Source organism: Carassius auratus, chromosome 36 (assembly GCF_003368295.1).
Source record: "Carassius auratus strain Wakin chromosome 36, ASM336829v1, whole genome shotgun sequence".
In the NCBI taxonomy this organism is placed as follows: domain Eukaryota; kingdom Metazoa; phylum Chordata; class Actinopteri; order Cypriniformes; family Cyprinidae; genus Carassius; species Carassius auratus.
The window spans coordinates 546,288-618,376 of NC_039278.1; the positions used below are offsets into that span (position 1 = coordinate 546,288).

Here is a 72,089-nt window from a genome sequence, read left to right on the forward strand (position 1 = left end):
TGCGCACTTTCTAAAATCCTGTGCGGTAAGGGTTACACGCTCCGCTTCGTTCCCTTTCTTAAGATGATTAGCCCCGGGGTTCCTTGGGCTTCATCCAACCAGTGTGTATTTGTTATACACCTCAAGCACCGCCCCTTAACATGGGGGGCTGTGTGGGCAATTCTCGCGGTAGTTTGGCAGCGCTCCCCTTTTCTAAAAGGGTCGCCTATGAGCATGCTGCTCGGAGCTCGGAGTCCTCCTCTCCTCTCCTCTCACTGAATTCTCGGTTTTTTCATCAGAGCGCTCCAGTACTACATACTGTTTTGAGACGCACTGTGAGAGCAGACATCCTGCTGAGGCAGGGGCTGAGGCTCGGGGAATGGCGCCTTCGCACCAAGGTGTTGAAGTAGAGTTAGAGAGGTTGGCCAGACCTGGGTGGATCGGCTTTGCGGCTCAAGAGAGCGTCGCACTATCCCCTCTGGCTTCCTCTGACTCATCCAGCTCCATTGGGGCTGGACGCCATGGTACAGGCGTGGCCGAGGCTTCATCTGTACATTCCGTCCTCCAATTGCTCTGCTCCCGGGCCATTCCATCTACGAGCTGCTCTATCAGAGTGCCACGAGAGCCCCTCCTTTATGACAGGCAAGACTTGGTAATAAACAGTGCTAAGTTCTTAGCCGTATCCCTTTAAAGGAATCTTTCGTGATTCCAAGCCTTCAGCTCTACCCCGGGCCGAGGCCCTTCAGGTAAGTTGGGTATGTAGCTTAGGCCTTTGGCCATAAGGGATAATGTCATGGACAGCCGTCGAACCGTCCCAGGGGCGACTCCCGGTGAAATGGTAGAGTTGGTACTTAGTGTTTGCCATGATTCTGGCCTGCACTCCCCTCAGCATGGCGGCGTGGGTATACTGTTCCCCATAGTGTCCCTTCAGAGGACGCAGTTCGAAGTTCCCTTGACAGGGAACGTCTCAGGTTACGAATGTAACCATGGTTCCCTGAGAGGGAACGAGACACTGCGTCCTCTAGCTCCCTGCCATGCTTCGGACGCAAGCTTCACGAAGAAGATAAGTGACGGGTCCTACGGGCGCGTATTTATAGTCGCGCCGGTAGCGACGTCAGAGGCTGTCGCCGGCCAACACATAAGCGTTTTTCAAAGTATGCTTCAGACACAGGTCACGATGAGGTGTTCCCCATAGTGTCCCTTCAGAGGACGCAGTGTCTCGTTCCCTCTCAGGGAACCATGGTTACATTTGTAACCTGAGACGTTTTCCTTAGTTGTCAGTTATAATCATCAAAATTAAAAGAAATAAACATTTGAAATATATCAGTATGTGTGTAATGAATGAATATAATATACAAGTTTCACTTTTTGAATGGAATTAGTAAAATAAATCAACTTTTTGATGATATTCTAATTATATGACCAGCACCTATAGGTTCTGTACTGGAATTAGTCTAGTAGTTCACCTGTGCAGTCTGTGTGCAGTCTGAGACAGAAAGAAAATTCATTAGTTCATCACAATGGTCTTATGTTTGAGTCGTTCATTCATCATGTGACAGAACCATAAGATTTAAGCTATGCAGTCTGAGCCAGAAAGAGACTTAATAATAATAATAATAACCAACTCTTTATTACCTTTGTTACAACATTCAGTGTATGGAAAATAACTATCATGACAGAAATTCAAACATTTCTAAACTGTAAGAAGTAAAAAGCTACAATTTGAGTCCCGAAACGCAGTAACTGTAAAAGTAATAAAATAATAATTATAATAATTATGATGATGATGATAATAATAATGACTATATGCACCCATTTTTAAGGAAGCTTGTAAATTAATTTCTCTATCCAATGCTGTCATATCATGTTAGGTAAAGGAACAATAGGTTAAAGTCTTTTATACAGTCTTTTTTATTATTATTAAACAATACAAACATTAAAACACTAAGGCAGTGAACTTAAAATCATAAAAGAAAAACTGAGTATACACGCTGATTCGTTGCCGGGTTACTCCTTTTATACAGTCTATGGTCAAAGCTTATGGGGCTGTCACATGATGAAGGAATGACTCAAACCTGATGACTCATGAGATGAACTAACCAATTCTCTTTCCAGCTCAGCCTGCATAGGTTAAAGCTTATGGGGCAGTCACGTGATGAAAGAATGACACAAACCACAAAGTGTTTCCGAGTTGGGGGCGTGTCAAGAAAAAACATGGTGGAATCGATGGATGCAGCGTCTGTTGTTGATGTTAAATTTGTGTTGAAATCAATATTTTAGTTGTTGTATAAGTTTAAATTGGTTACATTCTTGTTATGCAGCTAGTTAATGTTATCCGGGAAAAAAATCCTATCATTTTTTAACCTATAGTTGAAAAATCATTGGATTTGCCACGTGGCATGTTGCATTTGGTGAACTACTGTACTTCAAAAAATATATATATAGATTTTTTTATTTAAAAATTTATATGAGCATTATTTTTGGCATAATAAATGATGTTATATTTAATAATGCTGTAAAATAATTAAATAAGTTATAAAATAATGGTAATTTAAGTGTGTCAAAAGTTTACTTGTATTTGATAAGAAGCTGCGTCAGTCTATAAATAAGATTTATTGGTAACACTTTAGAATAAGGTTCCATTAGTTAATGTTAGTTAACTACTTTCGTTAACATGAACTAAGCAAGAACAATCCTTCTACAGCATTTATAAATCTTAGTTCATGTTAATTTCAACATTTACTAATGCATTATTTAAATCAAAAGTTGTGCTTGTTAACATTAGTTAATGCACTGTGAATTACCATGAACTAACAATGAATAACTGTATTTTCATTAACTAACATTAACGAAGATGAATAAATACAGTAATAAATGTATTATTCATTGTTTGTTCATGTTAATTAATACATTAACTAACATTAACTAATGGAACCTTATTCTAAAGTGTTACCGATTTATTTAATGCTTGTGCATGACAGCATACTAATAAAATGATATGCTCCATGGTAAACCAAATAAATATTACATGATAATGGTTAAATTCTCTCTCTCTCTCTCTCTCTCTCTCTCTCTCTCTCTCTCCCTCTCTCTCTCTCTCTCTCTCTCTCTCTCTCTCTCTCATGTAAGGATTCTAAGATTATCTGTTACTTGTTTATCATGGGTCACATAATATGCTGCCAGATCATAGCCTGATGTTCACTGGACTGATCTGGGCCACAGTTCTCCCACCAGCAATCAGCCCTCGTATTGTTTTCCATGATCAACGCTGTGCCATCACTGCCACAAATGGCCCAGTTCTGACTGAAAGGGCACATGCTATTGCCGATAGGAGGCCAGCAGTGCCAGCTTGAGGCCACATTTGGGCCAAGTCTGCTTGCTATGTGAGTCACATCTTGGCAAATTTAAAAGTGCTAAAAGTTCACCAGTCGAATATCACTAAAAATAACATTAAAGGGGTGTGTGTGAGCTTGCAAATATGATGTCAGACACTTAAATTTTCTGGTCCCCTCCCTGATTACCGTTTTGATGAGATACATTGCAGACTGTCATCACTCAGTGGCAGGATGTCTAAGTGGAGCCTGCTGAATAACATTTAATAGACAACTAGACAAGTTTTTGGGCAGACCTGACCTGGTGAAAAGAGTTGGTCTTTCTCCCTCCTGGGGTAGCGCTGCTCTTCTCTCTAGAAATATGGCACATAGTCTGAGAGTTTGCACTTGACTAACTGGGGCCCAGGTCAGGAAGCAGACTGACTGGCTAAACCGACAGTCTGCTAGCCGCCTTATGCCCCAGAATTCAGTTGATTCTCAGCACATAGAGACTCTCCACCTAGATATCACACTATTGAGACTGTGTCTGTTCCCCGAACTAGAAAATACAAAGACGTCCAAACCAATTTAAGAGTAACAATGCAATTGATGTAAAAAATAAATAAATAAATACAACAAGAACAGCAAGAAAAAACAGATGTAATACGGATAAACAAATTATAAAGCTTATTGAACGTCTGGTCCCTTTCTATGAAAGTTCTTTTTGTAAATTATATAATTTAATGAACATAACCTAGATTTGGTTTGATATAAACCTGGCTAAAACAAGATAATTACATTATTTTAAAAGAGTCTACCCCCCCCCCCCCCCAAATATTTTTTATAAATATGAGCCGTGTCCAATAGGTAAAGGGGGAGGTGTGGCTACAGTTTCTAAAAATAATTTCAGTATTTCTCAGAGGACGAGCTTCAGGTATAACTTGTTTGATGTAATGGTGCTTCATATAATATTATCCAGAGAAACAAGTTTTAAGGATAAATCCCCTGTGATGTTTGTACTGGCTACTTCATACAGGCCACCAGGGCAGCATACAGAACTTATTAAAGCATTTGCTGATTTTATATCCAAGTTAGTGCTGGCTGCAGATAAAGTTTTAATTACTGGTGATTTTAATATCCATGTTGATAATAAAAAATATCCAATGGGATCAGCATTCTTAGACATTTTGAACTCTATTAGGGTTAGACAACAACTTGATTTGGATATGGTAGCCCCTTTACAAGGAAGATTAAGGAAAACAGTCTGACACTGTGGTGAAATGAGCACACTTGCACCCTAAAAAAGATCAGCCTGGAAAATGGAGCGCAGCTGGAGAAGAACAAAACTAGAGGTATTTCATATTGCTTTTTGTATTGCTAGTAAGTACATTATCCTAAAGAAAAGCATTAAAAAACTGCTAGATCTGATTATTTTTTGTCTCTTTTAGAAGAAAACAAACTTAACCCCAGGTATTTATTCAATACAGTGGCTAAATTAACGAAAAATAAAGCATTAACAGGGGTTGACATTTCCCAACAGCACAGCAGTAATGACTATGAACTACTTTACTTCCAAGAGCGATGCTATTAGAGGTAAAACTGTAACCATGCAGCCATCAGCTACAGCATTGCATCGGACAGTGCACTATAGATCCTCTGAGGAACAGTTCCAATCATTCTCTACCATAGGAGAGGAATAATTGTATAAACTTGTTAAATCATCAAATAGACCCCAAATTACTAGTCAATTACAGATCGATCTCGAATCTTCCTTTTCCAAGGAAGTCCAAAGTCCAAAATGCAGTAGCTAGAGTTCTTACTAGAACCAGGAAGTATGACGATATTATCCCAGTTTTGTCCTTACTGCACTGGCTCCCTATCAATCACTGTATAGATTTTTAAATCTTACTTATTACTTATAAAGCCCTGAATTGTTTTGGGAGTCAGATATACTCTGTCAGTTTAAATATAGATTAAAGATCCATCTCTTTAACCCGGCTTACACATAACACACTAACACATTTCTAATATTTAAATTTGTTAAAGGATTTTTAATAAACCTCACAATTGAGCCTTTAAAGATTTTATTTTTAAGAAAAGGGATTTGTAAGATGTATAAAATATTTTATTCATTTAAAACGGGGTTATGTAGGTGGATTTTCGTATTGGTCTGAACAAAAACTTCAAACTGGTGCAATGAAAATACATATTCATTCTCTGCCAGTAGGAGACACATTTGGAATGGCAGAAATAGCCATGGTGTATAATAATAATAATAATAATAATAATAAGTAAATAAGTAAATTGGACATTTACAAACCAAAGGATTATATCAACCAAAAAAGTGACTGCATCAGCATCCTGCACTTGGATCCTTCTCATAAAAGAGTAAGTGGCATTTAAAACAATAACATATAATAAGCACTGTTGCTCAGTATTTTATTTTCAGCTTCAGATGCATGATATTTGTATGTGCTACAAGCAGGATACACAGATGGTTGCCATGCCAAGGTGGTCCCCCAAAGAACAGTTAAATTCCTGCAGGAAGTACGATTTAATAAAAATTGCTGATTTCTTTAAAATCCTCATTATGCATCTAATAAGTGTTATTGCGTAAACAATTGGTGCGGCAACAAATTTTACCTAATGAGTCAGGATTACTACAAACCCGATTCCAAAAAAGTTGGGACACTGTACCAATTTTCAGTAAAAAAGGAATGGAATAATTTACAAATCTCAAAAACTTACATTTTATTCACAATAGAATATAGATTAGATGTTGAAAGTGAGACATTTTGAAATGTCATGCCAAATATTGGCTCATTTTGGATTTCATGAGAGCTATACATTCCAAAAAAGTGTGCCATTCGCCGCTGCTGGCTAAATCTCTATAGGTCAAAAAAAAAAAAACATATCTAAACATGATGCAGAAGCGCAGGCATTTTCTCTGGGCCAAGGCTTATTTAAAATGGACTGTGGCAAAGCGGAAAACGGTTCTGTGGTCAGACAAATCAAAATTTTAAGTTATTTTTGGAAAGTTGTTATCGGCGCTCAGTTCAGAAGCCTGCATCTCTGATGGTATGAGGTTGCATGAGTGCATGTGGCATGGGCAGCTTATACATCTGGAAAGGCACCATCAATGCTGAAAGGCACATCTAGAACAACATTTGCTCCCATCCAGACTTCATCTCTTTCAGGGAAGACCTTGCATTTTCCAACATGACAATGTTTTGCTTTTTCCTGTATGCCCCAGTGAACTGATTCTGTGCCTCAAAGCACCCCATTGACATCATCATTCACAAGAATTGGAGAGAGTGACTGAGAAGCTCTGGCTGAAAGAACTAGAGCTGAAAAAGAACTAGAGTCGAAAAGGAAACAAAACTTTGTGAGTTTCACAGCAACAACGGTTGTAAGCTCACCAGATTGTTACCCGTTTTTACTTTGTTCATTTGGCTACATTCGGGCCCTGTGCCCATTTCTTTAGGTTACACTTAATTTATTCCCCAAATAGATGAGAGCAAAAATTAATTTGGTGCTTCACTTTCAAGAATCGGTGGTAGATTGTTACTTTACGGCTTTTGAACGCATAAAGAGATTTGGGATCTGCTATTGCAGTGAAAGCTGTTCAGGTAAGACCAAAGTATATACTGGATTACCAACAAAGAAAAGTAAAAACTAAATCAGAGTGGTGATCAAAGCAACTAAAAAAAACCTAAACCTTAAATGTAACAAACAAAAAAATGCTCCAAATATTTTTCTAAATTAACTTAATAAAAAAACTAAACAAAATATAAGAGACTGTTTAGGTGTTCAAATCAGACACTAGAGCATCCTTTCAGACACAGTGGAAGATCTGACAAGAATCAGTGTTGAAGGGCTAAGTCTAGAAGATTTTGATGCTAGAGAGTGTGGCCAGCTGGTTTAACCAAGGCCAAAGATCAAGAAGGCTAAACTTACAGGAGTTGGCCATCCAAGGGGCATGTGATTGCAATGGATGATAGTCCATAAGACATTGAGCCATGAGATGTTAAATTTTAAGCCCTTAAGCTTTCAACATTAAAAGAGCCATTTTGGCCCACTTCCCACTGAATAAAATTCCATGTGAAGCCACAAAACCTATTTGATTCCTAAAATTAAGATTACACAGCATTTAGCTGAAGTTGTATAGCTATCACTTTAGTAGTGAGGGGGGCAGAAATGTCAAATGTCCGGTGGGGACATAATTACGGATTTTAATGACTTATGCTGTCTTTTTACATGTTGCATTGCATCACGCTGCGCTGAGTAAACATAAAACCATGTCTGCATTTGTGATCAGAGAAACGACAAGGGATACTCTACATTTCTCAAAACTTGCGTTTGAATCATTGAATTATGGGGGTGAGTGTTTTACAGAACTTTCTGAACTAAGTGCTCAATGCATTTCACCCTACAGCCCTGCACCTTCGCTACTGAGGATTCAAGAGTAGCATTCACGCTCACATTGCTATCCGGCAAGGCTGCCTTATGGGGGACCGCGGTGTGGGAGAACCAACATCCGTGTTGTGCCTCGTTCCACTCCCTCTCTGAGGAGATGAGGAGAGTATTTGACCGTGCCGCGACTGGCAGGGAAGCCGCTCATCAGCTCTAGGAACTCCATCAAGGCTCTTCCTTGGTGAAAAACGAGGCAGCGCAGTGGGATCGATTCCTGCATGGGTTATCCGACTGTGTTCAGAAAGAGATCTACCTTCTCGAGCTGCCCCCCCACTCTCGACGGACTCATAGAGTTGGTTCTACGGGTCGACGCCTGGGTCGCCAACCCAGTCCTTCTTGCCCTACCATCTCTCCTGCTAGGGGGCGCTTGAGTCGAGGGAACACGGTCGGTGCCATCGACGACCACGCGTCTGTACTGTGGAAGTTCTGATCATAACATCGACTCATGCCCGGTTAAAAGAGCCAGCTCAGTAGTAAACTTGAGGCTACTATCGGGTGGGATCTCCGCTGAGAAGTCCTCATCTACATCATCAACTCTCCTTCCGGTGAAACTGCGGTGGACGAATCAACATCACGAATGTCACGCCCTTCTGGACTCCAGAGCCGAAGGTAATTTAATTGATTCTTCACTTGCACATCACTTGAACATTCCTGTCCTTCCTGTGTCTCTCCCCATCCATGTCACCGCACTCAACGGCCAGGAACTGCCTCATGTCACCCACCATACTGAACCCATCACTCTGCTCACGTCTGGAAACCATCAAGAAACCATATCCTTTTTCCTCATGGACTCCCCTGTTGATCCCATTGTTTTAGGTCACCCCTGGTTGTCCAAGCATAATCCATGAGTGAAATGGGGTTCTAACACTGTCACATTTTGGAGTGAAAGATGTCATGAGTCTTGTCTGGTTTCTGCTTGTTCTGTTATCCCTGTTTCTGTCTTTCAGAAGGAGAACATGGTTTTGCCAAACGTGCCCGTTGAGTATCTGGACCTGGACCTTTCTATTCCTGAGAGGGAGGCCATGGAGAAATACATTTCTGATTCCTTAGCCTCTGGGTTCATTCATCCTTCCTCTTCTCCATCGAGGGCGGGGTTCTTTTTTGTGGGTAAGAAGGATGGTTCTCTGCGACCTTGCATTGATTACCGAGAGCTGTAAATCACTATAAAGAATACCTATCCTTTACCACTCAAGTCTTCAGCTTTCCAGAGGTTGCAGGGAGCATCCATATTCACAAAATTGGATTTACGCAATGCTTATCATTTGTTCCTCATCAGGAAGGGGGATGAATGGAAAACCGCCTTTAATACCCCTAGAGGGCACTTTGAATACCTGGTGATGCCGTTCGGGCTCTCCAACTCGCCCGGGATTTTCCAAGCACTCGTGAATGACGTGTTGAGAGATATGGTAGATCAGTTTATATATGTTTACCTGGATGACATACTGATTTTTTCTTCATCTCTCCAGGAACACGTTCAACATGTCAGACGAGTGTTCCAGAGGTTACTTGAGAATGGGCTTTTTGTCAAGGTGGAGAAATGCGTATTCCATGCACAGTTTGTTTCCTTCCTAGGATATATCATCTCGTCCGAGGGAATACGTATGGACCCTAACAAGGTTAAGGCTGTGATAGATTGGCCATCTCCAGATCCCCGTAAGGCCCTACAGCGGTTTCTGGGGTTCGACATTTTCTATACGCACTTCATACGTAATTTCAGCCAACTAGCCTCACCTCTGACAGCCTTGACCTCCCCCAGTACTCCGTTCAGGTGGTCGGACGCAGCTGAGGCTTCGCACGATAAGGTCCATCCTTGCACATTTTTCTCACATCGACTATCTCCTGCCGAACGTAATTATGACATTGGCAATAGAGAGTTGTTGGCTGTCAAATTAGCATTAGAGGAATGGCGTCACTGGTTGGAGGGTTCAGGGGTTCCCTTTATTGTTTGGACCGATCATAAGAACTTAGAATACATTAGAACTGCCAAAAGACTCAATTCCAGGCAGGCTCGGTGGGCACTTTTTTTCGGTCGTTTTGAATTTACCCTATCGTACCGCCCGGGTTCCAAAAATGTCAAACCCGACTCATCACGTCTTTTTGATCCCTCTGCCCGTCCGGTGACTCCCGAGTGTATTTTGCCTGAGAAATTAGTGGTCTCAGCACTCGTATGGGAGGTCGAGTCGAAGGTCAAGACGGCCTTTGTGCCGGAGGAGTTAACCCTTTGAAGTCGATTAACGCATATATGCGTTTTGAGTCATTTTCTCCGGATAACCCCGAAAATAACTTAGATTACACTCTCACTTTTAATCGTACAGATAAGAGAAAACTAAATGTATAATCAAGTGAAACATTATGAAGTTTCAATAACAATATACAATAGTATACCATTCAAAAGCTTGATGTAAATAATATAAATGTGACAAATAGAGATAACTCTAACAAATGTAAAAACAATGCAGTTCTTTCAATTTAGTCCCCCTAAAAAAACCTGAAAAATATTCTCAGCTCTTTTCAACATTAATAATAATAATAATGGTGATGATGATAATAAATGTTTTTTTTTTTTTTTTGGTAGAAAATAAGATTGTTAGAAGGATTTCTGGAGGATTGTGTGACTGAAGTAAGGATGCCAAAAAATTTGTTTGAAAGTAAGCTTTGATTGTCCCTGATAAACTGTTTAACTGCTTCCCCAAGTGGATATATATTAAATATTTTCTTAATAAACTACAAACATAAAATTATATAGATTTATTTTATTCTCACATTCTTTCTTGTAACTCCTCACTCAGTGGCACAGCTGAATGAGAGGCTCATTATGCACCTCATTATGCAGCTCATTATGCAGGGCTTTGTATTCTCATCTATTAAATCACAATGATATTCATGATAGTTGACGCCTTACTCACATATGACTTTTACCAACAAAAAGTGTCTTAGAAAATTGAAATCAATATATTGTTTTCTGTGAATGAGTAAACAAGATGATTTTCACATAATTTAGAAAGAAAAATTCTAGGCTACAAGCTCCAGTTCTCAACAATCCCAGGAACCAATGTTATGTATGTGTTTTATGGCCTTATTCAAGTGATTTAACATTTTTAGTTTTTCACTAACCATGCATAATAACTAACCATTTTTTTTTTCTCAAAAATACAATCATGAACATACATGCATTTCACATATTATTATAGCCCAGTTTGTGCTGATTACAGTGATATTAGACTTTACCCATTTAGATATTTATAAGAAACGGAAAAAAGCACAAATATCAGGGCAAGACAAAACTTCTCCAGGCCCCAGAAATACCCTTAGACTCCAGAGGGTTAAGGTCTGAAGTTGTCCAGTGGGGTCATTGTTCTAATGTGGCTTGTAACCCAGGGGTAAGTAGAACTAATGGGTTAGTTAGACAACGATTCTGGTGGCCACGTATGGCTCGCAACGTCCGTGATTTTGTTTTGGCTTGCTCAGTTTGTGCCAGTGGTAAGTCATCTAACCGACCTCCTGATTGGCTTTTTCAACCGCGTCTGTCCCTTCGAGACCCTGGTCCCAAATCACTCTAGATTTTGTAACCGCCCTCCCGCCCTCTAATGACATGATGGTCGTTTTGACCGTAGTGGACCGGCTCTCGGAGGCGGCACATTTCATTCCCTTGCCCAAATTACCGACAGCCAAGGAGACAGTGTTCTAGATCACATCTTTCGGCTTCATGGCCTCCCGGTAGACGTGGTTTCGGACAGGGGATCTCAGTTTATATCCAAATTTTGGAAAGAGTTTTGCAAATTTTTGGGAGCGTCAGTTAGCTTGTCTTCTTATCATAACCAAAGCAATGGACAATCTGAGTGAGCCAACCAAGATTTAGAGAGGAGGTTGCGATGTTTGGTCTCCAAGAATCCTTCTTCCTGGAGTCAACAACTCTCTATGGTGGAGTATGCCCACAATTCATTGCCAGTGTCAGCTACGGGCCTCTCTCCGTTTCAGTGTAGTGTAGGGTACCAGCCACCAGCCTTTCCCAGTCTGGAACCTGAAGTTGCGGCCCCCTCGCGAGACTCTGCTTCGGGTGAGGAAGCGCACTAAGGCCAAGGCTGATTGCCACCGTCAAAGCCTCCCGTTTATGTCGTAGGTCAAAAGGTGTGGCTTTCTACTAGTAACATTCCTCTGCGTTCCGTTTCGAATAAATTAGCTCCCAAATTTATCGGCCCATTCACTATCACCAAGATCATTAGTCCGGTGACAGTCCGCCTCAAACTACCTCCTGCGTACAAGAGGATACACCCCACCTGTAATGTGTCCAAAATTAAACCCTGTTTTATGCACGTATTAATCCGCCTACCCCGGTTCCCCCGCCGCTGCATCTTGTAGATGGGCAACCGACATATTCGGTTAATCGTATTCTGGACTCGAGACGGAGAGGACGATGATTCCAGTATCTGGTGGACTGGGAAGGTTACGGTCCGGAGGAGAGGAGTTGGTTACCTACTAGGGACATATTGGATCATTCCCTTATTGATGACTACAATCAGCAGGTAGACCCTTCTGGGAACTCCAGGAGGAGTTCTTTAGAGGGGGGGGGGGGGTACTGTCACGGTTGGTAAACCGTGATCTCGGGGTGTTTGCACTTTGTGGTGAAATCTGTGTGTTTCACGTCTGCACTGATTAGCTTGTGGGCGTGTCTGTTAATTGTCATCAGCAACAGCTGCCACTCATTACTCATCCACTATATATTGGCTTGTCTCACGTCTTGTGTTTGTAAGATCGTTGTTACATGTTTGATGTGGTTTCCCTGTTCGTCTAGCTTTAGTTTTGTCTGTGTTGGATGTCTGTGTTTTCCCCAGAACCTCATCCACTCTCCACACGTTCACTCAGCCACGGACACTTACCTTCGGCTATATTCCCCGCAGTTCCTGTGGCATCCTCTCCTGCTGCCTACTCACCGTCATCATCCGGACTACTCACCTTCTCTCCGCCATCATCCGGATTCCTCACCTCCTCACCACCACAGTGTCGTCTTCTCAGCTTCTTTGTTTATTTGTGTCTTTGTATTCATCTCAGCCAATTAAAACTGTTAATTCGCATCTGCTTCCAGACTTTCCTTAATCCACCGTCACAGACTGTCACTGGACTAATGATCTTGGTGATAGTAAACGGGCCAATGAATTTGGGAGCTAATTTGTTAGAGATGGAATGGAGAGGAATATTGTTCATAGAAAGCCACACTTTTTGACCCATGAAGTAAACGGGAGGCTTTGACAGGTGGTGATCGGCCTTGGCCTTAGTGCGCTCCCTCACCTGGAGCAGAGTCTCGCGGGCTCTGGTCCAGGTGTGGTGGCACCTCTGGACAAATGCGTGAGCGGAGGGGACCGCAACTTCAGAGTACAGATTAGGAAAGGCTGGTGGCTGGTAACCTAAGCTGCACTGAAACGGAGAGAGGACCGTGACTGACACTGGTAACGAATTGTGAGCGTACTCCACCATAGCGAGTTGTTGGCTCCAGGAAGAAAGATTCTTGGTAACAAAATCTAGTGCGATTTGTGACCAGTAACGCGCAGGGATGCATCTTATCGTCGGAAGCAGCTCGTTGGGCAGGAACTGCTCCTACCCCCACCTCTGATGCATCGACCTCCACTGCAAACTGCCGTGTGGGATCAGGGGCTACAAGGATGGGAGCCGAAACAAAGCGGCTCTTGAGGTTGGTAAATGCAGATTCGGCTGCATCTGACCACCTGAACGGAGTACTGGGGGAGGTCAAGGCCGTCAGAAGTGAGACTAGTTGGCTGAAATTATGAATGAAAGATCGATAGAAATTGGCGAACCCCAGAAACCGCTGTAGGGCCTTACGTGAATCTGGAGACGGCCAATATATCACAGCCTTAACCTTGTCAGGATCCAAATGTATTTCCTTGGATGAGACGATATACCCTAGCAAGGGAAGAAACTGTGCATGGAATATGTATTTCTCCACCTTGACAAAAAGCCCATTCTTGAGTAATCTCTGGAGCACTCGTCTGACGTATTGAACATGTTCCTGGAGAGATGAAGAAAAAAATCAGTATGTCATCCAGGTAAAATATATAAACTGATCTACCATGTCTCTCAACACAAGTTGGAGAGCCCGAACGGCATCACCAAATATTCAAAGGGCCCTCAAGGGGTGTTAAAGGCTGTTTTCCATTCGTCCCCCTTCCTGATGCGGACCAAATGATAAGCATTACGTAAATCCAATTTTGTGAATACAGATGCTCCCTGTAACCTCTCAAAAGCTGAAGACATCAACGGTAATGGATAGGTGTTCTTTATCATGATGTTGTTCAGCTCTCGGTAGTCAATACAAGGTCGCAAAGAACCATCCTTCTTACCCACAAAAAAGAATCCCGTCCCCGCTGGAGAAGAGGAAGGGTGGATGAACCTCGATGCCAAGGAATCAGAAATGTATTTCTCCATGGCCTCCCTCTCTGGAATAGAAAGAGAGTAAAGTTTGCCTTTAGGCGGAGACTTACCTGGCACTAAATCTATCGCACAGTCATAGGGATGATGCGGAGGAAGAGAAGCAGCACGGGACTTACTGAACACCTCCTTCAGGTCCAAGTACTCTGCGGGCATGTTTGATAACACCATGTTTTCTTTCTGAAAGACAGAAACAGGCACAACAGGACAAGCAGAAACCAGACAAGACTCATGACAACTTTCACTTCACAATATGACAGTGTTGGAACCCCAATCCACTCGTGGATTATGTTTGATTAACCAGGGGTGACCTAAAACAATGGGAGCTACAGGGGAGTCCATGAGGTAAAAGGATATGGTTTCACTGTGGTTGCCTGAGGTGAGCAGAGTGATGGGTTCAGTGTAGTGGGTGACGTGTGGCAGTTCCTGGCCATTGAGTGCGGTGACATGGATGGGATGAGACACAGGAAGGACAGGAAGGTTCAAGTGAGGTGCAATGAGAAAGTCAATGAAATTACCTTCGGCCCCAAATCCAGAAGGGCATGACAGTCGTGAGTGTGATTCTCCCACCGCAGTTTCACCGGAAGGAGAGTCGATGATGTGGTTGAGGACTTCCCGGCGGAGATCCCACCCGATAGTAGCCTCAAACTTACTACCGGGCTGGCTCTTTTACCGGGCATGAATAGATGGAATGTACAATTCACAACTTTTTGTAAATGATATGATCACTGATCATAACCTAGATGTGCTCTTTTTGACAGAAACCTGGCTAAAACTTGATAATTACATTATTTTATATGAGTCTACCCCTCAAGATTACAGTTATAAAAATTAGCTGCGTCCTAAAGGTAAAGGGGGAGGTGTTGCTTCAATTTATAACAATATTTTCAGTATTTCCCAGAAGGCAGGCTTCAGGTATAACTCGTTTGAAGTAATGGTGCTTTATATAACATTATCCGGAGAAACAAGTGTAAATGAGTGTGATGTTTGTACTGGCTACCGTATACCAGGGCACCATACAGAGTTTATTAAAGAGTTTGCTGATTTTATCAGAGCTATTGCTGGCTGCAGATAAAGTTCGGGCTAGGTCAATTGTTGGTCAATTGTTATTTTAATATCCATGTTGATAATAAAAGATGCATTAGGATCAGCATTTATTGACATTCTGTACTCTTTTGGGGTTAGATGACACATCTCAGGACCTACTCATTGTTGAAATCATACTCTAGATTTAATACTATTACATGGAATTTATGTTGATGGTGTTGAAATTATGCAGCCAGGGGATGATATCTCAGATCATTATTTAGTTTTGTGCAAACTTCATATAGCTAAAACTGTACATTCTACTTCTTGTTACAAGTATGGTAGAACCATCACTTCTACCACAAAAGACTGCTTTGTAAGTAATCTTCCTGATGTATCCCAATTCCTTAGCATATCCAAAATCTCAAAACAACTTGATGATGTAACAGAAACTATGGACTCTCTTTTTTCTAGCATTTTAAATACAGTTGCTCCTTTATGCTTAAGGATGATTAAGGAAAACTGACCATGGTATAATGAGTCTTTAAATCTAAATTAAAGACCCATCTCATTAACCTGGCCTACACATAACACACTAACACGCATGTCATATTAAAATCCATTAAATTATTTTTAGGCTGTATTAATTAGGTAAACCGGAACCGGGAACACTTCCCATAACACCCGATGTACTTGCTATTTTATTAGAAGAATAGCATCTACGCTAATATTAGTCTGTTTCTCTCTTATTCCAAGGTTACCGTTCCCACCAGATCCAGCCTGTATCCAGATCACAAGGTGACTGCCGTCACCTGGATCCAGTACATATCCAGACCAGATGGTGGATCAGCACCTAGAGAGAGCCTCTACCACCCTGAAAGACAGCTGAGACCAGGACAAATAGATGAGCCCCAGATACAGATCACCTGTAAAGACCTCGTCTCAGACGGCCACCAGGACAAGACCACAGGAACAAGTTGAGTCCTCTGCACAATGTGACTTTGCTGCAACCTGGAATTGAACTGCTGATTTCATCTGGCCAGAGGAGACTTAGCCACCCAACTTAGCCTGGTTTCTCTCAAGGTTTTTTCTCCTTTCTGTCACTGATGGTGTTTTGGTTCCTTGCCGCTGTCGCCTCTGGCTTGCTTAGTTGGGGTCACTTCATCTACAGCGATATCACTGAGATGATTGCAAATGATTGCACTCGTTGTTCAGTCACCATTATATTAAGTTGTGTTTTCCCTTGTGTATCACGTTTCATCAGTTATGGCTAATGCTTGTTATTCAGCTTAGCTACAGTGATAGCTGGATGCATTTGTCCGTATTAGAGATTTCCTGGCATGCCAGTTACTACTATGAGTTCATCTTGGACTTACTGCGCAAAAGTGCTCTTCAGCTTCGAGTATTAATGAAACTGATACTGGAGGAGTGAGTTTAGTGCTCTGTAATGTTCACATCATTTAGGATGTGAATAAAATGTTCTCGTCTCTTTTAACTTAAATCTAGATTTATTAACCTTTTCGCACGTAAGTTCTAAAATAGTCAGACCAGCAGTCTGGCGTGAGTTTTTTTCTGCGACCGTTATTTTGCAATCAGTCGCGTTCTAATTTCCATGGAGACGCATGAACCTTGTCATGTGACATTTCAGTCAAAATGGCGCGCACACGATGGATAACCGTCTGCAGGTGAGTAGCTTGAATATTTCGCTTTATTTATTTATTTTTTATTCAAAACCTCTAAAATAATTTGTTAGCGTGTACCGACTATGGTTGAAATGGTTCTGTTTGCTGCCCCCACCCCTTCCCCTCCACTGCTGTGAACTTCGCTTGCACATGGTACTTTGCATCTCCCCCAGAACAGCCGCGTGACAATCAGTGCATCTCCCCCAGAAACGCCGCGTGACAATCGGTAAGTATTAGTATTTAGTTGTTAATTTTATGTTTCATAATCCGTGCATTCAGGAGGTAAAGTCAGGGTTCAGTTGAATTGATACGTTATACATAACGTGAACATATTTGACGTTAAATCAATTTTCTTGTTTGTTTTAGTATATTGCTCACCGAGTTTTATATCTCTCAATTGCAAAGCAAATCAAAAGATGCCATGTTTAAGCAGAGTAAAGCTACATGGTATGATATTGTTAAATGATATTTTCCTAGCCTACAAAACATTTGAGCAAGCTAATAAGTGAAGTGTGAGTCTATACAATTATTATATTAATATATGGTCACACCTCACTTATCAGCTTGCTCAAATGTTTGTATAGGGAAATATAATTTGATGATGTCATACAATGTAGATTTTACTTTTTTTGTAGAAGTAGTGCAGCTGTGCATATAGCCCAAAAAGAATGTATGTTTTGGGCTTCATGTATGTTTTATTAATGTAAAAATAGAAAAAATATAAATGTATACCAGTTTGTATTAAACAAAAACGTTTATTATCACTATTACAAAACAGAAAACAAATATATTTACAATGACTAACAATTAAAATAGTATCATAAACAAACACAAAATCTGTAAATACTCTGACTTTTGGTAAATGTTTTTGTTTAAAATAAACTATATTATACATACTGGTACCTTTTATATTTAATAATATAATTACAATAAATTATAAAGTATCATCATAAATTCATTAATATAGGCTACTCTGACTTTTTACAGGCTTAATAATGCTTCATGAAAACCAGTCATCATATCCGCTTTGTAAACAAATATAAAAACAAATATGTACAATAAATATTAAACAAAAAACTATAAATATACTGACTTTTAATAAATGGTTTTGTTTAAAGCAAACTATTATACACACTTAATATGATTACAATAAATAATAATTAACAATGTATCATCATGAATTAATATACTTTGACTTTTTACAGGCTTAATAATGCTTCAGTGTGTGGTACTCCTCAAAACACGGGACAGCACACAAGGGAGTGTTGCATGGCACACACATGTGCTTGGTGAGGCGCCTCTGCTTGCCCTTGCGTGTGCTGGAGAGGCAGACCTTGCAGTGCCGCCTGGTCTTGCTGCCCTGGGAAGTGGTCTGAGGGACTTCAGATGGGAAATGCCTGGCTGTAAGGCGCAGAGGAGTGTCCAAGGCAGGACGCCCGCCTTTGGTTGGACCTCGCAATGTGCTGTACTCCTCCAGCAGCCCTCTCATCAGGTTCGTCCTGAATTGTAGGGAGGTGATTTCCTTTCCTACTCATAGTAGAGCACATCAATAGGAAGTGAGGAGAAAATATTAGTATGTGACAGTGTAGTCTGTTTATTATTGTGAATTTCTTAACACTTTAAATTACATTAATTAAAAATGTTAGCACTTTTTATCTCGTTTATATTTATTTGTATCCATTTCTCACCAGTAATTTGCCGGTAGACGATGTGGCTGTTGAGTAAAACTGTGTCGAGTACATGAAAAAATACTTTCTTGTACCACTTGGTAGACTTTCTGGTGCATTCATGAAAACCAGTCATCATATCAGCTTTGTCAACTGCACCCATCTTTTTGTTGTACTCCAGCACACAGGCTGGCTTCATCATTGGTTGCCCAGTGAGGTGATCCAGCTTGCCTGTGGCTGCCATACCAGTTGGATGGACTGTGGTAAGGACATGAACATCCCTCTTGTCATGCCATTTTACTGCCAACTGTGACCCATTCTCTTTGAATTCCACCTCACCTTTTTTCATCTTGCAGGTGAACTTTGGCATCCCTTTTCTGTGTCCGCGAACGGTCCCACAAGCTCCAGTGCCAAGTGACAAGAGGTGCTGGAAAAGTATGGGACTACTGTACCAGTTGTCAACATATAGAACATGACATTTGCTTAAGTAAGGTGCTAAGAGTGTCATCACAACGGACCCAGAAATCCCAAGTCCTGGGTAATGTTGGATGTCAGTGGAGGATCCGGTGTAAATGATCATGTCCTCCACATAACCAGTTAGCACATCACACAAAACAAAAAACTTGATCCCAAATCTGTGCCGTTTAGATGGAATGAACTGACGAAATGCCAGCCTGCCTTTCCACTTCATCAGAGACTCATCCACACACAGATCCCTGTATGGCACAAAAATGCGACGAAAAGAGGAGGTGAGCGCAGTGAATATGTGTCTGATTTTTTTCAGCGGGTCATTGGAAACTGCTGTCGCATTGTTTGCAAAGTGAAGACAGCGGAGGAGCAGAAGGAAGCGATCCTGTGAGAACAAAGACCCAAAAAATGGGGTCAAGAGCATGGGGTCTGTGCTCCAGTAATCACGAAGTGATGGTTTTTTGATCACACCCATTAAGAGAACTGACACTAAAAATGTGTACATTTCAGGGATATTTGTTGGAACCCATTTAACCAGCTTCCCTTTCATTTCCTTCTCTTGCAAGTCAGAGGCATAGCGGTTTGTTTCCTCCACAATTTCTCCCATGACATCTTCCGTTAGAAACAATTTAAAACAATTTACCTCACTGGGTGATTCTGGGGGATTTTGCACACCACAGTGCTGGCTGTTAAAATTGCCTGGGCCAGGAGGATAAAAAAGGTTGGTTGCCTTCCACAACAATGAGTTTAATGTTACCTCTTCTGCCTCATTAGGAACTGGTGTCATCTCTTCGTCTTCAAAGTTGTCCAGAGCTTCAAGATTTGGGGGAAGATCCTCATCACTGTCACTCTCTGCCTCGCTGTCAAAAATCTCCTCATCAGAATTAAAAAAAATGTCCTCAATTTCCTCATTTGTCAGTTTTCTTCTTTTGAATGTATTATCTGTCATTTTCTCTTATGTTGGTGAGCTGGATTAAAGTTGTCTCTTTAAATTACAACAAAGGCGATTGTGAGGTAACGGTGACGTCAGCTTTACATCAGTTGTCAGCGGGAAAAAAAAGACTCGCAATCCATGACAGTTAAAATATTTTTTTTTTTTTATACAAAATATTTACAAACTTGTAGTTATTAACATCGTTAAATATATGTAAGTTAACTCCTAATGTGGTATTAATTTAAGAAAAAAAAACATGTTTGTTGATCGGTAAGTTATCACATGACGGGCTATGGGCGCCGCCATTATTTGTTTACAACACTGATGGAGAGTTGGACTTAGAGCCTGCTGGATTTACAACATGCAAGATCATCCATGTTTCCCGAAATATATGACTGTAACCCCCGCTTCACTGCATCTCACGCGACGCTCCTGCTTGACGCTCACACGCTGCTTCTGGAGTGAATGCACTCATTGATTAACATGCACGCACGTCTGAAAAAATACCCGCTGTTCACGCGTCGCTGACACTTGCGTTGTGAAACAGCTGTTATCTACAAGGTATGTGTTTGACTTGAATAAATATTAATATTACATGTTTAAAATGTTCTTTTACTGTTATATATATATATATATATATATATATATATATATATATATATATATATATATATATATATATATATATGAGTGTGCAATAACAACATATATTTCTGTTATTGTGTAGTGTATTTTAAAGTGAATGAAACATAAAATAAACATTAAAATACATTGAACAGTTGTGATAATAATTGTAGCTGAGCACGTCTGTCTCTGGCTCAGTGCCAGTCAAAGCGGGAAAGCAGTGAAAGCTAAAGTTTGACATTTTGAATTTAGCAGTTGATCACGTGATTTACTGAACGTTCTAATCACACCGGTGTGATCGTACGCTCCAGGGACCAGCCAAGGAGAGGGGGTTCAGCGAAAAATCGGCAGCTGTCAGCAGGAAGTGGCTGTCACTGGCAGCAGGAAGTGGCTGCCAATAAAACCGGATGGCAGCTGTCGCTAATACCCGGAAATTGGAGGAGGCTGCCGGCGGCAACAAGACAAATAAATAATTATATACACTTATGATTATGTTTAATACTTTTTTAAATAAGTATAAAGGTCAGTATTGTATATTTTATTTAAAATATTTATCAAATATAAACAAAGAAATAAGATCATTTTGCGAAACGTTAATTTCCAGCTGAATGTTTATGCATGCATGCATCATTGTTTGTGTAATAAAACGATTTATATTTATATACGAGAGTGGCACTTACTGGGTGTATGTTGTATATTTATTATAGGCTATATACACAAATGACTGAAAAGAGAGAAGTCTCAGAGAACTTTATTTAAAAATCATAATTTGCGGTTATATTTGTAGTATTTCAAGAAACAACCATATATATATATATATATATATATATATATATATAGTATAAAGTAGCTTTAAATTTGTAACTGGGTTAGTAAGTTGTCAAAGTCAGTGCTTTACAATGTAAACCGTATAAAATATATCCAGTAAGCAAGCAGACTAAAATATCAATCAGAATCACTAACAACAATCCGGAGGGATTTTCAAGACTCTTAGATCAGAACTGATGAGGTATACGGAGTTACTTCTCCAGCATCTTGCACCAATCACTTTAAAACCCAGGATGGATGTGCATCTCCCCTCATTTTCCTCTTGCAACATGGTCAAGTCAAGCATCGTTTATATATATAGTACTTTTAATAATACAGATCAAAGCAAAGCAACTTTACAGTATTAAATAGGAAAATAGTGTGTCAGTCAATAATGCAGAAGGACATTAGTAAACTCAGTTTGTAGTCAGTTTAAAAGGCAGTTTATCATTCAATTCAGTGATGTCATCCTTCAGCTCGGTTCAGTTTAAATCGTATCGGAGGAATCATTTGCAATCATGTCAATGATATCACTGTAAATGAAGTGACCACAACGAAGCAAGCCAGAGGCGACAAGGAACCAAAACTCCACCGGTGACAAAATGGAGAAAAAAAAACAAGGTCTTTACAGGGGATCTGTATCTGGGGCTCTAGTTGTCCTGGTCTCCGCTGTCTTTCAGGGCTGTAGAGGTCCTTTCTAGGTGCGATCCACCATCTGGTCTGGATACGTACTCGATCCGGGTGACTGCAGTGACCTTCGAATAAGAAAGAAACAGATTAATATAATTGGAGATGTTAATATCTATATGAAGTTTGATAGGGAGCCAGTACAGGGTTTACAGAACTGGGCTAATCCGGTCATACTTCCTGATTCTAGGAAGAACTCTAGCTGCTGCATTTTATTATTCATAAGAAAATGGTGACTTTAATACCTAAATTGCTTTATTAACAGTAGACATGCATGCACAGCCATATTAATGATTATTCCCATTGCATCTTGTCATCATGTACAGAGCAGTGATTACATTTTCATGCATAATTTGCACACCTGGTAAGCAGTTGTTGTAAACCTCGTCGCAGTGTCTGCAGGGTGTACATTTTGTTGAATTCCTGACATGGCTTAGACTTGTTCTCCATTTTGTTCCACCTGTATATTGAGATGAGGAGCATGAAAACAGCATTATTACAAAGATAAACATTCAGACATGGCAACTGGGAAATGTAATGTTATGGCACCTTTTTAAACCTCTAATCAAATATGTAAAAGATACTCAGCTAAGCCAGCTGGATTGTGCCCGCTTTCGAAAGGAGTCTGTATACAGTACAGCAGACTTCTGAATTTGGAACAAACCAAAGATGGACTTAGTAATGTAGCATCACCCCTCCTCCAGGATCACGTAAAGAAGAATTTCCAACAGGACAGCATCTGGCAACTATTGGGCATTACAAAAAAAAAAAAGGTGTCAGTGCCATGGTTTTGTCTCAAGATGCACATCAGTAATGTTTTTTTTTTTTTTTTTCTAAATGCATGTTTACAAAAGCTACTTCAATGTTCTAAATTTAACTACAGCCTAATCCTGGCTTAATCCAAGCCCTGTCTGTGAAACTAGACCTAAAAGTTATAAGGATTATGAACCGGTCCATTATATTTTGTATAGATAATAAAAAAATAAAAAAATAAATTGTTTTGCATTCACATGCTTACAACTTCTGCACATGCATAGTATTAGAGAAAACACACCTCAATAGTGCAAAAAAAAAAAAAAAAAGAAACTTCTTTTAAGAACTCTTAAGTTAATGTATATCACACAATCTCCTGAAAGACTTAACATGCAAAAATATATGGTTAGTGTTGCAAATTTATCTTCTATCATTCCAGTCAAACAACATTCTTTTATATTATTCAATAGACTGTTAACACGCTAACAAACGTTAATATTTAATGGTACGTCAAACGTAATTTGAAGTTAATGGTAGGCCCCTAACAAGGTACACAAACAACGTTGCTACCACTAATTAGATTTCATTGAACAATTAAATCAAAGTAGGCACCAAGTCTACCAAGTCGTTCACCAAGATAACAATTAAAATCAAACTTACAACGCAAAAAAACATTAATTACTCCGATGACCAATTTCTGAACTTACCGTTTGATCAATCGCAACCATTACTGAAGCGTTTGGGTGCAGTTATATCTGATTGGTTGCGCCCACGTTGGTCGATACTGATTGGCTCCCACTGAATGGCAGGTCCCGCCTACCATCCGGCTGCCAGTTACTGCCTTCCGGCTGTCAGTTACTGCCTTCCGGCTGTCAGTTACTGCCTTCCGGCTGTCAGTTACTGCCTTCCGGCTGTCAATGGCAGCCACTTCCTGCTGCCAGCTGTCGATATTTTATCTGAACCCCTGCTGCAGCCAAGACTGATCACACCGGTGTGATCGTACGTGTCAAAGGGTTAACACTGGCCCTTGAAAACCCGAAAAGTAAAGGAGAAGAGTTTAAATTTTATTAAAAGTTGGGGGACAGTCCCTTGCATATTCTATGCCGATGCTACAGAGAGCCACTGCAGAGGGATGAATGAGCCCAATGCAGCTTTGGAGCTGTGGTTTGCCAGCCCCTGCTCTACACAGACTTTTTTTTAGGTCAGACAGGGTACATGGATGTGGCAGTGTGCACACAACTCCCGGTGGATGGAGATTAATTCATCATAGGAAATACCCTTGGCTGGTGGTGAAGAGTTTTACCTAGTCTAGTGTCGGAAACCCGGAAGGGATAAGTAGTGATGTTTCTTTCAGATTTAAAGTGGTTTTCCCTACATGTGTAATAATGTGAGCACAAGTTTGTAAGTTTACTGACATGGTGAATCTGTCAGATTAATTTGGCTGTACCTGATGTGGACATGAGTACTTGGCAACTGTGCAAAATGACGATCTAACATTAGCAGGATACGTTGCTACTGCAATGAATAAAAGCAAAATTGTGACTTTCATCTTTCTACAGTGCGTAAAGTGCTTTGAAAATCTCTACAAAGATACAAAGCACAATTTCCACTCCAAAGGGATATCAGTCAGCACTGTTTCTTATTTCAAACGAAAACAGTTTTCTTCCAGGAATGTCACAACATCCCTCATTTAAAATAATTCCTTCCCAAGTGAACACACCTGTGTGTTTGACCGTTGTCTTTCTGTGGATGCACTTTATGTCTTTGCCTTCAGAAAGCCATATATCAGAAGTTTAAAGTAACAAGAGTTTATAAATGCACACACACACACACAGAATTTCATAAAGATCAACGCCACGTGAGCGTGATAGAGATGATAATAAAGATTTATTTTTTGCTGCCTTAGTAACTGAGGCACAAACTGTAAAAGCACACTGAATAGTTCAACCAAAAAACACCTCGGACCATTCAAGGTGTAGGTGATTTTTTATCTTTAGTAGAACTGTAAAGATTTTTAGCTAAAAAAGGTCTTTGGTGATTCATAAAATGCAAGTCAATACAAAAAAGCAATACAAAATGAATACCTGTGGCGTCTGACAATATATTGATGTCTTATGAACCGAAACGATCTGTCAACATTCTGAGCAAGAAACTGAAAATGATCTATAACTTGAATCACAAGGACCATGGTTTCATCTAAAACAATCTTCATTAATCTCATTCTTATATTTAGCACAGGGATGTCCTGGCAAGGCAGGACATTTCAGCAAATGCTGCTGAATGCCAATGCAAGGAGGATTTTGTTAAAGTCTGTCCACATGTTATGACTGTGGATAATGGAAAGCTTTGTGCTCTGCCAATGTAAAAGGTCCACACATTTATTTTGTTTCAGTCAGGCAAAGAGAGACTGACCATTAACCCTCGAGTCACTTATTTGACTTAAAGGTTTAAGGCAGTTATTTCAATGAAGACCATCAGAGACTTTCAGTCCTGGGTAGGGAGTTGTAATATTAGGAACCATGTATTTACAAAACCTGTTTAAATCAAAACAGTAATTAAACAAACTAAATCTTCTGAATATGTCATAGGTAAATTACTTCCATATGTTGGATGTGTGGGTTTCTGAGCCACAGTTTATGTTATCGTGGCAAAAGCATGGTATGGCATAATCCAGCTTTGCAGAATTGGATCAGCCTGACAATCTTGAGGTTTTATGCAGAGATAGCGCAATAAAAACTCCAGTTTTGCCTTGAAAGGAGAAGACAGTGCTCCTATGAGAGCAACGTCATTACTTGTTTACCTTGACTTCGACACTTGCATTACTGCAGGTTGGCAAATGTTTGAAGTTTATTTTATGAAGGAAAATTGAAAGGCTGCATACCACAGCTGCCATGTCATCAAACACCACTGAAGGCTGTTTTATAGGATGTAGCCTTCCGATTTGGAAAAACCCTAACTGTAATCTGAAAAAAACAGAGAGAGAACTAAATATAGATGACAGAATAATTTTTGGGTAAAATATCAATTTAATAGTTTTGAATAGACGATTAATTTGTATGTAAAAGTTAGTTATACTTAATGGTAACTTAATGTAAGTTATACTTATTGTAATGTTTAAGGTTAAATAAACATTACTTAGACTTAAAAAAATTAATAAAAATAAATACATTATCAATGTAATGAATTAAGTAATTATTAAAATAATTAAACAGAATGAACTTTATTTGCCAAGAGTGCACAAACGCACAAGGAATTTGTTGTGGTTTCCAGGAGCTAAAGATTCAAGATTCAAGATTCAAGATCTTCGTCACATACAAAATTATATATAGCATATATAGCCAGCAGTGAAATGTGAGTCAGGTCCGCTCCATGGACAGTGCAATTATTAAAGAAAACAACACAGATGAAAATATACATAAATAAAGCTATGTAGGAATGAAATAAAAGTAAACAATACAAATATAAGAATAAAATATAAAAAATGTATATTGTAGAATTAAATATAGAACGCAAAATAATGTGCATGAATGTAAACTGTAGTCATAAATATTAAGATGTACAGGGATGTACAATGTGCATATATGCATTTTACTGTAGTCTTAAATATTAAGATACCCAGGAATGTACAAGAAGCAAATGTGCAAAACAGGGCGACACTGTCAGTGTGTCTATGTGAGGTAGTGAATATAGTAAAAAGATAAAGTGAACATTAAGTGGAGGCATGAGGATGTTAAGAAGCTGGTTTAGAGTTTAAGAGCCTGATGGCCTGGGGGAAGAAACTCCTCCTGAGTCTCTCAGTTTTTGCCATCAGGCTACAGAAGCGCTTACCAGATGGCAGCAAAGTGAAAATATGATTACTGGGGTGGGTGGAGTCTTTGATGATTTTTGCAGCTCTACTTCTTCAGCGTTTGAGGTAGATGTCCTGCAGAGAGGGGAGAGCAGACCCTGAAATGCGCTCAGCTAAGCGCAAAACTCTCTGCAGGGCTTTGCAGTCTTGACTGGAGCTGTTCCCAAACCACACTGAGATACACTGAGTCAATACACTTTCTATAGCTCCAGAATAGAAAGTTTTCAGGATTGCTGGTGAGACCCTAAATTTCCTCAGCTGTCGCAGATGGTACAGTCTTTGCCTGGCTTTATTAACCTGTGTATGAATGTGAGTATTCCAAGTCAGGTCCTCCGAGATGTTTACACCAAGGTACTTGAAGCTGCTCACCCTCTCCACAGGGGTCCCGCTGATCATAAGAGGAATATAGGGCTGCTGCAGTCTCTTCCTGACGTCCACAATCAGTTCTTTAGTTTTGCTCACATTCAGAGAGAGACAGTTGTCCTGGCACCATGATGTCAATTTCTCTATGTCAATATGTATATGTATGTACCCAGAGTTCCTGGAAACCACAACAATACAGATATGTATGGGGGCAGTCTTGGCCTAATGGTTAGAGAGTAAGACTTGCATCCCGAAGGTTGAGGGTTTGAGTCCCAGAGATCTATAGCTGTCTGAGGGTAGAAGTGCCAACAGGTTGTGGGAGACGGGTCTCTGATGATGTTACCTGCCCTTTTCATCATTCTGGAGATGTACAGGTCCTGCAGCGGGGAAAGAATGCAACCTTATGAAGTACCAAAAACTGATTGTACAGGTTTCCCAAAACAAAGAATATATCTTATCAATATGTATTTTTAAGCTGTTTTTTTCTTCTTCTTCTTTTTTACACATTTATTCCAAAATAGTAAGTAGAAGAATACCATAATCATGTATAGTATTTTGTGAACTGATACTCAGCTATTCCTATCTTCAGATCCAAGGGCTTGTTTAGAGTTTTGGGGGTCCTAAGCTAGAAATCATATTTTCACAAAGTGAGAAAGTCAAAAAGCTTTTTGTTGAATAAAACAACAGACATAGAGAGACATAGGCCTCAGAGACAGAGACCTAATATATTGTATATCATGCTTTGTATATCATTAAGTAGCAATGGATTGTCCCTTGGGTGGGTAGAGAAGACTAAACAGCTGTCACATGCCCAATTATGTGTAGAGTAGTGGTTCCCAACCTTTTTCAACTCATGGCCCACACAAACACATATGTTTGCACACCCTACTGCAAAAAAATTCACTGACCCCGCTATTGTTGGGTTAATAACTTAGTACTCAGAAGCTAGATTGTTAACTGTCTTTATTGAATGAACTGGCAATGAACAGAAAATAAATTGGGCTGGCACCACATGGCACAACTGCTAAAACATCTAAGATAAATGTTTATCTAAATAATAATTATATAAAAATAAATTCCTTAAACCAATCAGTGAGCTTGAATAGTGGAAGCATAGTTACAGTTTATATAATTTGTAATACTTATTTTTTATTATTTAATTATATATATGAAATTATGTTTTATGTTATGACTTAGACATTTTTACATATATGAACAATATTATTATTTATTTTATTTCTTTTTGGCTCCAGTTTTTCACAAGTTCATCAAACAACTGTGGTAAGAATATTTCATCAAGCACGGTGAGTAATGGCTTCTCCTGTTATTGTTATTTGCACCGCTTGCCACATATACAGTTTGCCACATGTATTCACATGTGATAAATGCAGGGAAATAGTTAGGCTGACAGAGAAGATTTCTGAATTAGAGACACGAATCCAAACTTTAAATGAGGACGAGATGCATAGCAGACTGTCATCACTCAGTGGCTGGAGGCCTAAGTGGTGCCCGCAGAATAACATAGGCTTCATAGACAATTGGATGAGCTTTTGGGGCAGACCTGACCTGTTGAAAAGAGATTGTCTTCATTCCTCCTGGGGTGGCGCTGCTCTTCTCTCTAGAAATATAGCACATAGTCTTAGAGTTTATACTTGACTAACTGGGGCCCAGGTCAGGAAGCAGACAGACCGGCTAAACTGACCGTCTGATAGCTGCCTCCCGTCACAGAGGTCAGTTAATTCTCAGCATATAGAGACTCTTTCACCTAGATATCACATAGTTTGTGATTTTAATATCCATGTTGATAATGAAAAAGATACATTGGGATCAGCATTTGTAGACATTCTGAACTCTATTGGGGTTAGACAACATGTTTCAGGACCTACTCATTGTCGAAATCATACTCTGAATTTAATACTGTCACATGGAATTGATGTTGATGGTATTGAAATTATGCAGCAAAGTGATGATATCTCAGATCATTATTTAGATTTGTACAAACTTCACATAGTCAAAATTGTCAATTCTACCTCTTGTTACAAGTATGATAGAACCATCACTTCTGCCACAAAAGACTTCTTTGTAAGTTATCTTCCTGATGTATCCGAATGTCTTAGCATATCCAAAACCTCAGAACAACTTGATGATGTAACAAAAACTATGGACTTGACTTGTGCTTGACTGCTTAAAAGCAGATCTCTTAGAAGTGGTGAATGCCTCACTTCTTTCTGGGACATTTCCAAACTCCCTAAAAACTGCAGTTGTTAAGCCCCTCCTGAAAAAGACTAATCTTGATAACACAATTTTGAGCAATTTCAGACCAATATCTAATCTTCTTTTTATAGGCAAAATTATAGAAAAGGTAGTTTTTAATCAGCTGAACAAATACTTAAACTCCAATGGATACCTGGACAATTTTCAATCTGGTTTCCGACTGCATCACAGCACAGAGACAGCACTCATTAAGATAATAAATGATATTCGCTTAAGTTGTGACTCTGGCAAAATATTGGTGCTGGTATTGCTAGATCTCAGTGCTGCGTTTGACACTGTTAATGATAAAGAACCAAATTGCCAACCACAGCAATGCTGATGATACCCAGATTTACCTAGCCTTATCTCCAAATGACCACAGCCGCATTGACTCCCTCTGCCAATGCATTGATTAAATTAATAGTTGGATGTGCCAGAACTATCTTCAGTTAAATAAGGAAAAAACTGAAGTCATTGCATTTGGAAAAAATGATGAAAGGGAAAATGAAAGTGATGTGACATTCAGCCAAGTATGGTGACCCATACTCAGAATTTGTGCTCTGCATTTAACCCATCCGAAGTGCACATACACAGAGCAGTGAACACACACACACTGTGAACACACACCCAGAGCAGTGGGCAGCCGTTTATGCTGCGGCGCCCGGGGAGCAGTTGGGGGTTCGATGCCTTGATCAAGGGCACCTAAGTCATGGTATTGAAGGTGGAGAGAGGCCACGACTTCCCCAGAACATGAAGTGTTCTAGGTGAATGCATACCTTGACTCTAGGGGTCAAACAACTAAAAATCAAGTCAGGAATCTTGGTGTGATTCTGGAGACAGACCTTAGTTTCAGTAGTCATGTCAAAGCAGTAACTAAATCAGCATACTATCATTTAAAAAACATCGCAAGAATTAGATATTTTGTTTCCAGTCAAGACTTGGAGAAACTTGTTCATGCCTTTATCACCAGCAGGGTGGACTATTGTAATGGGCTACTCACTGGCCTTCCCAAAAAGACCATTAGACAGCTGCAGCTCATCCAGAACGCTGCTGCCAGGATTCTGACTAGAACCAGAAAATCTGAGCATATCACACCAGTCCTCAGGTCCTTACACTTGCTTCCAGTTACATTTAGGATTGATTTTAAAGTACTTTTACTCGTATATAAGTCACTAAATGACCTAGGACCGAAATATATTGCAGATATGTTCACTGAATATAAACCTAACAGACCACTCAGATCACTAGGATCAAGTCAGTTAGAAATACCAAGGGTTTACACAAAACAAGGGGAGTCCTCCTTTAGTTACTATGCTGCCCGCAGTTGGAATCAGCTTCCAGAAGAGATCAGATGTGCTAAAACACTAGTCTCATTTAAATCTAGACTTAAAACTCATCTGTTTAGCTGTGCATTTATTGAATGAGCATTGTGCAATGTCCGTATAGATTGCACTATATTTTCACTGTTTGATTTTTTTTTTTTTTATCATTTTCTAACTGTTTTTAAATGTTTTAATCATTTTAAAAGTTTTAAAATTGCTTGTTTTATTTTTGTTTTTTTCTTCATGATTATTTTACTTTCTTTTATGTAAAGCACTTTGAATTACCATTTGCCTTGCCTTGCTTAACTGTGGGTGACAGATCCTTTTCCTATATTGCGCCTAAACTCTGGAATAACCTACCTAACATTGTTCGGGAGGCAGATACGCTCTTGCAGTCTTGCAGACCCATCTCTTTAACCTGGCTTACACATAACACACTAATATGCTTCTAATATCCAAATCCCTTAAATTATTTTTAAACTGCATTAATTAGGTAAACCGGAACCGGGAATACTTCCCATAACACCCAATCTATTTGCTACATCATTAGAAGAATGGCATCTACTCTAATATTAGTCTGTTTCTCTCTTGTTCCAAGGTCACCGAAGCCACCAGATCCAGTCTGTGTCCAGATCAGAGGGTCACTGCAGTCACCCGGATCCAGTACGTATCCAGACCAGATGGTGGATCAGGACCTAGAAAGGACCTCTACATCCCTGAAAGGCAGCGGAGACCAGGACAACTAGAACCCCAGATACAGATCCCCTGTAAAGACCTTGTCTCAGAGGAGCACCAGGACAAGACCACAGGAAACAGATGATTCTTCTGCACAATTTTAACTTGCTGCAGCCCGGAATTGAATTGAGCCTGGTTTCTCCCAAGGTTTTTTTCTCCATTCTGTCACCGATGGACTTTTGGTTCCCTGCCGCTGACACCTCTGGCTTGCTTAGTTGGGGTCACGTCATTTACAGCGATATCATTGACTTGATTGCAAATTAATGCACAGACACTATTTAAACTGAACAGAGATGACATCACTGAATTCAATGATGACTGCCTTTAACTATCATTTTGCATTATTGACACACTGTTGTTTAGTTGCTTTGACACAATGTATTTTGTTTAAAGCACTATATGAATAAAGCTGACTTGACTAGTAATTTGCAGCACACCTGCAATACCTTCGCGGCCCACAGGTTGAAAACCACTGGTGTTTTAAGCATTGCGATATACAGCATCCAAGGTGTTAAACCATGAAACAACATTATCTAATAATCCATCACTTCTAAGTCTAACTAAAAGTATAACATAGACAATAATGTTTTCATTTCCTCAGGATCATTTAAACTTTTATGTCATTTTAAGTTGTAGTGGTGCTGTGCTTTTTTCAGATTCCTGATGACAGACATACTCATACGTGACAGACATACTCAAACTTGAGTATGAGTATTTAGATACTGTATCAATTCACTAATAAGACTTTCCAAAAGTAAAAAAAAAAAAAAGCTTGTAAATAGGTATATAATTATCTAATTAAAAAGAGTTGCCCCATTTTAGCAAAGGAACTACAAATGCTGAAAATCAGATCTGTGTAATTTCCTCACTTGAAAGGGAAATATTAAAGTATGCTACTGTAACATCCCTAGTATGTTACTATGTGGCTCTAGTAAGACATTAGAGATTACTAGGATGTTGTTTGGTATTCCTATCAAGCAGGTTACTTATAGAATGATTACATTTACATTATAATTAACCGAAGGTGCTCCCAGCCACAATCCCTATTATCCATATAACTGATAGTTAAGGGGTGAGTGCTGTGAATAATTTAAGTAAACTATTTGGTTTGTCACTATTTTGCACTATATTTTTAATAGATAAAATTACAACTCTATATTTCTTGACTGACACTTATGGATATAACAAATACTGAAGGGGAATAAGTCAGATGATTGCAACCCAAGAAAAGCTAAACATGAACAGGAAATATGTGCATTTTTCTTTTTATGACGACACACAAATACACTGTAATTATTCAGTAACTGCCACATACAATAAAACATCGTTTAGATAATGTGAGGCATACAGGGGCATAACAATACAATGAGGCCCTCATTGTTCATATTTAATTCTCTTATTGAGAGATTTTACAGAGTTTGCAATATGACTTAAAGCAGAAGTGGACAGCTTTTCACACGACTCGCCCAAGTAGTAGTGGGCGGCTCTCTGCAGTGGACCTCCGGCTCAGAAGGTTCCACAGCATTAAAGGCACTGAGCTGAAACTGTTGCTTGTATTATCTTCTCTCATTACATGGTATTCCTTCAACCGCCTGGATAAAAAAAAAAAAATACAAATAGAGGGTTACTTTAATGTACTTAAACTTTGTTAACATTTAACTAGACAGCATACAATAACATATACTTAATATTTATTTTGATGAAACCCACATGTGTATTGGTGCCTTACTTGTATGAAAAAGCAATGGCCCCCAAAGCACAAATAAAAACAAGGACTCCCAGTGTTGCTCCAGCTGTGTTCCTTGCTGAATTTGTGTCTAGTTTTAACAAGATAAATTGTGAAGCTGTGAGCTTAAAGCTTGTGTTCAGACAAAAAATAAAAACATTTTATTATTTTAGATATGCTTTGAATTTATAATACTTGCCTATAGCCACACTGAGCTTTGCACTGGTTACAGCCAAGCTGACATCATTGGTCAGAGACACGTTGATACAGAAGGTGCCCGAGTTGTTGAAAAATTGTCGCAGCACCATCTGACACTCAGAGTTTGGAGTCACAGCATTACACTGTAGGTCCTGAACAGGGCTTGTGCAGTCTGCATCGGATATCACGGTGCACACTTGATTAGGCAGGCTGGCAAGTAAATATAAAAAAAATATTCAATAAAAATAACTTTGGTAATTCTTGTTCAACCACAGTCATCATTATTACCAGTGTAAGATTATTATAAAACAGCTACAGCTAAGAACAGTAAGGACTATATACAGTCTATAAAATAAATCAAATCAAAGGAATATTTACCTTCCCTGACATGTGACTGTAAGATCTACAGCATTCTGCTCCAGCTCTGTGGCCAGAATCACCACATTATTCACCTCCACAATCTCAACACTCTCTATCCCCTCTGAAGTCAGAAAACATATATGTAGAGAATATTAAACACATGAAGACAGGCACTGATGCCATTTTTCTCAGAACTAGTACATATTTTTACATATAAATATATAATATAAAATTATAAAAGACATAAAAGACATATAGCACAGTAATAAGGCAGCAACATATGATAAATGGGACAGAACATGAAAGTGTGGCACATTACAGTGTAGCACAAAGTGCTTATGCGCATCTCGTGCACAGAATGGCATGCTTGAATATGGAGTCACTGTCTACATATAAAAGTTCAAAGGAAATAAATATTTATGCATAGTTTATTGTGTGATAGAGTCTTTCCTTTTAACAGTTTAAAACAGTTTTAGTAACAGCACTAAACTCCAGCAAGATAAAGGCCTTTTATGCAAAACCATTGATCTTTATCTACAAATCAAGTATAGTGATAGAAACACTGGATCATCTTGGAGAGAGTTTTATCATCTTGACTGTCATAACTGAACACAATATTATAAACCTAGAATTAAATGCAAAGAGACAAGGTAGTCTATATTTGTATTCAAAAAGATGCTACAAACAATACAGAGCTCCACAAATACTCTCCTGCAGGGTCTGCTTCATTCATACTCAATGCCAGATGGCGCTCTAATGCAGAAAGTCCAAAATGTACTCTTAGAAGTAATAACTAATAACATTCCAGACAAGAAATCCCGAATATGGACAGAGGCATCCAGCTATTGCTGTAGCTCAGCTGAATAAAAAGCAGAAACATTCTTACTGATGAAATGTGAATATAATGAACACACCCAGGTAATAAATACAGTATGTGAATAATGCAGTGCTAGTTGACAGCATTTATTACACTATAGCACTATTCTGCCTTATTCTGTGATAACAATGAGGAACATGTTTGTAGAATATAAAACATTCATATTGTAATTAGGGAATGAATCGGAATACTGCTCTACATTAGGAAATATATATATTATAGAATACACATTTCCATGAAGTTTTTATCATGTAGCAATAACTGCTACTGAAAACTATTAATAGTAGCATTAATAGTAATTACAGTAATATATATTATTGCATGAATAATAAACCAATGTTAAAATTATCCACCCCTAACCTATAGTAAAGTATTTAAAAACAAAGTATGCATTAAATATGTCCATTCCCCCCCAAACAGAGAAAACATCTTTCACAAGAATATACATGTCTGCCTTTTTTAAACTTCATAGTGTATATAATACACTTGAGTTGTATTTAGGTATTATAATAGCACAATTCTTTATTCTTAAGTAGATGTGATCTGCTTACAGGTATCATTTAGACATCATAATATAAAAATGAAAGTGACATACAGCCAAGTATGGTGACCCATACTCAGACTTTGTGCTTTGCATTTAACTCACCCAAGGTGCCCACACACAGCAGTGAACACACACCCAGAGCAGTGGGGAGCCATTTATGCTGCGGCCCCTGGGGAGCAGTTGGGGTGCCTTGCTCAAGGGCACCTCAGTCGTGGTATTGAGGATGGAGAAAGTGCTGTGCATTCACTACCCCCACCTACAATTCCTGCCAGCCCGAGACTCAAACTTCTAACCTTTGGATTACAAGTCCAAATCTCTAACCATTAGGCCATGACTTTCCCAATGTTTGTGAAAGCAGTATTGGCTTCTTACCATAAATTTTGGTAGGTCAGATTCTGGGATGCATCATAGACTCAATTACTAACCTATGATTAACTGGTAGCCTAAGTTTTACATTTAAAAGACAAATGCAGAATACTTATGACAGAGGTTTAGTGTCCAGACTGAGGGTGGTTCACTCTAACCTTGATGGCCAGACTCTACATACATAAAATATTATCTTGGAATGCACACTGTAATGTAGTACTTACTGGGGTGGTTTCCCAGACAGTATTTAAACTAAGTCTGGAGTAGGCTTAGAATTATTTAGAATAGTTAATCATGCCTTTGAAAAATTGCTTTTTTGAAACAATTCTGATTAAATACAGTGTAAAAAAATTATATTTGTACAATAATACTACTAATAATAATTAATTACATTTAATATTATATATATAATATTACATTTAATTATATATATATATATTACTTTCTCTAACACACATTGGCCACCATTATTTGTACCACTAGAAATAATTATGAGTAAAATCTCTGAAGATTTAGATTTACATTTATATTTACATTTGTTAGCACACCACTAGGAACATGAAATTAACCAGCCATGATTTCCTGTTTCAGATCAGTATAAATCTGAGGAAAACTACATGAGAACAACCAAAGAATATAGTTCTGATGTGCAGCAACAGACTGATGGCCTTCATTAAACATCAATTTAAAAAATGAAAGAAAGAGTCAGCTAATCAACTCAAAACACTCCCTAGGTTTCCTGAGCCTTCAAAATGGTCTCTCAGTTTGGTTCACTAGGCTACATAATCATGGGGAAGACTGCTGATCTGACAGTTGTCCAGAAAACAATCATGGACACCCTTCACAAGGAGGGTAAGCCACAAACATTCAATGCCAAATAAGCTGGCTGTTTACAGAGGCTGTATACAAGCATGTTAACAGAAAGTTGAGTGGAATGAAAAAGTGTGGAAGAAAAAGATGCACAACCAACCGAGAGAACTGCAGCCTTATGAGAGAAAATTGTCATGATTTTGGCTTACATAAAAAAACACCAATTCACTATCTCAACAAATTAGAATACTTCATAATACCAATAAATAATAATAAAAAAATCTCTATGGGGTTCAGGTCTGGTGAGTTTGCTGGCCAGTCAAACACACCAACACCTTGGTAATTTAACCAACTTTTGATGCTTTTGTCAGTGTGGGCAGGTGCCAAATCCTGCTGAAAAATGAAATCAGCATCTTCAAAAAGCTAGTCAGCAGAAAGAAGCAGAAAGTGCTCCAAAATTTCTTGGTAAACGTGTGCAGTCCTTTGGTTTTCAAAAAACACAATGGACCAAAACCAGCAGATGACATTGCACCCCAAATTATCACTGACTGTGACTATTCATGCACCCCCAAAATACCCTTAGACCTCAGAGGGTTAAAATCCTAGTGAGCTGCTTGTTGTCTACATACAGTAGGTGGAAAACCAAAATGCTGTGCACTGCCACCAAGTCAGCAAGTGTTAAACTTTATGACAGAATATTTGTTTTCGGTAGCAAACAAATGCCCAAAGTAGACAATAAAAGTACAAATTCCAAGCTTTCTATAGATATATCTCTCATGTCTTTTCGTTGAGTAGTCACTGAGTTACAGTTCATTTTAATGATGCGTTTCTACATGAAGATCACCGCAGACCAAGGCTGCAGACAGTGCATCGTTTCTCATCTTTAATTTATAAATGCACAAAGTATTGTTGTTATTATGTCTGTATACAAATAAAAGTAGACCCTTTACAGATTCAATTGATATATTGCTCTATCTTTACGATCAAAACTGAAAGTGTAATTTAAGTTATTTTTGGGTTATCAGGAGAAAATGCCTCATCACACGTATATGCGTGAATCGATTCCAGAGGGTTAATGCATAAGTTTCACAATTTGAGTTGAATTACTGAAATAAATTAACTTTTCCATGACATTCTAATTACTGCTGTATCTTTAATGTTGTTGGCCTACATTTCTGCCTAGGGGACATCTTGTTCATACAGATCAAAGATTCTAGCAAATACTAACGGTTAAAAATTCAAAAGCTGATTGTCTCTAGTAGAAATCTTATAATGGTCCTTGTTTGGATCTTTCATCAGGACAGTGATCTAAAATGACCATCACAATCAACACAAAAATTGTTCATGTTTAAAAAGTTATGCTGATGATACTCATCTAAATATATCAGTGAGACCATATGATACTTCTTATTTATTTAAGCTAACATAGTGTGTTAGAATGTTGGATGACCAATAATTTTCTCCTATTAATTTCGGATAAGACAGAGATATTACTTATTGGACCAAAAAACAGTACACCGAATCTAGTAGACTACACTTTGCAACTAGACGGATGTACTGTTATTTCCTCTACAGTCAAAAATCTGGGTGTTATATTAAACAGCAACTTGTCTTTTGAAAACCATATTTCCCATCTTACAAAAACAGCATTCTTCCATCTTAGAAACATTGCCAAGCTACGAAATATATGACCTGTTTCTGATGCAGAAAAGCTAGTTCATGCATACATGACCAAATTTGGACAAGTGATGGCACTAGTAGGTTTGAGTAAGAGACTAAAAATTTGATGTGGTTAATATACAGACTGTCCTCAGTCTTTGTGCCAAATTTCACAACTTTTTACTATACGGTTCAATTGACGGCCATAGAAGAAGAAAAAGATGAAGAAGACGAAGAAAATCTTTCTTTTTCTTTTTGCTTCTCTTTAAAAACAATGATGCACAAAAGATCAATATTCAGGTCTAGTATTATTGTTTAAATGTATATGTGTATAAAATAATTAATAAAATACTCACGGACTACTGTAAGAGTTGTAGAGAAGGAGCCATAACGATAAATCATACAATTTTCTTCTGCTGGCATTTCTGGTGCTTGCCGCTTTGCAATGACTAGAGCAGCCTGGGTTGCTTCAGTTCCTGCCACCAGTTCAGCTTCTAATTCACCCACTGTTGCCAAAGGTATGCTAGTTATGCCTGCAATTTAAGCACCAATGCAAATACATTAAATATATGATACAATTAACTGGTTTTTAATTTTTGAATTTATGGATGTCTATGTAAATTTTTTTCACCACTGTTGGCTTCGGTTGCCATGTTGACTCCAGCAGCAACTTCATTAACTGCTTCAATGTTTTCTGCTACAGGTATAACAGATGCTATGACATCTATGACCACTGCCTCAGGTGTGTTAATGATTATTGCATCTCCAGTCAGTGCCACTGTGTCAAGTGTCTGAACAGAGGTTGTTTCAACTACAGCAGCAGGAGGTTCTGTGAGATCTGTGGCCGCCAGATTGATTATAATCTCGCCTCCTTCTGGGACTGTGCCAGCTGCAGGAACATCTGTCGCAGGTCCAGCCTCAACAGGTGTAGGCATGGCTAAAATAACTACAGCAGTATTGTCATCATCTGCCACAGCAGTGTCTTCAGCAGCAGTGGGTACCTCCTGAACAGTATTATCTAATTCTGCCACTGCATCAGTTGCTGACACTGCCAAGTCACTGGCAACTACAGTGAGATCAGGTGCAACTCCTTCCTCTGCCATGGGAACAATTTCAACCGATTGAGGAGAAACAGTCAGCACAACATTTCCCACTGCTGTTGTTTCTTCTGTCAAAGAGGAGAAGGCACTGACTGATAGATAGCTCTTCAAAACTGAGAATTATCTTTTAAATTCCATGAAACATGAGCTTTAAATACAATATGAAAATTCTACCTGTCAAAAGAACAGAGGGTACACCAGTGGCTGCTGGAGTTGGATTGAGCTGACAACCAGTTGAGATAGCTGCCATCAAAACCACCTGTGGCCTGAAGGAACCAGTTGTAAGGTATGTGTGGGTAACAGTGGTTTCCCGAGAAATCAGAGCTCCACTATTGTCACCAAAATCCCAGTTGAAGGTGGTGTCTGACCCAATGAGATATTGGCTAGGGTCATGCAAATTAATGCTGAAGGACACAGCTCTGTTCTGGATAAAGCTTTGGTCACCCTGATTGATGTCACCAACCTGAGATATCATCACTGCAAAAGGAATCTGGTCTAGAGAAGAAGAGGAAGTTTAATTAGATTCTTGTAGGAATATACAGTACATAGTAAATGACAACATTGGTTTACTCTCCAGTTACATTGATTACTCTCCAATTCAACTCAATGTAAGTTAAACAAAAGAGGCTTAATGTTTTTTTTTTTTTTTTAAAGAAATTATGATGAGTTGACAAGGGATAAGGGATATCTAGACATATGTGCATTTATTAAACTACTCACCAGTGATGGAGAACTGGGTAGATGCATAACCAAGGGGAACAAATTTGTCTTTTCCACGGCAGTGATAAACAACCAAATCCATGGTGTAAGAACCAAGAGGCATATTATCTGTTTCAATTGTCAGTTGAGAGGAGGGACCATCGGCCACCTGCCAATATTTTCCTGAAAGAGAGAAACAATGCAAGAGTAACTAAAATTCAGCAACCAGTTGCCCTAACCCTCACCCTAACATCAAGCTACACCTAAAATAAAAAAATGTAAAATAAATAGTTAATGATCTGTAAATAATGTCTTTTGCATTGTATAATACTTTATGCATGCCTTATGATATTATTATTAGATAATGTAACCCTGTTGGTACAGTGTTTGATATAAAAATAACCCTTGTCATCAACAAGGCTCCAGTCATTTCATTTTTATTGAATTTATCTTCCTTTGATATAGAAAGTTCAGTTCACTTTTACTCCATGTGGCTCGATTTATCCTTTCTCTAGGCTCAAATTACCAATCATTGGGGGCATGTTGCGCCAAGAGACCACTTTTTTCTTTTTTTTTTTGGAAAGCCATATTCCGAAAGCAGTTTATTTTAGATTAAAAGATGTTATTCCCAAGGATGCACTACAGTACCATATTAAATATGTAAATATTTAAGTTGGACCCATTACTGTCATGTTCACACATTAAACACAAAGTAAAAACTGACTCAATTTACCCCGCTCTAACCTATATTAGACTAAGAATAATTCAACAGGTTCAAACTTGCTCTTACCCCATGTTTTCCATACATAGACAAAGCGAGGCTTTTTGTTGGAGATCTTAGGGAATGGTGTCCTGTCAGGAAAGACACCTGTCCATTTTTGAGGGATATTGGAATCAGCGTATACTGTCTGGCCCATATTATATGATGTTCCTAAAAGACACACACACACACACACACACACACACACACACACACACACACACAAACAAACACACACACACACACACACACACACACACACACACACACACACACACACACACACACACACACATATATATATATATATATATATATATATATATATATATATAAATTCTTTTATTTGCCATTCAAATTCATAACATATTTAATAATAATGCTTATTTCAGGGAATAACAAGTGACGCATACATAAAAAAAAATATTAAAACAAAATATAAATAATGTATAAAAGCTTAAAAATTTTCTAAATATATTACACATTTTTGATTGATGGTAGTGCAAAAATAAAAACATATATTTTATTGCAAATGTATTGTATTATGGAAGTGTATATAACTAACCATTAATTGTACAGTTTCGTGCCCACACCACCTGTCCATCAGGAAGGACTGTCTGGTTCTGAGGGAAGTGAACATCAATGTTGAAAGTGGCTTTGGCTCCTGTCAGTGTAGGAGAATCACTTCTGACTTCAAATGTCAACTCTCCACCTATGGCAAAAAAGTATTTCCCCATTAAAAAAAAAAACAATAAAAAAGTTCAAGGTACAGCTATGCAAAGTGACTTGGACAGGTGCAAAATCAAAAAATACATCAAACAATAATAATTTAAATGTAAAAGTGTCCATGAATGCTTGTATGTGCTCAAATACCTTTCCAACAGTCTCTGTATCTAGGATCTCCATCCCTCCAAACTGGATACATTTGTGAGTTCCATGAACGATAATGTGCAAAGCGTGTTCTGGATTCTACAAGAAAGATGAAAAGAGCATTTGTGAAAGAGAATTAAAATAAGTTTTCAGTAATGAGAAATTAATAAAGTCAGCTTTTCTTAAAATTTCACATGTCTTCTTTAAAACCCCATCTACGGGAAATTATCGATATCATAATTTTTCAAACAGCCAACAGGCCCAGTTATTAGAAATCTTTAGATGTGTAAAATGCATATTTATCTTGATTTAATTCCCTTGCTTCAACACTATAATCAACCCTACAAACTCTAAAATGATGCATATTATTAATATATATGACTACATGAGATGACAGATTAATGGTATAATATATATATATATATATATATATATATATATATATATACAGTGGGGATCGAAAGTTTGGGCACCCTTTGCAGGTTCTGTGAAAATGCGAGTAATTTTCAAAAAATAAAAGAGATGATACTAAATGCATGTTATATTTTATTTAGTACTGTCCTGAGTAAGATATTGTACATAAAATATATTAACATTTAGTCCACAAGACAAAATAAATGCTGAAATTATTAAAATAACCCCACTCAAAAGTTTGGGAACCCTTGGTTCTTAATACTGTGTTCTGTTACCTGATGATCCTCGACTGTCTTTCTGTTTTGTGATGGTTGTGCATGAGTCCCTTGTTTGTTATGAACAGTTAAACTGAGCAGCGTTCTTCAGAAAAATCTTTAAGGTCCTGCAGATTCTTCAGTTTTCCAGCATCTTTGTATATTTGAACCCTTTCAAGCAGTGACTTTATGATTTTGAGATACACCTTATCACACTGAGGACATTTGAGGGACTCAAACAAAACTATTTAAAAAGATTCAAACATTCACTGATGCTCCAGAAGGAAACAAGATGCATTAAGAGCTGGGGGGGGGGGGGGGTGAAAACTTTTGAACACAATGAAGATGGCCAAATTTTTCTTATCTTGTTGAAATATATATTTTTTTCCATTTAGTTCTGCCCTTCGTAAGCAACAGAAGATACTTGTATGTTTCCCGGTACACAAATTAAGTAAAATTTACCTTGATCTTCAAATTCCAAAAGTTTTCACCCCCCAGCTCTTAATGCATCTTGTTTCCTTCTGGAGCATCAGTGAATGTTTGAATCTTTTTAAATAGTTGTGTTTGAGTCCCTCAAACATCCTCAGTCTGATAAGATGCATCTCAAAATCATACAGTCACTGCTGGAAAGTGTTCAAATATGCAAAGATGCTGGAAAACTGAAGAATCTGCAGGACCTTAAAGATTTTTCTGAAGAACGCTGCTCAGTTTAACTGTTCAGAACAAACAAGGGACTCATGCACAACCATCACAAAACAGAAAGACAGTCGAGGATCATCAGGTAACAGAACACAGTATTAAGAACCAAGGGTTCCCAAACTTTTGAGTGGGGTTATTTTAATAATTTCAGCATTTATTTTGTCTTGTGGACTAAATGTTAATATATTTTATGTACAATATCCTACTCAGGACAGTACTGAATAAAAAATAACATGCATTTAGTATGATCTCTCTTATTTTTTGAAAATTACTTTTGAAAAATTACTATATTTTCACAGATTCTGCAAGGGGTGCCCAAACGTTCGATCCCCACTGTATATATATATATGTATATATATATATATATATATATATATATATATATATATATATATATATATATATATATATATATATACATATATATATACACACAGTCATACCCACAAATATTGGCACCCTTGGCAAATATGATCAAATAAGGCTGTGAAAATTAATCTGCATTGTTAATCCTTTTGATGTTTTATTTGAAAAATTCACAAAAATGTATCCTTTCATTGGATAATAAGAATTTAAAATGGGGGGAAATATCATAATGAAATAAATGTTTTTCTCTAATACACATTGTCCACAATTAAGGTCACACTTTTATTGAATTATTTTTTAAACCTCCATTTGCCAGTTTAACAGCTCAAAACTGTCTCCTATAATGCCTGATGAGGTTAGAGAACACCTGACAAGAGATCAGAGACAATTCCTTCATCCAGAATCACTCCAGACCCTTCAGATTCCCAGCTTCTCCTCTTCAGTTCACTCCTCTCATGTTCTGTAGGGTTCAGGTCAGAGGACTGGAATGGCTATAGCAGAAACTTGGTTTTGAGCTCAGTGACCCATTTCGGTGTTGTTTTTGAGGTTTGTGTTTGGATTATTGTACGGTTGAATGATCCAAACATGGCCCATTATAAGATTTCTAACAGAGTCAGTCACTTTTTGATTTTTTATCTGTTGGTATTTGATCGAATCCATGATGCCATGTATCTTAACAAGATGTCCAGGACCTCCAGCAGAAATATAGGCCCACAACATCAAAAATACAGCTGTATATTTCATTGTATACATGGGTTACTTTTTATCCCTGTTTTCACCAAACCCATCTTGAGTGTTTACTGCTAAAAAGCTAATTTTTAGTTTCATCTGATCATAGAAGCCAGTCCCATTTGAAGTTCCAGTTGTGTCTGATAATTGAATATGCTTTAGTTTGTTTTTGGATGAGCTAGGAGAACTTTTCTTGAAACCCTCCCAAACAACATGTGTTGATGTAGGTTCTGTTTGACAATTTTTTTTTTAAAGTTTTTCTGAACCAGAAACTCAACTATTTTCTGCAATTCTCCAGCTGATCCTTGGAGAGTCTTTAGCCACTCAAACTGACCTCCTCACCATGCATTAGGATGATATAGACACACGACCTCTTCCAGGCAGTTTTCTACCATTTTCTGTTGATTGGCAATTCTTAATTATTGTCCTGATGGTGGAAATGGGAATTGTCACTGCTCTAGCTCTTTTCTTAAAGCCACTTCACCAATTTGTGAAGCTCAATCATCTTTTGCTGCACATCAGAAATATATTCTTTGGTTTTTCTGATTGTGATGGATGATTAAGGGCATTTGGGCTTTATTTTCCCTCCACTTTATATTTCTGTGAAACAGAAAGCAATGGCTGTATAATTTCATGTTTATAATCATGCTGGAGTGCTCAAAATTGTGAATATGAATGGGAATATACTTCAGAGATATTTTACTCATAAGAATTTCTATGGGTGCCAATAATTGTGTCCAACGAGTATTTGAGAAAAACATTAATTTCATAATGATATTTCCCCTCCGTTTTAAATTCTTATTATCCAATGAAAGGATACATTCTTGTGAATGTTTTAAATAAAAAATCAAAAGGATTAACAATGCAGATGAATTTTCACAGCCTTTTTTGATCATATTTGCCAAGGGTGCCAATATTTGTGGGCATGACTGTATATATATAGACTCTAAATTATATATATAGTATAATAAATATTTAATGTAATTTCATAAGGTAGTTGAAGTAATAGGGTAGTTCAGTTGCTAGAGGTTGGCTTAAGTTTACAAGTGAACAAAAAGAAAAGGTCTACAATGAAAAAAAGCAAGAGAATGTGAGGGTTGGCAAACAGAGTCACACGACCTCCACAATCCCACTTAATCCTTTTCATGTGACTTTCAGCTGAGGGTACCACTGTAATCCCCACTGCTGGAATGAATCAAGCTCCCACATAGTTCTTACATAGTCAAACTTTCATTCATATTTTTTTTTAATCTGATTGCAATTTAGAAGCAATTATATGTGGTTTATTTTTAAATTTTAAGATGCATTAAATTCACATTTTATTAATTTGGCAAATATTTTTTATTCAAAGCTATACATTTCCAGGAAATCAAAGGTGTTCTTTAACATTTGACATCATGCACCAAACATTATTCAAAATAAAATCACAGGCCAATTATCCTTGAATAGTTAGCCTTATTCCTCTTAATAATAGCATTAATCATCCTGGCCATACAACTACTAGTTCTAATATCAAAGTTTGCCAAGATTGCTCATTAATAAAAGGATACATTGGAGGGCAGTAGTATAAAGTTTTAAAGGTTGTTCAACTGCTTATCTACATCTCTTCAAGTTGGACTGCCTTGTGGTTATTCATTGGAATAAAATTTGTAATAAATTTAGCTGTTTAAAATATTGGTATTTAAAATAATGCAACTGTTTTTTTCAGCTGTGGGATTAATCCAAATATTCTAAAAGAAGATATAAATTTTTACAAATCTTAATTATTTACTTATTTACTGAGAGGTATTTCTTTAATGTATCTATTTTTGTATTTAAAATATTAATATTACTATTAATTAATAATTATATACTTTTTCTGTATATAAAGTATATAAAGTACAGAAATACTCACGTGAAACTGCTACTGATGAGAATGTAAGAATTAGAAAGACAAGAGCCGTCCACATCATTAGGGTATGCATGACTACAACAACACTACAGTCACTGATCCAGCTTTTCTTTGAGACCCATGAGGCGTCTTGCTTCAATATCAGCACCCCAAACCAAACCCCCAGTGTATTACCTCATAGATGTGCATGACAGGTTCCTCCCACACCCTGAAGTAATCCTATACAGGGTTGCAGTTTAGGAATGTTTTACGAATAAATTGTTACAATGCATCACTGTTAGGCACCATCTCTTGCAAGAAAAAAAACTGCTTTTTTGGGTGGGTGGGGGGGGGGGGTTACCTGGTAGCCTAAGTGTGCACACTATTCTATTATGGGGGATGATACACTGAAAAATTAACTAATACAATTCAAAATCTTAAAAGTATGTTGGGATCACATTGTGAAAAGATCTCAATAAGAAGAATACAAAAGCTTTCCCAAAAACATTATATGTGCCACTGATTTCATGCAAGCCATCATAAACAAGGGGAGACCAAAAAAGGGTAAAATAATAATAATAATAATAATTTTCAGCGTAATTATATTCTCAAACACAAATCAACCAAGGAATTACTTCATAAGAACATAATTTTAGAAAAGCCCAGTCAGAGCCCAGACCCAAATAAACAATTTAAATACATAAATTGAAACCTTTTGGATTTACATGAAGAGGGCATAAAGATCTTCAGAAGATCCCCCAGACAATGTGACCAATCTGAAGCTCTTTAAAAAGGAAAAGCAGTAAAAAAAAAAAAAAAAAAAAATGCTGTCTGCTTTATTAAACAAAAGGTTTTTGTTCTACGAAGGGGTATGCTTGTGCAACCACAATATTTTAAGTCTTTGATTTTTCTTTTGTTTTCCTTGGATTCGTTTAGTCTCTTCAGTCAACATCACTATCAAGTTTTACATAAAAAATTTTTATTCATAATAATGGATCTGTAAATTTGTATCCTGTCTCTCCAGTTCCTCATCTTGTGATCACATGTGGATCCTGTGAGAATAAGTGTCTATTCATTATCTACAAATTAGAACAAGAAAGAGGGAGATATTCTTTCAGCTTTTCTGTCTGAGAATCATGCTTATTGGGTCATATCTGTTAATATGACCCAGAGCTGCAGTGAAGGAGAGTCACAAGATGAGAGTATAAGCACAGTCCAGTCAATGATGTTCTTTCATCATTGTTCTTTCTCCTAATGTCTTTACCTTCATGTATTTTTCTTTCTCATTCTTAGAATTCTTGGGTTGATATTAGTGTTACAATAACAATCTATGTATTGTTATTCCATAGAGGTGTCTTATCAAGGGAAGCTCTGATTTTAATTGAGTTAGAAATTTGATTGCAGTTAAATGTAATAACTTTGCTGTAGAAATATAAAAGATATAAGAAGTGATCATGTCTGGTTCGATATCAGATGTTGGGATTTGATATTCTGTAATTCCCAGCATGAGTGCTTCTTCACCAGCAGTACTGTATAGTATGCTACAATAATTCAAGTCTTTTAGACAATTAATTAGTTTTATGACTAATTCCTGGGAACTGGGAACATTACCTGTGCAAATGGTTACAACATGTTAAAATGTCAGTTATGGAAAACTATTTGAATTTTGTCTTAATTTGCCATTTTGAATAAAAAACACCACTATTTGTGTTAAAATATATATATTATGGCGTTCCGTTCAGGAAATTATTAAATATATGAAATTAAATTCTGAATATATGGAATTAAAGCTTGAATATATGGAAAGAAAGTCTGAATATATTGAGTGAAACTCGAATCTATGGAAGGAAACTTGAATATTTGGAATAAAAGTCTGAATATATTGAGTGAAACTAGAATATATGGAATGAAATTTTGAATATACTGAATGAAACTTGAAATTTATTTAATTAAACTTAGTACTTAATGAAAAATAACACAGCTAATTATATTGTTAATAGAGCAATAGCTTGAATGACTTTCAATGCTTTGCCTTAATTTTTCCAATACTTTGTTGAACTACAAAATTTTGGCAATAGCATATTCCGAACAATACAAATAATTTGGTGTACACATCCTGATTTCCATAATGTTAGACATTTAACCTTTGTTAATTTTGACAGGAAATTTTTATTCAGTCTTAGTCTGACGAATACACTGCAATATAGTTTTAGACATATTTTATTCATTTGAATTGTTTAGTTTTACTGAACTACATATAAGATTTTAGTTCACTAAATATACACTCGATTGGTTAAATTGTAATGCATTAAGCATTTAAGTATCACACAACTGTTATTTGAATACATGTCAAAACTGAAATCTTGTCATAACTGTGTTTTTGACCATTTACAGTATTGTTCAAAATAATAGCAGTACAATGTGACTAACCAGAATAATCAAGGTTTTTAGTATATTTTTTATTGCTACGTGGCAAACAAGTTACCAGTAGGTTCAGTAGATTCTCAGAAAACAAACAAGACCCAGCATTCATGATATGCACGCTCTTAAGGCTGTGCAATTGGGCAATTAGTTGAAAGGGGTGTGTTCAAAAAAATAGCAGTGTCTACCTTTGACTGTACAAACTCAAAACTATTTTGTACAAACATTTTTTTTTTCTGGGATTTAGCAATCCTGTGAATCACTAAACTAATATTTAGTTGTATGACCACAGTTTTTTAAAACTGCTTGACATCTGTGTGGCATGGAGTCAACCAACTTGTGGCACCTCTCAGCTGTTATTCCACTCCATGATTCTTTAACAACATTCCACAATTCATTCACATTTCTTGGTTTTGCTTCAGAAACAGCATTTTTGATATCACCCCACAAGTTCTCAATTGGATTAAGGTCTGGAGATTGGGCTGGCCACTCCATAACATTAATTTTGTTGGTTTGGAACCAAGACTTTGTCCGTTTACTAGTGTGTTTTGGGTCATTGTCTTGTTGAAACAACCATTTCAAGGGCATGTCCTCTTCAGCATAGGGCAACATGACCTCTTCAAGTATTTTAACATATGCAAACTGATCCATGATCCCTGGTATGCGATAAATAGGCCCAACACCATAGTAGGAGAAACATGCCCATATCATGATGCTTGCACCTCCATGCTTCACTGTCTTCACTGTGTACTGTGGCTTGAATTCAGAGTTTGGGGGTCGTCTCACAAACTGCCTGTGGCCCTTGGACCCAAAAAGAACAATTTTACTCTCATCAGTCCACAAAATGTTCCTCCATTTCTCTTTAGGCCAGTTGATGTGTTCTTTGGCAAATTGTAACCTCTTCTGCACATGCCTTTTTTTTAACAGAGGGACTTTGCGGGGGATTCTTGAAAATAGATTAGCTTCACACAGACGTCTTCTAACTGTCACAGTACTTACAGGTAACTCCAGACTGTCTTTGATCATCCTGGAGGTGATCATTGGCTGAGCCTTTGCCATTCTGGTTATTCTTCTATCCATTTTGATGGTTGTCTTCCGTTTTCTTCCACGTCTCTCTGGTTTTGCTCTCCATTTTAAGGCATTGGAGATCATTTTAGCTGAACAGCCTATCATTTTTTGCACCTCTTTATAGGTTTTCCACTCTCTAATCAACTTTTTAATCAAAGTACGCTGTTCTTCTGAACAATGTCTTGAACGACCCATTTTCCTCAGCTTTCAAATGCATGTTCAACAAGTGTTGGCTTCATCCTTAAATAGGGGCCACCTGATTCACACCTGTTTCTTCACAAAATTGATGACCTCAGTGATTGAATGCCACACTGCTATTTTTTTGAACACACCCCTTTCAACTAATTCAACTAATTGCCCAATTGCACAGCCTTAAGAGCGTGCATATCATGAATGCTGGGTCTCATTTGTTTTCTGAGAATCTACTGAACCTACTGGTAACTTGTTTGCCACGTAGCAATAAAAAAATATACGAAAAACCTTGATTATTCTGGTTAGTCACATTGTACTGCTATTATTTTGAACAATACTGTAAGTGCAAAAAGACAGAAAATAGAGCTCAATTCAGTACTCATCAGGGCCTAATACATACTTTTTATGGTACTAGTTAAATATATGAACCCTAATACTAGTAAAATCTATTTATTGAATAATATGTGAAATAATGTTCTTACAATAATGTGAAATAATGTATCTTAGGAAGATAAAAATTGCATTCTTACAACTAAGCATTGTAAAGTAAACATTGTATATTTTATATATAGTTCATCAGCACTATTTCTTAAGCACTGACCTGTCAAAAAGGTTATTCCCTTATTCCGAACTGCTCCGTATCAATCTGAACCACTGTTGTCCGAGTCTGTCGAACATAGAGGTGATTTTTCCTGCAGTTAGATCAGCACATTACAATTCAGATGTGCGCATCTACAACACATTAGTTTGCCGAAAAAATTACCAGAACTACAGGTAAATACACAAATGTGCTGTTCACACAAGCAATAGTGTTACTTAAGCTAGCATTCACGTTTCAAAACAACAGTGAACTGTGTAATGTCAATCATCCACCTGTGAGCTTCAGTAGAGGGCACTCCACTCAGGACTCATTCAAACCACATTTCCCTTCCTACCTCAGTCCTTGGACTGAATGCACACACACACCCGCATCTGATTTCACACCTGCATCTGCAATTGGATCCAAACGTCTCTGACTCCACGTAACAGAAGACTTCGCCACAACAGGATCCAGCAGGCCGGTATCCTCTTGTGACTGAGATGTCGGGGGCGATGTGGAGGGGCGGTTGCCATTCGCCAGAGAGCCGGAGCCTACTGCCGTCCGCCTGAATGGGGGGGTAACACAGGGAAGGGGGGACTCCTGCCGGCTGCCCAAAAGCGTAGGAGCCGTCGCCGTCCACCGGGCGGCGGAGGAGTGTCGTGCCGTCCGCCGAGGGCCGTCCAGTGCCACTGCCAGGCACTGCGGAGAAGATCACCCAGCTGGTGGAGGGCCGAGCAGCAGTGCATCTGGGAACCGGATTTTTTTTTTTTTTTTTCTCTCCCCTCTCTCGTCCCTGTCGCTCCTCCTTCCATCTCCTTTTCTCTCGCCTTGTCTGTCCTACCCCCAGGTTCCTGAGAGCGGTCCCCCCCGGAGGCAAGGGGGCGGGGGTGGGGTTGAGTAGAGCGCAGTCTCGAGGGCAGCCCCCGGCCTGCGAGGGGCGATGGGGGTATGTAACGAGTGGGGCGGGGCCGAGAGACGTGGGAACAAGAGTGAGGCCAGGTGTAGTGATTGGAGATAAGCTACACCTGCGACCCACCACCGGTTTCGAGTCCCAGGTAGGAGATGGAAGGATATAAAACTGGAGTGACGACAGTGAAGGACGAGAGAGGACCAGGCCTGGGATCTTGGTTTATGTTTTGCTTTTTATTTATGCGCATCAGTCGTCCGTGAGGGGCTGGTGCGCTGTTTTATGTTTATTTTGAATTATTAAAATGACGTTTGATTGTGCGCCGGTTCCCGCCTCCTTCTTCCCGATGATTACAAAGGTTTTATTATTACAATGTGCTTACGCGCCGATAGCTAAGTTAACAGCACAGAGATATTTGAAGAAGTTTTACTCACCGCCTGTGGTTCCAACACACGATCGTGACCCTTTTTTGTTGGGACTGCATTATCCTTAAGAAATAAACGATATGCAAATCCGGCGTCAATTTGGGCCTTGTTTGTAAAACAAGCATCTTCGAAATGCAGGCAGAAGCGACCTCAGGACCCATATAAGGAAATTCCGCTCCATCTAACGTCACACAGACCCATACTCGAAAAAAACTTTCTGAAACTTGTGACAAACTGGAAGGAGTATTTTTGGAACAAAAATACTCCTTCAAACCTACAACTTAATTTTTGAAACTTTGTCCATGTTTAGCATGGGAATCCAACTCTTTAACAGTGTAAAAAAACTCAGTATGCATGAAATAGCATTTCACCCCCCCCCTTTAATGGAATCATTAAAGTGGGGGGATATTGCATATGCATTCTAAAACCTAGAGTGCCCAATATATGTCAGTGATGCATAGCACTGCATAGATCTGTAGCACTGATGCAGGCAGAGAAAAGCTAGTTTGCAGTGTATGGCACTTGTGTATGTATGTTGATTGCTGATGAGAGGTTTCATTATTAAAAACACCATCAAGATTTAGACTCTTTAATGAGCCTTTCTTAGTATATAAGATATTACAAATTTCTCTGAAAGCAATGGTTAAACTTATTTTTGCTGTTCAAAGTGTGGGATCATTAAGATTTGTAATGTTTTAAATACAGGTGCATCTCAATAAATTAGAATGTTGTGGAAAAGTTCATTCCAGTAATTTATTGCAGTAATTTAACTCAAATTGTGAAACAAAAATTAAATAATAAATTAAGCAAATTCAATGCAAACAGACTGAAGTAGTTTAAGTCTTTGGTTCTTTTAATTGTGATGATTGTGGCTTAACAAAAACCCACCAATTCACTCTCTCAACAAATTTGAATACTTCATAAGACCAAAAAAAAAAAAAAAAGTTAGTGAATTGTTGGCCTTCTGGAAGGTATATGTTAATTTACTGTACATGTACTCAATACTTGATAGGGGCTCATTTTGTTTTAATTACTGTCTCAGTTCAGCGTGGCATGTAGGTGATCAGTTTGTGGCACTGCTGAGGTGGTCTGGAAGCCCAGGTTTCTTTGACAGTGCCCTTCAGCACATTTTTGTCTCGTTTCTCAATTTCTTCATGACAATAAGGTATGGTGAGTTTGCTGGCCAGTCAAGCACAACAAAAATGAAATCAGCATTTACAAAAAGTTGCTCAGCAGAAGGAAGCATGAAGTGCTCCAAAATTTCTCAGTAAACGTGTGCAGTGACTTTTCAAAAAAACAAAATGAAATGGACCAACACCAACAGATGACATTGCACCTCAAATCATCAGACTGAGGAAGGTCTTCAAGCAACTTGGGGATATGAGCTTCTCCACCCTTCCTCCAGACTCCAGACCTTGGTTTCCAAATGAAATACAAAACTTGCTCTCATCTGAAAAGAGGACTTTGGACCACTGGGTAACAGTCCAGTTCTTCTTCTCTTCAGCCCAGGTAAGACGCCTCTGACGTTGCCTGTGGTTCAGCAAATTCCTTGACACAACTGTGTGTGGTTAAGTTCACTCAAATTCTTGAATCGATTTTGATGAAAAACCATTTTGAAGGCTCAGGAATCCTTTGCAGGTGTTTTTGAGTTAATGAGCATGTCACAGTATTCTGTTTGTTGAGATGTGAATTGTTGGTTTTTGGTTAAATGTGAGCTAAAATCATCACAATTAAAAGAACCAAAGACTTAAACTACTTCAGTCTGTGTGCATTGAATTCATTTAAAACAAGAGTTTCATAATTTGAGTTAAATTACTGAAATAAATTAACTTTTCGACAACATTCTAATGTATTGAGATGCACCTGTAAGTCTATTCTGTTCATCAAGGCTGCATTTATTTGACCAAAAATCCAGCATACAGCAAATGTAAACACTTATAAAAATGTTTTAAGTTATTTCTGATACAAAGCTGATTTTTCATCATTACTCTAGTCTTCAGTATCACAAAAAAATATATTTTTAATAAATGTTTTTTTTTTTTTTTTGTCTTCTTTGTGTAACCTTATTCATCAAATAATCCTGAGAAAAATATCACAGGTTCCAAAAATATTAAGCAGCACAACTGTTTCAAATATTGATAATTGAATATAAGCATATTAGAATGATTTCTGAAGGAACATGGGACACTGAAGACTGGAGTAATTCAGCTTTGCATCACAGGAATAAATTAATATTTTAACGCATATTAAAACATTATTTTTAATCGCAATAATATTTCACAATATATAATTTTATTTATTTTGTATTTCTGATCAAATAAATGCAGCCATGATGAGCAGAAGAGACTTTTATAAAAAAAAAAAAATAATCTTACTGATCCCAAACATTTGAACAGCAGTCTATACAATTTTAAATCTTTCACTTACTATGATCCCCCTAATTCTCACCATGTATTTCTTTTTTTACTGTTATTTAAAAAAAAAAAAAAGCGTTAGAGATCAAGACTCGTCACACGTTGATTGAAGTGACTAAACATGAAAAGAAAAGGACCAAATGAACAGCTCCACTAAACTGAAGAGATACCTCTCTGGGAGGTTAGTTATGACTATGGGTTTAACAATATAATTTTGCAGACAATTACAACATAATTTGGGCTACTTCTAACAAAGTGCCAACTTACCAATAGCCCCTGGTGGTTCCATTTTCTTTATGCTAGGAGTAGGACAATATTAGAAAGGCTAATACTGTAATAACCACAGTGTAAACAATTTGCATTTGAATTCATGAGGCAATGTATATTTAGCTAAAATTTAGTTAGTTAAACCGAATGCTTGCTACAGTAGCCTAATAATGATGCTTAAAAAGGGGGACATTCCAAGTTGACAATTGCAGAAACTGAAATTAAATAACCTTATTTTAGTTGAAATGGTTGTAAAATCAATTTATTGACATCATATCTAAGCCATGTACCTTAACTGACCAATCAGCAGTTGCAACAGTCGTATAGTTCAAATGGTCACAATACATTATAATAGCTAAAATTGGCTTACTGCAACACAATTATGACCACCAAATACAAACTTTTTTCTGTTAAATATATTACAACAAAGCGGATAGTTTCATACAGTAAACTTTATTAACATAAAAAAAGAGCACAGTCAGTTAACTCATAAGAGCAAAAGATTTCTCTGTTAAAGAATTATATAGTGAACACTGTGCCAAAACCTATAGAAATGTGAAAACAAAAAGCAACTATTGTTTTGCTGACACTTAAATGAGAATGCTGGTGTATCAACAAGTTTCTAAACCAAAAAGCATTTTGAAATTACATTCACAAAGATTTTCCAAAATAGTAAAATATCACAAACATGGCCAACAGTTATTTCCTGGGTAACTACAAAAGTTCAGAAAAAAAGGTAGATTGCAGACTTTATTATTGTATTGTGCTGCATTAATATTTCTAGTTATCTTCCTCTTCATCACTTAACACTCTCTTATATCTGCGCTTAGCTGGGGCAGCAGGACTCTCATGGTCTGAATCGATGCTTCTTTCAAAGTTATTCCTGGATAAAGGATCCACATCTGAAATATCTGTGGGAGAGACAAGAAAAAAAAAGCAATCTACATAAATTTAGGAATTCAAAGCACTTTAATCTATATCCTTCAGCATCGTTTTATAATAATTGATTTTAAAACATATCTTAATAATAACATATCAGATACCAATCAACATTTTTTTTTATTCACAAAGACCCTAAATGACTCATAATAAATTGTTTAAAAGTTTTTCTGGTTTGGGCATGTCATGTATAGCCTGACTACATGAAACTTCGTACTTCCGCTCAATTTCAGTTCGCTTCTGTACTGTATCTCCCAGTTTTTTCCGCAGGCTCCAAACCAGCCAGCCAATCAACGAACAGAGGGTGGGCTGAGAGCCACGATATAGTAGTTAAGGTTAGGGAAAACAAAAATGACAGCAAACACGGAGACATGGGATGCTATTCGCTCTGTTGTGGAGAATATCCCCTGCATTTGCCAACTAAAGCCCGAACAATGAGTGTTTGTTTCACATTTTGAATGGAGGTGATGTTGTGGCCCTACTCCCGACAGGTTTTGGGAAAAGTTTAATTTAACAACTGTTACCGATCGTCGAAACTGGGGAGGCCAAAGTCCGGCAAGGCGATAATTGTGATTGTTTCCCTTGGTTGCTCTCATGCAGGATAAGGTTAAAGATGCAATAGTTTTGTTTTTGCATTATTTCCTAATGAATATTGTTCGGTTGCTTTGACGCAATGTATTTTGTTTAAAGCGCTATATAAATAAAGATGACTTTACAGTGTTTACAGTGGAAGTGGGAGGCGGCTGAGCCTGCGTATAACACCCGTCACAACCAAACGTTATGTGATTGGCTTACAGGTACACCAATGATTTTAAACTTAAGACAAGGTAACTTAAACTTACTAACTGTATTCTAAAGGCTTCATCATGCAGTGAATGCTTTTGGACTCACTAGTTTGGTTTTTGCAAAGTCAGTGACTGGATAATGTCAGCTCTACTATCGTCTCTCAATCCCCAAGAGTCACACATACAGCACAATAACAATGTCGGGGAATGTCTTTAAAATATAATCAGAAAAAAACAAAAAAAAAAAAAAAAAAACACGTTTTCTGTTGTCTTCTTTTTAAAGAACTTTTTCAAACCATTTTCCTCAAAACACTATGAAAACCTGCTTCGCTTGTGAGCAGCTTGTTACAGTACTGATTCAAGTGTTTCGTTTGTGAATTATCATAAGTAAAGAATTTAATTTTGCTTGATAAATTTTACATAATACACATCATTAATCTAAAGGGGACAATAAGGGGGGATGGTGGTTTTACCAAGGGAATTCTTTTTTAAATGTTTAATTTTTCCATTCCCCCTCAATCCAAGCCCTGTATATAGAATAAAATAAAGAATAAAGATCAATTTGTTGAGCATAGTTAGTGTAAATAACCTTGGTGTTGATGTAGTTTTGTGGTTAAACAGTATTTGTATGTTGTCTAATTTCAATAAGGATGTCAATAAGGATGTTTTCTGTATTCTGAAACCAATTTATTAAACCAAATACACAAAATAACATTCCTTACAGCAACATCGTATGACCCCTTTAAGCTTTGGCAAACTTTCAAGTATTGCATTTCCTCTGTCATTTCCTCTTCTTTTTTATTTAGCGCTGCTTGGATATATGCACTTCATGGTTTCCTTTCTACCTACCCCGTATTTTTCAGTCTATAAGTCGCACCTGAGTATAAGTCGCATCAGTCCAAAAATACGTCATGATGAGAAAAAAAACATATATAAGTCGCATTTATTTAGACCCAAGAACCAATAAAAAACATTACCGTCTACAGCCGCGAGATGGCGCTATATGCTACTTAGTGTAGGCTACAGGAGCACTGAGCAGCAAACAGCGCCCTCTCGCAGCTGTAGACGGTAATGTTTTCTCTTGGTTAATTTCTCTTGGTTCATGTCAAATTAATCTTGATAAATAAGTCGCACCTGACTATAAGTCGCAGGATCAGCCAAACTATGAAAAAAAGTGTGACTTATAGTCTGGAAAATACGGTCCTAACACCGGTAGTAAATGAGGTCAAACTAAGTCATCAATTGAGTTAAAACCAACCGCACGGTTTGCATGGTGTTTAACCTCTGCCGGTCTCTACTCACTATTATCATTGTAATATACATGAATCTCAGTGACTATCGTACTGAACCAACTTAATTGATGGAAGTGGTAATAAAGTTCTACAAGTTCAAAAATTCTATATGAGCTTTTAAGATAATGTTCATTACCTCTCTGATCATCATCATCAGCATCATCATCATCATCATCCAACACTCTTCTTCTCTTCTTAGATATTTTCTTCTCTATAGGGTCACTGACACACAAAAAAATCAAAATCACAATTAATATGAATGTCAAGAAAGTCATGTTTAACCATCAAAAATTTTAGTCAGTGAAGTAGTACATTAATTAGGGCTTTGCAATTAATCACATTCACGTAAAGCCGGTCCCCCGATAAGTAGTAAATTATCATCACCTTCTCGCAAATGTATCGCATTCGATTTCAAACGCCTAGCTTGTCAGTGAACTACGGCTGTGTGTAGTGTATGCCGCTCAATCTGAAAGCAGGTGATGATTTTTTACTAATAACAGGATCAGCTTTATTGACGAGATGTGCATGGCAATCGAATGCGATCAATTGCACAACCCTAACATTTCTACTAGTACTAACCTTTGTTCCACAGTATCAGAACTGCCCTCACATGATGGAGAATCTTATAAAGACAAAGACAACTTAAATCACTTAATTGGTAATTACCAAATAATATGTAGTTATTCACATGGTCAATATATATTTTCAATAATATAGGTACAAGCAGCAATTATGAGGCCAAGCACAACAATGCCATAACATTTAATAAAAATATAGCACTCAAAAAAAATTACTTTGTGGCGCTAGGGGTTTATAAGTATTTGCTATTCTATATGCTCTGACTGTACTCTATCTTTATGCTAACATATAGAGCTTCTACGGGCTGCCACAGACTTCAAGAGTGACAAAGACAAATAATAAACTAATAGATAAATACATTTAACACCTCCAGTACTTGGCGTCTAATAAAATGATCAACACAGACATCACCAAATGTTGCTTACCCTTTGATTTCCGTTGGCGTGACAACAGCAAAGCTCTCAGTGCTTGAGCTCTCATCTCTTGATTATCATTATCCTCCATCTCAACAGTCAGACTGCTCTCCTTGTTTCCCTCAGAGTCCTCTTCAGCTGCAGCCTCCTCAACCAGGTCAAGAGATGCTGCTACTGACCTCAGCTGATGCACGCTCAGACTGGAAGAAATTCTCCAGAAAGATTCCTGATGAATGACACATTGGATGAGATGATCGCAGGGGGTCCACTGAATCATGACAAATATGTTTGTCATATTTTTTGTATTACCACAAACTGACATTTTATTGTATTGTATATATACACTAATATAATTATCAAACCCTGTAAATTTTAGGTTACAGGGTATATGCAGGAATCTTGAAGTTCATTTTAATACCTTTTCAAGACTTTTTCCAAGACCTTCTCAATATTTTTTTAATACCTCACCGCCACTTCAAGCTGTAACCATTAACATCAGTGATACATTAAACTTAACAGTTTTAGTTTGTGATAAAGACTATAGACCACTCTGATACAAAAAAATCAAATAGGCTGGGATAGTAAATCAAAGCAAAGTTTATAATAAAAAAAAAATTAAAAAAAATAAAAAAAAAAAAATAAAAAAACCTTTGCTCCACCCTCAACAACAATCATGCTGACATGTGCCTCAGTTCTTCTGATTTTGTTCCCAGCAGCTCGGTGCGTTGTAATACGCACTGGGAACGCCAGAGCATACTTTGTGGTTTTGAACTTCCGCCCGCCTGCCTGCTCTGGTGATCTCAGAGGCAATTTAGGAACACACCCACAATAGCCTAGTTTATGTACCTGTTAGGGCTGGGATAAACAATTATTTTTTAAACGATTAATCTAGCGATTATTTTTTTTATGCATCGATTAATCTAACGATTAATTTTTTCAGACCGATTCGATTTCGATTATCTCCCCATTAATTGACTACTAACAATTTATATACAGTCTTGTTCAAAATAATAGCAGTACAATGTGACTAACCAGAATAATCAAGGTTTTTAGTATATTTTTTATTGCTACGTGGCAAACAAGTTACCAGTAGGTTCAGTAGATTCTCAGAAAACAAATGAGACCCAGCATTCATGATATGCACGCTCTTAAGGCTGTGCAATTGGGCAATTAGTTGAAAGGGGTGTGTTCAAAAAAATAGCAGTGTCTACCTTTGACTGTACAAACTCAAAACTATTTTGTACAAACATTTTTTTTTTCTGGGATTTAGCAATCCTGTGAATCACTAAACTAATATTTAGTTGTATGACCACAGTTTTTTAAAACTGCTTGACATCTGTGTGGCATGGAGTCAACCAACTTGTGGCACCTCTCAGCTGTTATTCCACTCCATGATTCTTTAACAACATTCCACAATTCATTCACATTTCTTGGTTTTGCTTCAGAAACAGCATTTTTGATATCACCCCACAAGTTCTCAATTGGATTAAGGTCTGGAGATTGGGCTGGCCACTCCATAACATTAATTTTGTTGGTTTGGAACCAAGACTTTGCCCGTTTACTAGTGTGTTTTGGGTCATTGTCTTGTTGAAACAACCATTTCAAGGGCATGTCCTCTTCAGCATAGGGCAACATGACCTCTTCAAGTATTTTAACATATGCAAACTGATCCATGATCCCTGGTATGCGATAAATAGGCCCAACACCATAGTAGGAGAAACATGCCCATATCATGATGCTTGCACCTCCATGCTTCACTGTCTTCACTGTGTACTGTGGCTTGAATTCAGAGTTTGGGGGTCGTCTCACAAACTGCCTGTGGCCCTTGGACCCAAAAAGAACAATTTTACTCTCATCAGTCCACAAAATGTTCCTCCATTTCTCTTTAGGCCAGTTGATGTGTTCTTTGGCAAATTGTAACCTCTTCTGCACATGCCTTTTTTTTAACAGAGGGACTTTGCGGGGGATTCTTGAAAATAGATTAGCTTCACACAGACGTCTTCTAACTGTCACAGTACTTACAGGTAACTCCAGACTGTCTTTGATCATCCTGGAGGTGATCATTGGCTGAGCCTTTGCCATTCTGGTTATTCTTCTATCCATTTTGATGGTTGTCTTCCGTTTTCTTCCACGTCTCTCTGGTTTTGCTCTCCATTTTAAGGCATTGGAGATCATTTTAGCTGAACAGCCTATCATTTTTTGCACCTCTTTATAGGTTTTCCCCTCTCTAATCAACTTTTTAATCAAAGTACGCTGTTCTTCTGAACAATGTCTTGAACGACCCATTTTCCTCAGCTTTCAAATGCATGTTCAACAAGTGTTGGCTTCATCCTAAAATAGGGGCCACCTGATTCACACCTGTTTCTTCACAAAATTGATGACCTCAGTGATTGAATGCCACACTGCTATTTTTTTGAACATACCCCTTTCAACTAATTCAACTAATTGCCCAATTGCACAGCCTTAAGAGCGTGCATATCATGAATGCTGGGTCTCATTTGTTTTCTGAGAATCTACTGAACCTACTGGTAACTTGTTTGCCACGTAGCAATAAAAAAATATACTAAAAACCTTGATTATTCTGGTTAGTCACATTGTACTGCTATTATTTTGAACAAGACTGTACATGTTTATTTACATATCTGAATGAAAAAAAACATGAATTCCTTAACATTGCAATATATGTTTATTGCTCTTAAAATTACAAAATAAAAGACTGACTAAGAATGCATCACATATAGAGATAGCATTCAATAAAACCTTGAAGCCTTGGAAACACATAGCTTACTGAAACAAGCTTACTGAACACATAGGGCCTAGCTTACTGAAAAAAAGTTCTTCTTTCAGATGAAAGTAACAACAACTTGATGTCTAGCATTCAATAAAAAAGATGACCCAAAATACTTGTTTAGAGCAATTTAAAGAATACAGTAACCAATGTAAACTTGAGGGCTTTAAGCTAATACAGAGAGTGCTTTTCCAAAAAAAAAAAATTAACAGTGGGAGCCAGCAGCCTGTCATGGAGAAAAAAAAAATCTCTGAATGCTCCACGTGAAACGTTGGCGTTCCGCCCTTTTTCTATCATTTCTAATGATTTTGGAGGGAGAGAGAGAGAGAGAGAGAGAGAGGGAGAGAGAGAGGGGGAGAGAGAGAGAGAGAGAGAGAGAGGGAGAGAAAGAGAGAGAGAGAGGGAAAGAGAGAGAGAGAGGGAGAGAGAGAGAGAGCGCAAGACAGCGCTCGTGTAGTTTGAAGACTGTGAGTGCGCGCACACAGCCGGGGCTCTCTTGTACGCGCCCTGTCAGGCACAAATAAGGCTTTGACAGCCGCCAAAAAAAAGATCAATGCAGAAAAACCCCTGGATTGGTTATGTAGCGTTGGACAGAATGTTGATCCGGCCATTGCGTATATTCAGCGCACATAAGGTAAACGTTTTGCAAACATTTTTTAGAAAAATAAAAACAGGTCGACAAATCGATGCGCATATTTTGCGTCGACATCATCGATGACCTCAACGCGGTGTCCCAGCCCTAGTACCTGTTCGTATTTTTAATAAAAATGGCTACATTCACACACCTTTACGATGTTTTTGGGACTCAAATTTTGAAAATATTTTTTTCTGAATTAGCGGTCCAACAGTTTAAGACTTTATAAAGCCGTGATAAGACTTTGAAATTCTTTTTATGGGTCTTAATTTTCCCAAAATTGATTTATCACCTTTTAATACTTTTCAGTATTTTTCCATTTTTAAAACATTCGCGTTAACAGCTCATAACAGCTCTTTGTCCAAAAAAATGCAGCCACAGGGAACTGGTAGGCCTGTTATGATAATTACTACAACTTATCACATGATATATAGACATGATCATGATAAGTTTTGGTATGTTGCCCATTGTGTTTATATTAGGGCTGGTAATTGATTTTTTAAAATCAAATTAATTACATGATGTGGTGATTAATCTAATCGCAAATCAAATTTGGAGATATTACTCTGAAAAGATAATTGAAAGTCATTGTTGTGCACAGCATCAAACAGAGATTACAAAAAGTAAATAAAATGGGCAGGGCATCTGGCTATATACAGTGGGGCTCGAAAGTTTGGGCACCCTTTGCAGAATCTGTGAAAATGCGAGTAATTTTCAAAAAATAAGAGAGATCATACTAAATGCATGTTATTTTTCATTTAGTACTGTCCTGAGTAAGATATTGTACATAAAAGATCTTAACATTTAGTCGACAAGACAAAAAAATTGCTGAAATTATTAAAATAACCCCCTCAAAAGTTCGGGAACCCTTGGTTCTTAATACTGTGTTCTGTTATCTGATGATCCTCGACTGTCTTTCTGTTTTGTGATGGTTGAGCATGAGTCCCTTGTTTGTTCTGAACAGTTAAACTGAGCAGCGTTCTTCAGAAAAATCTTTAAGGTCCTGGAGATTCTTCAGTTTTCCAGCATCTTTGCATATTTGAATACTTTCCAGCAGTGACTTTATGATTTTGAGTTGCATCTTTTCAGACTGAGGACATTTGAGGGACTCAAACACGACTATTTAAAAAGATTCAAACATTCACTGATGCTCCAGAAGGAAACAAGATGCATTAAGAGCTGAAAATTATTTTTTTTGTCTTGTGGACTAAATGTTAATATATTTTATGTACAATATCTTACTCAGGACAGTACTAAATAAAATATAACATGCATTTAGTATGATTATCTTATTTTTTGAAAATTACTCTCATTTTCACAGATTCTGCAAAGGGTACCAAAACTTTCGAGCCCCACTGTAAGTGGGCGCTCGCCACAGGATTCTCATGAGAGGCCACTATAGCCGCCACATAGACTTTGAGCATGGATGGGGAGCATCCCAAATCCAGCAGCTCTTGCAGAAATGACAGCACCTCTATCAAATCGGAAGTATAAGTGACTTTGCCACGGTTTAGACATCAATTGGAGAAAAAAGATCACTTTAAGTCTAGAGGTGTCTCGTAGATGAGGATCCAGCCCATGAAATTGTGTTAAAGAACCGCCCTGGGAGGCTTTAAGGCTCCTATCAAGCGGCCAGAGATGCAAGGCCCATAGGTGGGGCCGAGGATGCCATATTGTTCCATTTGACTAAGAGAGGAGATCCAGTCTCAGTGGAATGGGCCAAGGGGCCACTATCGAAATCTAAGTTAGCATTGACAAAAACAGCTGGTTCGCCAAAGTGGGGCTACCAGGAGAACCTTGTGATTTTGTTCTCTTACTCGCCTGATTACCTGTGGGATCAGAGCGATCAGGGGGAAAGCATAGAGGAGGAGGTTGGGCCAATCTGGGGCAATGCATCCTTGGTCTTTGAGAAATAAATTGGGCAATGAGAGTTGTCTACTGAGGGGAAGAGGTCTACCTTGGCCTCGAAGAAGATCTACCAGAGCCTCTGAACTGTCTGCAGATGGAGCGTCCACTATCCTAAGGTGTCCGTTCCTTGGTTCAGTTTGCCCGGTATGTGTGCTGTTTCAGCGAGCGCAGGTTGAGTTGAACCCATTCCAGAAGTTCTCTACCAGTGTGAAGAGATGCTTTGAGGCGAGGCCTCCCTGGTTATTTATTTAGGATACCACAGAGATGTTATCCGATCTGATTAACACATGGTGTTCTTTTAGGACTGGCAGGAAGAACCGACAGGCCAGACATACTGCTAGCATTTCCAGGCACTTGATGTGGACGCTTTCTTCCACTTTCCACAGTCGTTGTGCTCTCGCAGTGCCCCCCGACCTGAGTTGGAGGCATCTGTTGTGACAACTGTTCTTCTGCAAACCATCCCCATGTCCACGCTCTGTTCCATCAAACAAGATTTCTTCCAGGGGGCCAAGACTTTTACACAGGCCTGACTCACCGTGATCTGCAGGCGCCTGTGACGCCACACATAGGTTGGACATTTTGGTTTCAGTCAGCACTGAAGTAGGCGCATACGAAGCAGACCCAACTTTAGCACTGTTGATGTTACTGCCATTAGGCCCAGCATCCTTTGATTTTTGATACATTGATACATTTTTAAAGGGTGAGTGGTACCAATCTTGAAGGAAGTCGCCAGTCTCCATATGGCCAGAACCTATTCCGGTGCAACTACAGCTCTCATTTGGGCTGAGTCGAAAACTGCTCCCTGTAATGATTTTCATTGGCAGGGGAGCAATGAGCTCTTGGCAAAAAAACCTTATGACCCTGAGCCCCAGGTACTCTAGGTGGCTGAGGAGGACAACTGAACTGCTGTGAAGAGAGAACTGAAGATGAACACCGAGCCGATCCAGATAATGACTCATTCACGAGTCAAGAACCACTTCTTTCAGATGCGTCCGATTCGAGAACAGAAAACCTTATGATACTGCGCGTGTGTGATTCAGCATGAAGCAGACCGACACACAGAGCATCTGAATCAAACGGATTCTTCTGGTGATTGATTCTAAACTGATTCTGTGCTAATGTTATGAGCGCGGGTAAACCAAAGGCTTGAATCAAGGACAATCATCACCATTACATTGAGTGCAAAAGAACCCAGTGAACAGTTTTCTTCAACCGGTTTACAGAATCGAACTGTCCGAAAGAACTACTGGTGATCCGAAAACTGATGCAACCGGTTCTTGACTCATGAACGAGTCATTATCTGGCTCGGCTCGGTGTTCATCTTCAGTTCTCTCTGCACAGCAGTTCAGTTAGTGTAGTGTTTGAGTAAATGAATTACTCCGGGATATTGGTTTGTTTGAACTCAGAGGGAATGTCAGCCACATTAAAAAAAGTTAACAGCTTAAATCACTTGTGGATTAATGCATATTGGAGACACGAGCCATTTAAAACTATTCAGTTCGATTTGGTGAACTGGTTCAAAAAGATCCGGTTACATCGAATGATTCGTTAGTGAACCAGATATCACAAACTGCTTTGTTTTGAACTCTCTCACAACAAACACGGACAAGAAGACAATGATTAATAAAGTCGTAGTTTTTGCTATTTTTGGACCAAAATTTATTTTTGATGCATCAAAACATTCTAACTGACCCTCTGATGTCACATGGACTACTTTGATGATGTTTTTCTTACCTTTCTGGACATTGACAGTATACCGTGCATACAGTTTCAATGGAGGGACTGAGAGCTCTCTGACTAAATCTAAAATATCTTAAACAGTGTTCCAAAGATAAACAAGGTCTCACTGTTTTGGGACAACATGAGGGTGAGTTATTAATAACATAATTTAGATTTTTCGATGAACTAACCCTTTAATGGTTTTTAATGATGACTCCCTTGTAAAGTCAATCCATTGCCACCACCTGCTGGCATAACAATGACTGACAGCCCAGCACTGATACTGAAACATCACTATATAGTCAATGGCATAAAATGGTCTTTAAATGACAATAATTATGTTTTTTTGCAATTATTTCTGGGGTGGTATATTGCCAAATAAAAATATTTTTATCAAGACTGGCATATAGACAAGTGGCTTAAAAAACTTGATGGGCCATCTACCAGTTCAAGTAACCACTATTATAGCAATACGGAAGCTGCTGAAGCTCAAACCAACCTGTCCATCTGTGGGTTCACGGATACCGACTGTGCGTAGAAGTTTTTGGAAAGTCTTGTTCTCCATAGCATCTTCATTCTCCTCTGTCAGAGGAACCAGTGCCACAGGATGAGAAACACCTGGAGAAAGAGGCGCCATATTTTAAATGTAAATATTTTTGCATCTGCCAAAACCTGTGAGTGGATTTGCCTGTGCAAGACCTTCCAGAATGAGGTTAGGTTGTTAGGGTGGTTTCTAGGCATTTATACTCATACAGTCACTGTTTTGAAGAGAAACAGATCACGCTGTAACAAACAACTTTAGGCAGTCAAAAAAAGACATGATATGAGGCTGTCGTGTTTTTTTTGTTTCATTTGCTAATGTCTTCTCAACCCTGTCCTGGAGATCCCAAACCACTGCACATATTGTATTTCTCTTTTGTGGGACACACCAAATAGAACTCTAGTTGTGTTAGATGCAGTGGTGTCAAAAGTACTGGCATTCATTACTCAAGTATAGATACTAGGGTTTAAAAAGACTTTTGTAGAAGTTGAAGTATGAACTCAAGCTTTTTACTCAAGTAAAAGTGTAAAAGTGTAAAAGTACTGGTTTAAAAAACTACTTAAAGTATAAAAGTAAAAGTAATGTAAGGGGGAAAAAATGCCATTAAGAACAAAAGCTTAGGCCGCACCACAGGGGCCTATTGTGAACTACCCCACCTCCTAAAAAAAACATTTTTCTAAAGGCCATAGGCCATAGTGACTATAATGTTATATTAAAATGTTCATGTTGAAAAATTTGGGATGCACTAGGCTTCCTGTTTCAGCCGCATATATGAAAATACAAAATTGGTGTGCACATCCCAAACATCCAATTAGGTCGGAGGTGCAAGACAACTGAATGATATAGACAAATAAAGAAGTGAAGTCTGAACACTGAAAACTACTGCTCCAGAGGAATTTAATCAAGCAACGTTTTGACCTTCAGGTCTTCATCAGCCGCATATATGCCCATTTAAAATGAACAGACTTTAGTACAATGCAAATACATTAAAGGACTAGAGATATGATGATTAGTTGCCAATAAGTATTGTTATGGTGCAAAAAGAGGCTTGTCATCAATAACCAAGATTAGCTGCAGGAATCTGCGAAGGCAATGGACAAGAACATTGGTGCAGGCTTAGTAACAATTACACTTGTATGGTTGTCTATTTACAGTAAACATTATAGTGCTGTCAAAATTAATGATTAATCCAAGTGATTAATCTAAAACTAAAACTGAAAAATAAATCATAATCCTGATACTTTCTTGATTGATAGCTTCTTGTATTTGGTATGTCCAGTGTTCGGGGGGGAACGAGTTACAAAGTTGGTATAGCCTTCTTATCACAACATTGTCAATCGCATCGTCAATCGAAAACGCTAATTTATTAAAACGTCTCGCTACCGAACTACCTACAGTAGCTTAATTTGTGGAAGACGAAGAAAAAGCACTCATTTGGTAAATGAGCCAGTGAGAAATAATAACTTTTAAGTAGGGTCCAGTGCCTTTTCAATACTTTTAAAACGGTACCGGCTCCTAAACGGTGCCTGAACCGATAATTTAAAAAAAAGAACCACAAAAAAACTATGGATAACTTTAAAGAACATTACAAATATTTAAAATAAATCCATAGCTTGTTGTGCAAGTTGTGCTTCCCTTAATCTAAAGCTAATAAATGTATTTCACAATCTGGGTCATTATTTAATACAAAACCATACATAATGTTTCTGCTGTATCTCTGTCACTCACTCTGATATTTAGTTAACATGAGTGCTGTCTGTCACTGTCTTAAATCAGTTCTGTGAATTACTGTATGGTCATTCTTTATAAAGCAGCAACAAGGTCGTTTTTAAAATACAGTACTGTGCAAAAGTCTTATGGAAAAATTAGTATTTTCTCCCCAAAAAGGGTTTTAAGCCAGTTATTTATATCTTTTGCTGTAGTGTGTCAGTAGGAAATATCAGTTTGCCATTAATTTTAATAATAATCTAGTGCGATTTTGAATGCACAAGCAGTCTGACAACGGCAAAATGAATGTTTGGAAATGTAAACTGATATTTTATACTGACACACTACAGCAAAATATATAACTGTCCGAACACCATTCTTTTAAGTGAAAATACTAACGTGTCTAAGACTTTTGCACAGTAGTGTATGTATAAAGTACGTATGATTAAATTAAGTATATTTAAATAAGTGTAATTAAAGTCTGTGTTCGTTCATATGTGTTAAGGGCTAGATTTTTGCTGGTGGAAACGGCTGTGGTGTGATGAGCGAAAACTTTACAGATGAGAAACCGACTGCTACCTCGTGACCTTTTGTAAACTGTATTTATGACAAAGAACTGCACAGATACGGATATTCTAACAATCTATCGATAAACAAATACCTTGTGTCCTCTCTTTGTTTAAGTGCGCATGCGCTGCTCCGTTCGCGGTCTGCGCCTCTGCGCGGATTGAAGAGCGCGCTGAAAGACGGGAGGAGACCGGTCTGACGCTGGTTTCATGTGAAATTTAAGCGGACTGACTCTGAGGCGATCGGATACCGGTTCCATACCCAACCCTACTTTTAAGAAATATGTTTTTTAATAAACGAACCCAAAACTGTCTATGTCCTGGCTGGACTGTGATGTGATTTGTGTCACGTGCAGGTGCGATGGATCGCGTACAGACCAATAGGGTGTCGGAATGGTATATGTTTATACTTCTCATCCAACCACAATCAAATTCACTCCATCCGGATGGCGCGATTTATCTGGATAGTTTTTTTTTTTTTTTTTTGAATGATGACAAGCCGGAATGAAAACAAGCCGAAATAAAATAGCAGTAACGAAGCTATTTTTAAAATGTAAGGAGTAGAAAGTACAGATACTTGCCTGAAAATGTAAGGAGTAGAAGTAAAAAGTCGGCTGAAAAATAATCACTCAAGTATAGATACCCCAAATTTCTACTTAAGTACAGTAACGAAGTATTTGTACTTCGTTACTTGACACCTCTGGTTAGATGAGATAGAAAAACTAAATGTGGGGTGGTGGGGGTCCTCAGGGCAGGTTTTAGAAGCACTGGTTTATGGAGTTCTTTCAAGACAAAGGTTAGAACCATATACTGTATATTCATACTCACAGTGTGCGGTTGCACTACTTAAATGCTCAATAGCCAAATTCAAGTTGGCCGGACAATGATTTGTTGTTTCTTAATTGCTATTATTGGTGCCTGAGACTCTTTTGAGCTTGAAGACCGTATTGTACACTCAGAGTTTTTAAAATGTGTGCTTTAAATGAAGTGCTTATCAACAACTGTTGTGACGTATTCTCACTTAAATGCAGTAGGAGCTTGGACCCAGAAACAGTACGCACAACATTCATCTGATAGCACATAAATATATAATTTACACCATGATATTTGAAAATGACATTTAAAAAGATAAGACTCAAGACTTCTCTTCCTTTTCTTGGACATCATTTACATTTCATGTGACAAAAAAGTGGGTCAGAAATTATTGAGGGTTCTCCTTTATACATTTTCTTTTATAAAAAAAAAAAAGAAAAAAAAAAGAAAAGAAAATACTGTTCACCTCACTTGGTGCAGTATGCATTTCTGACATGGTTAAACTAAATTGTAACAAAGCATATGGATAATATTTTTTGGGGGAAAGAAAACGAAGCATGAAATAGACAGTGCCAACTTCCACTAATGCAAAGCGCAGGTGTCTGTGTCGTTTTGCAACAAACAGACTACAATTTATAAGCATTTGGTGGAATTCCCTTTTAAATTTATCTGTTGTGTCATGTTATATGAATATATAAATACATTATGAATATTATGTATCTATAGGTTCATTTATGGTTTGAGCTTCTTCCTGTGTGATCAGCCTCACTGCTGTCATTAGATGGTTTAGGCAAACAGGCTCTATTACAGTTATGCAAACACTGAAATCATTTTGCCTGTTTCTATTTCGCAAACAGTTTGTAGATAATAGTGAATAATGTTCCCTAATCAAAAGCATTATTTTATTGGTGAACATATAACATTCTTCAATACCAAATTTATGTTATAAAGTAAAACTTTTAATTACAAAACACTCACCTTTTTTAATTTTCTAATAAAATATAACACTTTTTACATTAAGTGGAAAATTTTAATTTATATTATTGATTTTGAAAACTATTGGCAAATCAATGCTACAGCTAGATTTTCCAGAGCTTTTGGTATCTTCAATATCTATTATCGGTACATTTTGCACAATTTTTACTTCACAACAATTACTGAAATGGCAAAACCATTACTTAAAAGTGGGGTCTACAAACTTTTGGCTATATACTGTTTATTTTCATGACGATTTATTTCCACTTTCTTTTTAATTAGCAGGAAATATGTTGCTGTATTGTTTATTATATCACGGTTTCACGGTATTATTTTTACAGTTCTTAAAAGTGTTATTAAATGTCTGGGTAAAAAAAAAAAAAATTCTTCCCACTGGACCACAATATTTTTTGTTTCTGAGCAATGTACAGAACATTAGAAACTGTAGAATTATAAAAAAAAAATTATTTTATTGATCGTCATCAAGAGGGCTTACACATTGTGCAAACTAGCTCATCCATACTTGCTCATCTGTGGTTGAGATACTTTTAAAAGCTGTGAGGACATGGCTCCGTGCAAGACAGAAAGGAACGCTGAATGTGAACAGTACCCAGGCCTTAAGTTCAGTCATCCTACACACACATCACTCGCACCAACAGGAGGAGGAGGGGTCAGTGTTACTCTCTACACTGAACTCAGTCTGAGGGATTCCTACTCTTTCAGTCATTGAGGAGACATGGAAAACAGCCATACCGCAGGAAAGGTATAATGGAAAATATTAGTGGTCTTGAAACCGTAACATTTTCAAATAGCTGTATACCTTGAAACCGGTAATCGGTAATGTGGGACACCATTTATCCCTTGCAGGACATTGGAAAAAGCTCTCAATTTTGAAACCGCTTTGTAAACTAGGAGTTTGGAAAAAAAAAGTTTTTTTTTTTTTTTTTAAAAGATGATGCAGTGCCAACTGTATTAAATCTGACAGCTGTAACATCACAGTAAATATTTTTTATAATGCTGTAAAAGAAGGCTTTGCATTTGTTTTAAAACACTTTTTTACATGAAAAAAAAAAAGAGTGCTTGTGTTAATAAACCCATATTTTTTTCTTACACAAGGAGAACCTCAAAGAACAATGAAATGCTACAAATAAAAAAGGAAGATAAATACTATAAATACTTTTGAAAATGGACATCTCACTATTCATATGCTTGTTTTTGCTCATGCAGACCAAAATAAATACTTTGAGGGATGCATGTTGAGTAATCTCCTACTGTACACTCTCAAACCACAGATATATTTCTGGAGATCTGTGAATACTTTCACTCTAACTGCAAGCAGAAGTAACAGAGAGGCAAGTAACTCACCATCCTCCTCGCGGTCATCAGCAGTTCGGTTAAGTGAATTCTGTAGCCACATGACAGGCCCTGACAGACCTGTTAACACAAAATATTAGGAATGTTCTCAGCCTTCACTTAGAAAGAATCTCAAAATGATGCCTGATAATACCTACCTTGTTGCTGTAAAGTTTGGACCATGTTTCTCAGACTATGAATTTTCTTCAAAGAATTATCACTACTCGTGTTCTTTTGTCTTTCTTTGGGTGAGTTGTCAACAAGCTCTTCATAGTCTTGTTCATCTTCATCTTGATCAGATTTATCTTCTTCATCCTCTATCTCCAGTTCCTTCTCCTGCAGCTCTCCAGTCAGATCAAAGAACTCTTCCTCTGTCTGAAATGTATAAAAACACAAATATAAATGTATTATCTGCTAAAAGAACAGCAGTTACTGTATGTTGACTGGTTGGGAGTTATTAAAGAATTCTGAATTACAGATACCTTAATCATTTTACTATGATGATGGCACAGGTAAATGCAAGTTTAAAGGAAACATATCGGTAGAAAAATTCATTTTAAAATGTAACATGCAAAATGACAATACAATAAGTAAATAAGCGTATGTAAATGTATTTCCGTTTCCGTTTATATTTTCCGATACATATATGCAACAATTAGTGCAAAATTAAAATTAATTTATCCTATACATGTACAACATTTACTGCAAAATGAAAATGAAAATGGTTTTACGTTTGTCATTTTCTACACTAGTTTTAATATGTAAATTAAAAACATTTTAATGCTTTATAAGTTGCTAAATTAAAATCAAATTGCATACCTCAAATGGATAAGATACGTTTAACATGTCAAAGTAAAAACTGTAGCAAAATTATCATTTAAATGCCATTTTTCCTACATGAATTTCAACTTACAGGTAGGACCCTTTAGATTGCATCACTGTAAGATTACATTTGTTTGAATACATTATTGTAAAAGTGACTGCATGTGAATGTGCTGTACCTGAAAATATTCAGTAAAAGGAACAGACAAACTCCTTGAAAACTATAGCTTCCCACTCTTCTATTGCCGTCATTATAACCTTCTTATTTGAGAGATCGAATGTGTATCTGGATCAAGCTATAGCTAAAT

At 37.9% G+C, this 72,089-nt stretch overlaps 2 protein-coding genes across 2 annotated transcripts in view; both read right to left on the reverse strand.

The window, feature by feature from the left end:
• Positions 1 to 32,489: 32,489 nt before the first annotated feature.
• On the reverse strand, positions 32,490 to 45,821 carry LOC113054907 (melanocyte protein PMEL-like). The gene is made up of 12 exons (XM_026220694.1): positions 45,698 to 45,821; positions 41,345 to 41,440; positions 41,037 to 41,183; positions 40,502 to 40,642; positions 39,733 to 39,894; positions 39,187 to 39,507; positions 38,544 to 39,080; positions 38,269 to 38,445; positions 33,675 to 33,777; positions 33,298 to 33,506; positions 33,102 to 33,189; positions 32,490 to 32,964 (listed from the first exon to the last, which is right to left on the reverse strand). Exons 1-12 carry the CDS (start codon positions 45,765 to 45,767, stop codon positions 32,826 to 32,828), a joined length of 2,190 nt encoding a protein of 729 aa, XP_026076479.1. The 5' UTR covers positions 45,768 to 45,821; the 3' UTR covers positions 32,490 to 32,825.
• An 8,560-nt stretch (positions 45,822 to 54,381) lies between these two features.
• LOC113055613 (protein timeless homolog) overlaps positions 54,382 to 72,089 on the reverse strand; it is a 78,458-nt gene continuing 60,750 nt past the window's right edge. Inside the window, exons 20-26 of the mRNA XM_026222034.1 lie at positions 71,118 to 71,334; positions 70,972 to 71,040; positions 65,504 to 65,622; positions 57,968 to 58,181; positions 57,543 to 57,585; positions 57,100 to 57,185; positions 54,382 to 54,858 (exon numbers count right to left, since the gene is read on the reverse strand). Of these exons, the coding sequence (XP_026077819.1) occupies positions 54,728 to 54,858; positions 57,100 to 57,185; positions 57,543 to 57,585; positions 57,968 to 58,181; positions 65,504 to 65,622; positions 70,972 to 71,040; positions 71,118 to 71,334 (879 nt within the window). The 3' untranslated portion in view covers positions 54,382 to 54,727. The remainder of the gene's footprint in view (positions 54,859 to 57,099; positions 57,186 to 57,542; positions 57,586 to 57,967; positions 58,182 to 65,503; positions 65,623 to 70,971; positions 71,041 to 71,117; positions 71,335 to 72,089) is intronic.

What these genes read in the sequence shown, in the direction of transcription:
- LOC113054907 (XM_026220694.1), bottom strand. Translation starts at nt 45,767, where the DNA reads ATGCATACCCTAATGATGTGGACGGCTCTTGTCTTTCTAATTCTTACA. An exon ending in TACCCAGTTCTCCATCACTG is followed by an intron (nt 39,508 to 39,732) that starts GTGAGTAGTTTA and finishes CTTCTTCTCTAG; the next exon opens with ACCAGATTCCTTTTGCAGTG. An exon ending in AAAGCTCAGTGTGGCTATAG is followed by an intron (nt 33,190 to 33,297) that starts GCAAGTATTATA and finishes TGTTAAAACTAG; the next exon opens with ACACAAATTCAGCAAGGAAC.